At 45.4% G+C, this 71,352-nt stretch overlaps 2 protein-coding genes and 1 long non-coding RNA gene across 7 annotated transcripts in view; 1 reads left to right on the forward strand and 2 right to left on the reverse strand.

Moving 5' to 3' along the window:
• Positions 1–28,799: 28,799 nt before the first annotated feature.
• Positions 28,800–50,898, reverse strand: RPE65 (retinoid isomerohydrolase RPE65). 2 transcript variants are annotated; one of them, XM_072833935.1, is made up of 14 exons: positions 50,888–50,898; positions 49,627–49,709; positions 48,055–48,205; positions 45,054–45,161; positions 44,806–44,947; positions 41,880–42,027; positions 39,576–39,657; positions 39,216–39,348; positions 38,953–39,092; positions 37,751–37,880; positions 31,411–31,525; positions 30,987–31,081; positions 30,554–30,665; positions 28,800–29,426 (listed from the first exon to the last, which is right to left on the reverse strand). In XM_072833935.1, exons 1-14 carry the CDS (start codon positions 50,896–50,898, stop codon positions 29,275–29,277), a joined length of 1,602 nt encoding a protein of 533 aa, XP_072690036.1. In that variant the 3' UTR covers positions 28,800–29,274. The 2 variants fall into 2 exon arrangements, with proteins under 2 accessions (XP_072690036.1, XP_072690037.1); XM_072833936.1 differs by lacking the exon at positions 45,054–45,161.
• Positions 39,830–45,618, forward strand: LOC140637505 (uncharacterized). The gene is made up of 3 exons (XR_012034595.1): positions 39,830–39,969; positions 42,657–42,788; positions 45,075–45,618. It is a non-coding gene; the product is annotated as an uncharacterized lncRNA (long non-coding RNA).
• Positions 50,899–70,129: 19,231 nt separating the features above from the next.
• Positions 70,130–71,352, reverse strand: part of DEPDC1 (DEP domain containing 1) — a 21,712-nt gene continuing 20,489 nt past the window's right edge. For 2 of the 4 annotated variants that reach the window (XM_072834027.1, XM_072834022.1), the window contains one exon: positions 71,194–71,352. This exon is cut by the window's right edge and continues 1,761 nt beyond it. Coding sequence is in view for 2 of the 4 variants with exons in the window: in XM_072834024.1 (XP_072690125.1) it covers positions 70,291–70,338 (48 nt within the window). In the remaining 2 variants the exon portion in view is untranslated. Of the gene's footprint in view, positions 70,407–71,193 lie in introns of those variants that run through there. The other 2 variants (XM_072834024.1, XM_072834025.1) reach the window with 2 other exon arrangements.

Consider the following 71,352-nt stretch of genomic DNA (forward strand, 5'->3'; position numbering starts at 1 on the left):
CTGTGATGCACCCCCCCGCCGGGCTGTGAGGCTTATAGGTAACATTTATACTGGAGAGTTCTGCGCCAGGGCCCGTGTGTAAGCGTCGACTATGTATTAACTGATTTAATGTCTAATCTCTGCAGCGACACTAGGAAGCGAGCACCTGCTCTTATCTCTATGCTTATATACAAATAAACTGAAACACAGAGACATCAAGTTGTTGCCCATGGTCACCCGGCGTTAGACGGGGAAGCCAGGGTTTGAACCCAGGTAGAGTCGCTGGAGTCCATTTTCTTTTTTATTTTTTTATTTATTTTAATTTTTTTTTTTATTATTTTTTGGGGGGGTTCCATTTTCTTCATCACTTTCTTACGTGCCTCCCTCTAAGTGTCTTTCACGCCGTCCGTCCCATTCTTGGGTGTACTCGGTGTCATGTGTGGCCGCTCAGTTTCATGTTTGCCCCACTTTGATCTATTCTCTACACAGCTCCCAGAATAATGTTTAGAAACTGTTAGATCGAGTTACTATCTTCGTCAAAACCCCCAGTGAGTCCCCATGTCCCTTAGAATAAAATCCAAACTCCTACGTAGTCCTACATAATCTGGCTGCTGCCTACACACCCTCCTCTTTACCATTTCCAGCCTTGTTCATCTCTCCCACCTACATCATGCTTCTTGCTGCCCCTACAGCACAGCGATACCTTCCTGCCCCAGGAGCTGGAAAAATGCTCTTCTTCTCTCTGCCAGTGACATTAGTTAACCGGCTTTTCCTTTCTTCATTGACCTCTCTCCTCCGATGCCATCGTCCTGAAGGGGCGTTTGCTAACCTCCCTACCCACGAGAGCCTACCCACCCCCAGTCACTGACTTGCCCTCTTAGTCATTCGCTGAAATTGGACAAGACAATGCCACCTTCACGATCATAGGTGATCAAGACAGTGGTCTTTTCTTTTTTTTTTATGAATTTATTTTTTGTTGGTGTTCAATTTGCCAACATATAGTATAACACCCAGTGCTCATCCCATCAAGTGCCCCCCTCAGTGCCCATCACCCAGTCACCCCCACCCCCCGCCCTCCTCCCCTTCCACCACCCCTAGTTTGTGTCCCAGAGTTAAGAGTCTTTATGTTTTGTCTCCCTTTCTGATATTTCCCACTCATTTTTTTCTCCTTTCCCCTTTATTCCCTTTCACTATTTTCCATATTCCCCAAATGAATGAGACCATACACTGTTTGTCCTTCTCCGATTGACTTCCTTCACTCAGCATCATACCCTCCAGTTCCATCCACGTCAAAGCAAATGGTGGGTATTAAGACAGTGGTCTTTTCACTGCTGAATCTTGAGCACTCAAGACAAATGCCTGGTTCCTAGCAGGCACTCAATAAATATTTGCTAAATGAACGCTTGTCTAGTAATAGGTATAATATTTTTTGAACGAGCGAATAAATGCATCTGGTCTTGTAGATGATGTACAGATAATTTTAATACAATGCAAAAATGTTTATGAGTCATGGGAGAGGGATTCCTGAGTATTTCTGGGGAGAATGGACCTGAGCTAAGTCTTGACCAACCGGGAGTTACTTAGGCTTCACATGGGTGGAAAGGGCCTTCCAAGGAAAGGGGAAAAAGATGCAAATATTTGAAAGTGTGAAACAAATACTACATAGGGAATCACAAGTAGTTGGTGTGTTCTGGAACCATATAATGTAGGGTACGAAGACATAGAAATGATCCTGGAAATGCAAACAGGGGCTACTTTGTCTTTCTTGAAAACTGAGATAAAAATGTAAAAAATTACAATAAACCAAACAAAGTCATCTTGTGCTTATAAATTAATGCAATGAATCAATTTAAAAGTTGTCACCAGTTTTCACTTTTATTTTTTTTTTAACTTAGATACTCAGAGTCCTTTGCATGATAGCTTGCCAAAAAAGAAAAAAAGACATCCTGAGACAGGAGGGCAATCATCACAAGCTCTTAGTGTATGAATAATTCAGGTTACTCCCAGGTAATGAAGACTTTCTGGGGCTGACACCCTGAGCAAGCCATGGCTTACGTTATGGCGCTATCCACAATGCAGGCATCTTCATGGCTGAGATGTGGGGCTGTCTCTTACCCCCATTCTTATTTTACTAAAAAAAGGAGAAGCAAATTATTTATTTTCTTGTTTTTGTTGATTTATCCTGCTAGGATATAAGCTTCTTGAGGGCACAGACTTTGCATATCTTGTTTAACACTACATCCTCACTACCTAGAACTAAATGAGCTTCTGTTGAATGGCCATATGGATATCCAAATGGAGATGTGTAGTTGGCATTTGCATACAGAGGTCTGGAGACTAGAAAGTAAATCAAGATTATTTGTGTTGAGATGGTTCCTAACGTTGCCAGTGTCTTTGTGGCACTGGACCTAGTAATTACCATAAAGGAGGCAGTAGTTAAATAACAGGAAGACCTGAGCCGAATGTCAAAGGGCCCAGTGAATGAAGAGAGTAGCTGGGATGTCTGTAAATTATAGTTATAATTTGGGATGGAGAGCGCCATAGACAGGTATCAAAAGTATAAGTGATTTAGCCTAAGCGCGGAAAAGTAATGATTTATAGAAAAATATAGAAGAACCATCCTTCTCCCCGCCTTCACGTGCTACCTGGACTCTGCAGTACTTGGAGTTTGAGAAAATAGCCTTGGGGGCACTTAGGGAAGACAAGTTCTCATGGGGAATCCAAGTTTCTGGTAAGACTAGGAAGGCAGAAGCACATCGTGTAACTAAGCTGGGATATAAGGATTGTTGGAAGATCTCGAGAGTTCTGTAAAGCTCAGAGAACAGGGACAGCTGTGGAAAGAAGAATCACAAGTGGGGAAGGAACAGAGAGAGCTTGTAAGGGAACAGAGGACCACGGAGCTTGCATTTTGGCCGATCAGCAAGGACAGCAGAGAAGAGGGGCACAGTTCCGGCGGCTGTTCTTAAGGGCGAGACCATACTGCGTCTGCCACCCTCCCGCGCAGCGCTCACCCGTCCTGCAGGGGTTTACTGAGGATTCCCCAGCTACGCCCCAGTCGGTGTGAACACACGGGAGAGTGGGATGGCTCGGGCCCTCTCCGCGTGTGCGGCCTAGTCCGGCGGGACGGCTGGGTTCCAACATAGGTACGTGTGTCGTCGAAGATGTAACTGGTCGAACGAGGGCAGCGTGCGGGGTGCGGTGAGGATTTACACGAGGGGAATCGACCGGAGCCTAGAGATTCAGGGAGACTGATCCCTAAAAAATGCTCGGTGATAAGCCAGATTATGAGGGTAGACACAGGCAAGGCTCTGTCCTGGCGCTGACTCCGTGTTCCCCGAAGGGCCGCACTCGGTGAGGCTTTCGTGCTCTGTGAGGGCCGATGGCCCGTCAGCTGTGGCTTGAGGTTAAGACCCTCAGACTAGGTGCTCGCAAGTGCTGTTGCCCTTTGTCCCTTCGCAATGGGCTGGCTTTGACATTTTCCTTCAACACCATAGGTCGGCCTTTCTGACTGATACGGAAAATTGAAAGAATCTTTTAACTTTGAATCCCGTCAGCAATCTGTGGACTGAAACACGGTGTAGAAGAAGAAAGGATGGCCCGTGAGCTCCCGGGTTGGCAGGGCTGCCGGGAGCGCAATGCACGGAGGCGAGGAGAGGACTGATGGCACCACGTAACCAGCGGCCGTCGCAGAGCAGGTGCAGGGCGGCAGAGGGTGAACAAGTGGTGTCTGGAGGCCCTGGGTGCTGGCAATGCTGTTTCCTGGACTTGTCTGAGAGAGCTTTATGATGGAACTGGGCTTGAGATAGTCTTTGAAATATCTCTGAAGAGACACCATAGCTAGATATTTTGATTTTGAAGTAAACCTCTTAGACTTTGTATTAGGATTATTTTGGATGTGCCCCCCGCGCCGCCCCCCCCAAAAAAAACCCAACAGAAAATACAACCCAAAGTAGCTTAAATGAAAAAGGGAATATATTGGCTCACAAAATCAAGAACTGCACTAGTAATGTAGACAGCAAACACAGTCTGATTAAGGACCTGGTTATAGTCCTCCTGTATCTTGGCCTTACCTTGGTTCTCAGGCTGCTGTCCTTCGCGGTTGCTGGATGACCAACCCTTACAAGAAGATGAGAAGAGGTTGGCACTCCTGTTTCTAACGATGGGGTACATATTTGTACAATGTTCTGGTGGACAGTAACGCACTATCTAGTAAAATTTGTTATATTTCTTTTTTTTACTTTTATTTTTATGGAGATATATATGCTCCAAAGCCTATAAAGTAGACTAATCTCGGTTATGCAACTTACTGATTTTTAATACATGTGTGATGCCATGGAATCACCACCAGAATTAACATACGGCAGCTCCTCTCATCACAGATCACTTTCATCTATCCTTGAATTCCATGTGAAGGAAATCATACCGTCGGGGTTCTTCTGTGTCTGGTTTCTTTCAACACCGTGTCTGCAAACTTCGTCCGCACAGTCGGGTGATCAGTAGCTCAGATTCTTGGTCACTTTCCTGTTGATGCACTTAGATTATTTCTAGTTTGAGGCAGTTCGGAATAAAGCTGTGTGAACGTTCCTGCACGTGTCTTCGGTGGGCATATAGCCTCCTCGCTATTGAGATGACTGTGTCGTAGAGTTGGGAGATCTTTAGCTCCAATAGATGTTTCCAAATCATCTTCCGGAGTTCTGTAATGATTTATATTCTCACAAACAAGGTATGGGAGTTCTGCTTGCACCCCATATGCTTCCCAACACTTGCTATTGCCCGTCTTTTAATTGCAGGCATTCTCACCCGGATACAATGGTATCTCCTGTGGCCTTAATTTGCATTTCCCAAGTAGGTAATGACATTAAACACCTTTTCATACACTATTGGTCATTTGCATTTCACTGGAATTCATTTTTGTGTGTAATGGGGGCTATAAACCCAACATCATTTTTTCTCAAAAGGTAGGAACTTTTCCCACTGATTTCAAGTACTACTTTTATCTTATATTAACCCAACATATATACATGAGTCTTTCTCTGGACCAACTAATTAGCTCCCCTGATTCATTTGTGATCAAGAATTGAATTCACAAGGATCCCTGGGTGGCGCAGTGGTTTGGCGCCTGCCTTTGACCCAGGGCGCGATCCTGGAGACCCGGGATCGAGTCCCACGTCGGGCTCCCGGTGCATGGAGCCTGCTTCTCCCTCTGCCTGTGTCTTTGCCTCTCTCTCTCTCTCTCTGTGACTATTATAAATAAAGAAAAAAATATTAAAAAAAAAAAGAATTGAATTCACAGTTTTAAATACTATGGATTTGTTGTATGTTTTGGTGCCTGATAGAACAAATTCTCTCCCTCCTTCGCTCCTTTCGTTCTTTCTCTTCCTGTCCTCTTTTCTTCCTCGCCCTACTCTTCCTCTCCCTTCTCTTTGTCTCCTCCCTCCTTCATCCTCTCCTCTCCTCCTCTTTCTGTTCTTGTTCTCTTTTTTTCTTCTCCTCCTCTTTTGTCCTCTTTTTTGCAATATTTAAGCTATTCTTTGAAATTTCTCCTCCCAGATGAACTTTGGAATCCGTTTTATGTCAAGTCTTCCAATCCAGAATGTAGTATATTTCTCTAGTTACTCTAGTTATGTCTTCCATAATTTCTAGCCTTTTGAGACGTGTTTGTCTTTTTTTTTTAATTTTATTTTGAGCTATTTCATAAAATTTGCTGTAATGGGATTACTTTTTGTTGCATTTAAAAAATAAAATTTTCTTCTGTATAAGAAGAAAATCTCTTTCTCTCTCAAACTGTACCACAAATTTTCTTATGTATTCTAAAGTTTGCAGTTGATTCTCTTTGATATTCTATAGACCATCATGTCACCTGCATGTAGAGATAAAAATCCCTTTACTTTGTAATATTTTATCCTGTTTATTTCTCTTTTCTTTTTTTTATTGTACTTCCTAACACATCCAGGCAATAATAACTACTAATGCTAATAGTATTCCTGTCTGAGATCTCATTAGAATACTTGTACAGTTTACAAGTTAAATAAATGTATCTTGCTAGTTTGTAATAGTCGACTTTTATGAAGTTAAGAACATTTCCAGTATTGTTAGTTTACTAGGAGCTTTCATCACAATTGTTTTAAAATGTATAAAAGTACATTTTAATTCTGAAATTTTTTTAAACAGAGGAAAAAAGGAAATTACTAGTCAGCTTTCTTTAAATTTCTAAGATTTTTCTCATTTTAAAAAACTCTATTATAGTAATATCTTAAAAGTATTTTATTTTTTTATTTTAAAGATTTTATTTATTTGATAGAGAGAGAGCACACGTAGGTAGAGAAGAAGGCAGAGGCAGAGGAAGAAGCAGGCTCCCTGCTCAGCAGAGAGCCCGATGCAGGGCTCTATCCCAGGTCTTGGGCCTATCCCTTCTGAGCTGAAGGCAGATGCCCAACCAGCTGAGCGACCCAGGGGTCTTAAAAGTATTTTAATATCTTAAAATTTAGAATATAATTTTGTAGCTTATAATCTTAGAGTGCTGAGTCAAAAGTTTGAAGATGTATAAGACATGGTGATTAGTATGTATTTCAACTTGGAAAATTTTTTAAAGATTTATTTATTTATTTGATAAAGAGAAAGAGTATATATGGGGGTAGGAGGGGCAGAGGGAGAGGGAGAGGGAGAATCTCCAGCAGACTCCGCACTGAGTGGGGAGCCTGATGTTGGGTTTGATCTCATGACCCTCAGATCATGACCTGAGCCAAATCAAAAGTCGAGTGCTCAACCGAGTCACCCACGTGTCCCACAACTTGTAAATTTTTAAACAGAAATTGATTTTTCTCTTACAGGTCTTTATTGAAGTCTTCTGTGGAACTTGTTAGTTTATGTCTTTTATTCCCTTCTTAGGCAGACATTTTTCCAGATTAAAATCATAGTGGTAAAATGATACACAACATAACAATACTATCTTTAATAAAAATCCCATAGGTAACCACAAAATTTTTAATTTTTTAGTATCAGATTTTAAAAATTATATTTTAATAAATTATTTATGCAACATATTACATTCTATTTATAAAACTGTTACCTAAAAATAAGTTTAAATATTTTAATTTTTTCTTTCCTTTGAAAGCTTATGTATTTTTTCTTATAAAAGTATCACAGTAACTTTGAAAACAAAATCTAAATTCAAAAAAAAAAAAAACAATGACCCACAATACTGACAAAGCATCATTTTTATTATTTTGGCACATTTCTTTCTATTCTTCTTTTCATATATGTATGTTTACACATTTATAATCAGAGTATGCATATAATCTTTGCATCTTGTGTGTTATACTTTACATCAGTATTGTCTGCATTTTCCTAAGTTTCTGTTACCTTCATAGTCATCATCAAAAGCTACATAACAGTAAATTTTATAAATGCACAGTAACTTTCTCAATCATTTCTCTTTTGTGGGAAATTTAAGTCATTCCTAATACTCCACTATAATAAAGTCATTTGGTAAATTTTTTAAAGACTAGATTACTTAACAGTGGAATAAATGAATAAGTTATTAATTTTCTGATTTCTCTTGATACATTTTTGCAAATTGTTTTCAGAAGGTTTGTACCACTCTCACCTGATACCTGATGCCAACTTGCTTTAATGAGAGGTATGCCTATTTGTAATTCTTGCAAAAATATAGGACGAAACCAGTTTCATTAGATCCTTGCCCTCGCTGGGTACTATCATGTTTTTATAAGTTTTATTTTACTGTTTCATAAGATGAAGTCTTCAGATTTTGATCTTGAAGATAAATAAAACAATCTAATCTTAAGGCCTGAAAAATAACATATTTTGTTTGTTTCTCTCAATCACTTTAGCAGTGTGGTATGTGGTTATTGTGTGGCAGGAGCTGCTTACATTTCTAGCTTAACTGAGGAATAGATTGTAAACAAAATCAGTCTTTGTTCCTAGCTGGGCCTGCTCTAGTAAAAGCTGCTACAAAAGAAGATGTCTCTGTTGAAGAACTGGGAGGAGCCATTCTGTATGCTTGGTAGGAAAGGAGATGAAAAGCAAATTAGTTGCTCTCCAGGGTGGTATTCAAAAGCCAGGGTAAACTGCAGGCTGTTCTCAGGGAGATTGAGTAATTATAGTCTGAGGATTAATTATATGGATGAAGCAGGTTTTTTTTAAAGATTTTATTTATTTATTTTGAGAGAGAGAGAGAGAGAGAGAGGGAGTGGGGGAAGGGCAGAGGGAGAAGGAGAGAAAGAGGATCTCAAGAAGACATCTGCTGAGCATGGAGCCGGATGTGGGGCTTGATCTTAAGACCGTGAGATCATGACCTGAGCCAAGATCAAGAGTCAGACACTTAACCAACTGAGCCCCGCAGGCGCCCTCGGAAGGATCGGTTTCTTCTGATCAACTCAGGCTGGGCATTATGCAATGACTATAACTTAAGTGATCATCCTTGCTTAGGGATGTGACTGGGAGCTTCTCAGACAAAATCCAGAAGATTGCAGTCATCATACAAAGAATAGTTTAAGGTGTTATAAAAATACCAACAAATTGAAAACACAATAAGCCAGAGAAAGAAATAAATAGAAGCAGAAAATATTGAAATGTAAAACAAAAATATAATAAAGAATTCAAGAGTAAAAAATTATCTCTCTGAAAACAATAATAAAATTGGCAAGTATCAGATAAAAATGATCAAAATAAAAAGTGAGAGGTTAAAAAAGTGAGAAAGAATGAAAAAGAGGATGTTGAAAAGATCTCAGAGGTGCATTGTGAACAAATTCATGTCAGAAAACTTGAAAATTTAAATAGAATAGATAAATTTCTAGGAAAATAAAACACCAAAAGTAACAAAAAAATACAAAATCAAGGAATTCTATAACTGCTAAAGAAATTTAATGGGTAAACACCTTTCTGTAGAGGAAACTTCAAGTTGACATAGCATCAGCAATGAGTTTTTCACAACATGTAAAGGAAGAAATAATGTATGTCACACAAGCTTTTTTAGAATATAGACAAAAAAAAAGAACCCTTCCCAATTTTTTTTGTAAGACTTGCATAACTCTTATAACAAAGCCTGACAAGAGCTTGAAAAACAAATAAGCAAAAGCCCCTCAGGCCAATCTTTTTTATTGAACCTAGAATATAAAAATCCTAAATAAAATATTAGGACACCAAATCCAGGGATTTATGAAAAGAATAATAAAACCAAACTATCTGGGTTTATTTCTGTTAATGCAAATTTGGAAAATCAGTGAAATTCATCACATCAACATAGAGGACACATAGATTGATAGATCCAGAAAAACCATTCGATAACAGTCAACATCCATTTATAATAAAAACTCTCAGGAAATGTGAAATAGAAAGGACTATCCTTCATCTGATAAAGGGGATTTATACTAAAAAAAATAAATAAACAAAAGTGTTTCTGAAAGCCACCTCTCTGAGATCATAAATAAGAATATTTGGCATTGTGATGCCTGGGTGGCTAGGCCGTTGAGCGTCTGCCTTCGACTCTGGGCCTGATCTCAGGATCCGGGATCGAGTCCCACGTCAGGCTCCCTGCATGGAGCCTGCTTCTTCCTCTGCCTGTGTCTCTGCCTCTCTCTCTGTCTCTCATGAATAAATAAATCAATCTTTAAAAATTCTTAAAAAAAAAGAATATTTTGTATCATTGCTTTAGCCTGATTCTGAGCATTCTTCCTAGCATAATAAAGCGAGAAAAAAATATAAAGGTTGAAAAGGAAGAAATAAGTTATTTAAAAAAGCATTTTAAAGCAGTTTACTAAGTTATTTGAAGTACAAGGAATAGTTAAAATGAAGAGAAATGAAAAGAAGATGGCAGAGAGGTGGGTATAAAAAATAGAACCAATGGCGAGCCCATAAAAGACATGTACCTCAGCATCACTGGACATAAACCCGGTTCTAACTTTGTTAACAACCAGCAGCAAAAGGAATTTGCATCAATTTTACAAGGCACACAAGGTAAAAACAGTCCAGTTGACCAGAGAAACACGATTCTTTCTGTTGTCAAGACCAGGTAGGATTTTTTCTGGATGTAAAATATGTACAAAATATGCACTGCATATGTGAGAATATAATGATTTTCTAATCTAAGGGCTTACATTTTTATGTCTCAAATTGTGTTTTTTTCTGTTCATACTTTTATTTGGTTCCGTTTAGAGTTAGTGGTGATATTGACTATTTTATATCTACTGAAGAGGACGCCTACAACCAGGTTAAAAATATTTTTCTCAAAAAAATTTTTAAAAAATATTTTATCAATTTATTTGAGAGAGAGAGAGAACGAACATGAGCGGGGAGGGGCAGAGGGAGAAGCAGACTCCCTGCTCAGCAGGGGCGCTTGATCCCACGTCTCTGAGATCATGGCCTCAGCCAAAGGCAGGTGCTCAGCCCACTGAGCCATCCAGGAGCCTCTCAAAATAATCTTTTTTTCGCACATTAAATTAGGGATATCCACCTGAAAACCCTATGAAATGTAATGACCCTTTATATAGCCCCAAATTGCTAAGCGGACTGGCAACTCAGGATTTTGAGTCTCGCTACAGCTTAAATTGGTAAGAGAAGAAAAGTAAACTTGTTTTTAGATGGATTGCATAGACCAACGACTAAACATTTTCATTAAAAATTAGGATGCATTTGGGGCACCTGGGTGGCTCAGTTGTTTAAGTGACCAACTCTTGATTTTTGGCTCAGGTCATGATCTCACGGTTGCGAGGTGGAGTCCTCCCTGGGGCTCCATACTGAGCGTGGAGCCTGCTTGAGATTCTCTCTCTCCCTCTACCCCCTATCCCCGTCTCCTCGCCACCTGCTCACATGCCCCCCCCCAAAAAAAACCCCACCAAAAACCAAAACCCAATTATAGTGCATTATTTATTCCAAGTATTTAGAGGAGTTATAAACTGTGGCACCAGAAGTTAAAGCTTAGTGATAGGGAATAATTCTCCCTTTTATAAAGACACGATATAAATAAATTTTTGTATTTAATCAACTAAAGACTAACTTGAATTATAAGCCTGATATATTTTCAAGCTCATGCCAATTTCATGGGATTTTTATGACTCCTACAGAAATGTGACTTTTATATTTAAACTCCTAGTACATTTTAAATTCCTGGGCAAAATAAACCATTAGATAGAAAAGTTTGAGAATCTATGACTGCCTGTATAGAGTTAGAGGATTCCATAGGATTCTATGGAAGTAGAGAAATAATCAATGTCAGGAAAGAGAGCTTTGAAATGTAGGAGTTCTGGGGGGATTATCAAGCAGGGATGAGCTCTTAGAAAAGCCACGAGACTCACAAACAGCCTTTGGAATTCAACGATCCTGGTTTTGAATCTCCTTTCAGCCACTTATAACTGTTCACCCTTAGTAAGTTCTTTACTCTCTAGGTCTGTTTATCTATAAGGTGCATCCAATAATAACATCTATTTCATAAAGTTATTGTAAGGAATTAATCAAATATTTGTGTAAATTCCCCGGCACCATGTTAAACCACAATAGCTATTATAAGTGATGGTGAGGTACATGCGTCAACCCTCAGGCAGGGAATTGCTGTTATTTATAGAGCAAGAAAGCAGAGGACATGGAGATTAGCTTATTGCTCTAAGATCTCTGTCCTTTGGAGGGACTAAAATACATTTGTTAAGTAAATGAATGAATGTCTGGATACAATGAGTTTTTAAACTGTTTTTTACTCGATTCATAATTTCCTCAGCAGACAATCATTGAGCGCCTACTGTGTGAACTGACTTGGCAGGCGTCTTGGTAGAGGAGGCACACATTAACTGAACTAAATTACATGTGAATTTAAAACTATAACTAGACTTCTGCAGAGTGCATTGCAAGAACATTTAAATTAGTTGAGCTATGAGTGCATCTCGTCATGTGTCTTTTGTAGATTTTGAGCTGGTTGGCAGATGGAAGTTGATCCCATAGTTCAAAGAAGAATACTGGACAACACTTGTAACAGGTTTTACTCATCCGGGAGGGTAGGATTTACTTCTCTCTCTCTCTGTCTCTCTCTCTCTCTCTTTTTTTTTTTCTTTGATAGAAAGAGAGTGAGAGAGCCAGCGCACACGCCATGTGAGCAGGAGGGAGGGGCACGGGGAGAGGGAGAGAGAGAATCTCAAGCAGGTTCCACAGCCAGCGCAGAGCCCAAAGTAGGGTGATCTCCCAACCTTGAGATGGAACCTGAGCTGAAATCAAGAGTCGGACGCTAAACCAACCACGCCCGCCAGGCGCCCCGAGGGAAGGTGAGGTTCACTTTGCAGGAGCACGTCCTTCCCGTGAGCTAGGCTGCAAGAGGACCGAGCACTCTCCCCTTCTGCTAAAGCTCATCTTTTCAATCGTAATCTAGGTCTAGTTCTTCTAAATCCCGTCTTACCAACCATGTGAGAGAACTAAGCATCTTTGTGGATGAAATAGAACCTCAGGGAAAGTCCCATTAGAGAGAATGATATGATGAATATTAGTCCCATTCGCGGGGTTTGAGAACATTCTGCAGCCGGAAACATCCTGCAGCATCCAAGTATTCAACAGCTCAAAGTAAAAATTTAGGCTGCGCTGAGTGCTATGCCAGTTGCTTCATAATGCTATGCTTCTCTTCTGTCGGGCAAACTCATTTTCTCCGGAGGAAGCTCATTGTTTCCTGCTTAGGTTAAAATTTTTCACAGTAATTAAGAGGCAAATTATACTGTATCGTGTATCATCAGCCTAGATATTTAATGAGTATCTACTGGGCATGTTTCAATATGCTGGACACATGATCAGTGTTGAGTTTACAGAGAGGTGTAAGAACAAGTGGTCTAATAAATCCAATGTTTTTATGTAAATATTTCATTGCTTATGTTATTTTGGAGGGACACCAGAGCCTGTTGGATCAAGAATTAATGATTTTCCCTGATCGGATGTTCCAGGAAATAATTGAAACAGATGCCATTAAAATAAGCTGCAAACAGATTTTCAGATGACTATATGAATTGCCCCAACTGAGATGGTAACAAAAGAACATATATTGAATTCTTACTGTGCCAGGACCTGTTATTAATGCTGGCTGGCTATCTGTCTATCTATCTATCTATCATCTATCTATCTATCTATCTATCTATCTATCTATCTTTATTTAATAATCAGAATAGTCCTATGGAGCAGATATCACAATCACCCTCATTTTATGGATGCGACTAAGGCACAGAATAGTTGAGTAATGTGCCAAGTCAGTACTAGTGAGTGCTGATGTTGGACTTTGCGCCAAGTCAGTGTGACCTCAGAGACTGTGCTTTCACCCCGAATATTGTAGAAGCAGTAGGAGTGGAATGTGGTAGAAGGAGGAGGAGGAGGAAGAGGAGACTAACCGGAGGTAGAATTAGTACAACAGTAGCCGCTGCTGGACACTGAGGAACAGTGGGGCTGGTGGGTGAGAGTGAGGACTGCAGCCAGCCTGCCTTGGTCCGATTCCTCACTTCCATCCTAACGAGAAGGGAGACCTTAGGCAAGTCATATAACATCTTGGTGCCTCTGCTGTCTCACCTGTGAAATAGGTACTGGGGAAAGATGAGATGCTACGATCCATGTACTTGGCATAGAGCCTGGCATGCGACAAGTGCTCAACGGATGTTAATATTCATATTATTGCTAATGTTACGCACCTTTAGGAAAGACACGCACAAGGAATCCTTATTCCTCTTTTTTCTCTGCTCATCTTTAAAATCCCATCACATGATCCTTCTTAGTATAGCATGCTTCTGTTTCTCTTCATGCTAGGGTGAATTTTTCAGGACGATCTGATTTTCTGGTTCCTGGACATTTATGCCTCACCTGTCTAGATATATTATAAATTTCTCCAGAGCTTGGTCAGCAACACATTGGAAATATCGAGTTCCGTAGATGAAGAGACAAACCAGTCTTGGTGTAATCCTAATCTGGCGCTAGACATCTATCCTGGGTGGACAAGCAGAGTTCTCTTAGGGGTATGATGGGAGCATTTTCTCAGCTAATTAGAGCAAGTTGGCCTTCCATGGGGACATATGAAAATTAGTCTAAGGCAGAGAGTGGCTTCAGGGCTGTGTCCTGACCCTTGAGAAGAAAGGGTAGGGGTAGAGAGAGGCGACTTCGATGGAGGCAGGGGATGTGGTTTGGAGACTGGGTTTCCCTGTTTACAGACAAGCCAATTAAAAATTCAATTCCTTAGTCACATGGACCACATTTGAAGTGCTCAGTAGCCATATGTGGCCATTGGTTACACTATTGGACAAGATAGAATAGTTCCACCATCGCAGAAAGTTCTACTGGCCTAGAGAGTACTAGGAACACAGTGGTTACCCAGTACATAGGAGCTGAGTGAAAGGCATGCATGAACAAAAAATATTTACCTTGCCTACCTTGCAGAGGTTTTTGAGGATCAAAAGGTCTTTTCAAATGGTGAATGATCTGGGCACATTGAACGGCTTTAATTGCTATTATGGCCTCCAAGCAACTACTGCAATGGATGACTTTTTGTTCTATGGATGTATGATAAATTTTTATTGTTGGTTATGTTTTAGGAATGGTGTTTCCTTATGGCCACTATTCCTGCAATTAAGCAAAACTTCCTTTTTGACTGCAGGAAATAGGGTGAACTTGACATACCTGGATGGCCCTGTTCTTCCCTTTTCCAACAGGCCCCCTCAACTTTTCGATTCTCTATTCAAAGCCCCTTTGGGACCACTCCTAGGAACATTTTGTGAAGTGAGTCTGTGATAGGAAGTATTATGAAGTGTGTGTGTGTGCGTGGGTGGTGGTGCTGGTGGTGGTTGTGAGCAGAGCCTGGCAGTCAAGGGATTTGTAGTTTGCTTACGGCGGTTTCCCAAGCAACCTGTGTGGATAACAAAAAGTCATTTAAAAAAAAATTTTATTTATTTATTCATTGATTCATTCATTCATTCATTCCTAAGAGACACAGAAGCAGGCTCCCTGCAGGGAACCCCGATGCGGGACTCGATCCCGGGGTCACGCTCTGAGCTGAAGGCAGACGCTTCACCACTGAGCCACCCAGGTGTCCCTAAAAAGTTGCTTTCAATAATAGGAGTAAACTTGACTTGACTTCTTTGGTATTTGCCTTTAATTTTTCATTAAGCTTTATACTTAAACTTCACTCCTAATAGAGACATTCATTACTCTCAAAATTCACAGTTGTATTCTTTGAGTCAGTGCCTTAGATCTTCCTCAGTCACCAGAGATGTTCATGTGTGTCATCTTACGTGTCCTACAACAGTCTTAGAGGCTGATGGGGCAGACGTAATTCTTCCAACTTTGTGGACAAACTTCAGAGCATTTTGTGTCAGTGGCTGACTTCAGGTTATGGGGCTTATAAGAAGCAAAACAGGGGTGGATCCCACAGCCTCTGACCCTTACTCCTTTAACTGTGCTGCCTAATTTACTTTATGGGGAGATGAAACCATTGATAGGCTTTGCAGATGTAGACACTAAGGTGATCCATTGCAGTTTCTTCAAACACCCTTTTAGCCGGGTTCTGATTTTGCCTTTCTTTTATCTTCGCTTAATGTAGATGCAATGAAGGATGATAGAAAAGGATGGACTTTGAAGTCAGACAGGTTTGACCCCTCCACTACTCTCTCCTCCACTACTTACTAGATGAGTATATTTGGGCAAGTTACTTACATTTTATAAACTCTGTTTTACTCATTAAAAAAAATAAAGAAGCGGCATCTGGGTGGCTCAGTTGGTGAAGCATCCAATTCTTAGTTTCCTCTCAGTGGTGACCTCAGGGTCCTATGTTGGCCTCCATGCTCAGTGACTCTCCCCCACCCTTTACCTCTCCCCTCACTCTCTCTCTCTTTCTCTAAAATAAATAAATAAATCTTTAAAAAAATAAAGAAGCAAATAAAGAAATTAGGGATATTATCTACCTCACCAGTATATTGTGACAATCATCTCTTGAAACTTAGCCAGCTTTTCACAAATACCGTAGTCGTTCTCCCTCCTTAGAACTAAAAAGTGAATGTAGATCTCAGATAACGTGTAGGCAGTGTACAGGCTCCTGAAAGATCTTAGAGTGAACATTTAGAATAACTAAAATCCCATTGAAATCAATAGGTATTCATTAAGCATCGACCCTTTGCCTGGAAATGTGCTACACAGAGCTCCTTGGAATGTAGTCCTTGTGCCCCATCTTTTGAGATTTTGAGCACAGTCTATCAGTTAGTAAATAAATATTATTTGTTGAGAACTCAAATTGGGCAGTGTGTCAAGATGATATGAAAAGAGTAAGATGTGGCCATCTCTTGAATGTACTTTACTTTCTGGAGAAGAAAACAAGGTATTTACCACTATTATTCCCATTTCACAGATAAAGATATTAAATAAATTGTAAAGGTCACAAAGACAATTATGTGGAAGAATGTGAATTCGGATCCAGATCACCTGACTCTAAAACCCTCTCTGCTGCTTGAGAGAATGTCTGATACGACTCGAAACCAGTGATCCCAACATGAGCCAGCATCTGTTCAGCACTCCCCAAGTTCGAGATACTGCACTTGACCCTTGACGTGCTTTGTCCCCTTTTATCCTGACAGTAGACAAGTGAGGTTGGTACTTCCCTTGGTCCCTTTCTACCAATGGGACACCAGGACTGGCTCGGAAATGGCACAGGCAGTCTTCAAACCCAAGGCTATCTCCAAACTCTAACACTTAACCACTCACTGATAAAGAAGTTGCCTTAGTTTTTTCTTTTTTTCTTTTTTTTTTATCACCTTGCACACTTGGCAAAGTAGCTCCCTCACATTCTACGCGCTGAGGCTTTGTGTGGATGACAACTGCTCTCACGCATAGTTCAGAATAGCATTCCTTTAGATAACCGAAGAATGCTGCGTGAGCTACTATGCAGGAAATTTAAATTATGTCGCTGGACAAAGCGTTCAACCCGAAGCCAGTATTTTGGGTTTTTATAGATGATAAAAATCTGGGTTGCCAGAGAAGCAATGTTTATTTCCTATCATGCCTCAGTTATGTGGATGTATTCTTGATACTATGGAAATAGGAATTTTCAATGCTGTTTGTTAGCTACAGGACAGGTTCAGCTATGCAATTTCACCTGTATTCTTTTCTGTCAAAAAACAACTAGTTGGTAACAGTTCCAACCATAATGAAAAAGAGACTAGACTGAACCTGGGCTGATACTATACAAATAATGTGATTCATTCATTGAAGAATCAATAATGATTCTCTATAGCCTAGCAGATAAAACCCCAAATCCTCACCCAAGTCCGTCTGAATTTGTCCAGATATTCCATTACTGTTCCCTGTCATGAGCCCTGTTTAGGCTTCTCAATATCCTCAAGAGGATACTGAGGCTGGATTTCTTGCTTATAAAAATGCCAATTAAAAATTCAGTTCCTCACACACTAGCTACACTCAAAGTTGTTTTGCCAACAGTGACATATGAAATGACTGACAGTCAAGATTTCAAACCAATAAAGGATAATCTTGCCTCATTACACATGGTCATATATTCCTGGAGATTTCTGTGTATATTCAAATCAAGAAAAAAATATACTAGGTTTTTTTCTTTGGTAAGATTGAGTTATGTTCCAGGCTCTGATAATTATGAGCAAGTTTTTCACTCACTAAGTGTCAGGATATTTGGTTATAAAGACTACACTGCCCCTTATATTACACGAAAACTGGATGGGCTTTACCTGTCATCAGTGTGTCCCTTTTCTGTCCTCATAATGACCCCATGTGTGCCACATAGTTCCAAAACCCCCCTGAGGTTGTCTCAGCCCCAAAGAGACTTTCTGCTCTGGAGTATTTTGGTCTCTGAGATCATGAGTGTTTAGAGGATGGCTGTTTGGCTCTAGGCGAAAAAACAACAGTCTGGGATGGTTCCACCACGAAGGCTGTAGCTGTAACCACAACGAGAAAGGGCAACAGCATGCTGACAGTTAATTTGCTTCTTAGGATGTTTAAACCTTAACCTTTTATTTTCTTAGATGCTACTAGCAGTACTCTAACGCCACTTGCTTAGGAACTGAGGACTCCTTTAAGGATTGAAAATATACTGAAATATGGATTATCAGCAACCCTCATGACAAGAGAATAGCAAATGGAGACTGAGTCTATATTTAGAAAATTATGCCGATAACCTTGCAAGTTTCTTACACATTTATTTGGCCTTTGGAAATAGTCAAGTAGATATTTAAGGTCAAGACACTTACATTTAAATTTTTATATGTGATTTTTCTGCATGGGTACAAATAGCAATTTGGTTTTCATTCACTTTTCATTTATGTACTCAACCAATGACTCTTTAGGTCCTTATTAAGTACCATCCACTGCGTTAGCTATAGACACACAAAGATGAATAAAACATGGATCCTCTTCTCAAGATCTATATATAGTCTGGCGGAGAAGACAGAGAAACGATAAAATAGTAGGTAAATGCTTTAGCGTAAAGGTGTGTGGAGCATGTGGGGACAACGAAAAGCCTCATCTACTGAGAGATTGTGTGTGTGTGTGTGTGTATGTGTGTGTTGTGGATGGCTTGTTGGGTAAGTCACAGATGACTTGGAGAAGGTGATGTTCATGCTGAATTTTAAAGGATGAGTAGAAGTAGCAAGGGAAATGCATAAGGTTGAGTGGAATTGGGCTTCTCAGGCACGGGGGAAGCAGCATGAGCAATAGCAAATGTGATCAATAAGGGAAACTAAGAATTATGATGTCACAGCAAAGTTCAATTTTGAGGTGAGAATATGGAGGTGGCTGTGACTGAGATTATGAATGCTTGAGAGTCTTGAACTTGATCCTGAATGCAGGGAGGAACCATAAAAATTTTTAAATGTGGAGTGACATAGTTAGGACCAACAGTTCACCATGTTGTGAGAGCAAAAGACCACTTGGAAGGGGGTCAAGGCTAGTGTGAAGTTAGCATGTTTTAATTTACTGCACAGTAAATACGGACAAGGATTCTATACCAGAAGTTTAAATGAAAAGTTTATCCACATGCACATTGTGCTCTTGATTTCTGGAACATAAATAAAAAATTAGTTGTTCATGAAAATATTCTCCAGCCCATAAATTTCAATCTTTCTGCTTCTTATCATAATTTTTTTTGGATCTGAAGCTTAAGACAGTTTTTGGTAAGTAGGCAAAAAGTCACATTACTGTTACTGTAGCATTCTTTGAAAAAATTAAATCATTGCGGTAGTTGGTAAATAATTTTGTCATAACCAAAGCAACAATGGCTTTATTTTTCCAAAATCATACTTAATCTTCTTAAAATCAAAGTGATCATACACTTCAAAGAATCTTGAGTTTATATTTCTGAAGTAATTACTTTTATTTGAAAATAACATTTGACATTGAATATTGAAAATAATATTTGATCTTGCTCGTCAGATGGGTTAATTTACATTTGTTGTTTATATCTTTGAAAATATCAATTTGACATTTGATAAGCACCAAAAAGTAAAAGTAGAATGACATAATGATTGATTACTGCTTTGACAATTTTTAATATTGGATGTATTAATTTAAATTAATTTAAACATATTCTCTTGGAGAATAAGATGAAGCAACAAAATTACCTACCACTGTCTTTCAGACACCATCCCTGATTTAACTCTACTGAATGTCAGTTCCATTATTGAAATGTCTAAAAATATTTTTGTTAGTATTCAAGTTCTTTTTTGTGAAAAAAGAATTATATATATATACATATATATATAAAACACATGAATATATATGTATCTATAAGTATATACTTACATAAAAGTATAAATAATACATTACGAATATCAAAATAACCCTGGTTCTCTGGAGCCTAGGCCTTCAGGTGATGATCTGGCACTGGGGACAGGCCTAGAGCCTGGGACCATGAGTGCCAGCTTAGAGGCTGGGTCTGCAGGGGCTGGTGTGGCTCCTGGGACTATAGGGGCTGAGTTTCAACATTGTACTCACTCTTTTTCCATATTTTTCTTCCTTTCTTCTTCTTTTTTTTAAAAGTAGATTCTATGCCTAGCATGGAGCCCAATGCAAGGCTTTAACTCACAACCCTGAGATTGAGACGTGAGCTGAGATCGAGAGTTGGATGCTTAGCCCACTGAGCTACCCAGGCGCCCCTATTTTTCCATCTTGTTGTTCCACCTGGCCTAGCCTTTGACCTAGTGCCAAGTGTCTCCATGCCAGGCCTTGACTGGAGATAGTAGGAAAGAAAAAAGAGGAGGATGAAGATGTCACTTACTTTTTCTGAAGGGCAGGACCTAATCTCATACTCTGCTCATGTCCCCTTATTGAGAAGTTAACAAAAGCTGGAAGGGAAGCTGAGAATTGTTGTCATTACCTTGGGCAACCATTTACCTCCAACTTTCAGAAGTTCTGTGACTTTGGCAGAGACTCAGAGACATATGGAAATCCATTATTTTTTTTTTCTATCTTTATTGTGCCCTCTAGCTTTCTTTTGAATTTTTCTTGTCTTTTAGCAAGATTTTATTTTTTATTTATTTATTTTTTTATAAATTTATTTTCTATTGGTGTTCAATTTTCCGACATATAGAATAACACCCAGTGCTCATCCCATCAAGTGTCCCCTTCAGTGCCCGACACCCAGTTACCCCCACCTCCCCTTCCACCACCCCTAGTTCGTTTCCCAGAGTTAGGAGTCTCTCATGTTCTGTCTCCCTTTCTGATATTTCCCACTCATTTTTAGCAGGATTTTAAAATAGTCTTCATGAAAATCTCACATGTTTCTTGTTAATTGTGTTTTACTCTGTGGTACCTTTTGTGTGAGTCTTTCATTTCTTGGCAAAATTTTGCTATACTTTTCACCTTTTTTTTTTCTTTCATCAATTTCATCAGTGTCTTTTTTTTTCTTTCATCAATGCTAGTCTCCTCTTAGGATTCATTGTTATGGATTGAATTGTATCGCCTCAAATGATATATTGAAATCCTAACCCCTATACCTCTGAATGTGACCTTTTTTTGGAAAATAGGGTCTTTACAAGGGGAGCAAGTTAAGGTAATTAGAATGGTTTCTATTTCAATATAACTGGTGTTGTTATAAAAAGGGGAAATTTGGACACAGAAATGGACATGCATAGAGTGAAGCTAATGTAAATACACAGGGAAAATGCCTTCTGAAGACCGAGGACCCCAATTACAGTGTCAGAAGCCAAGAAATGCCTGGGACCACCAGAAGCTAGGAAGATGTGAGGAAAAATTCCCTTCATAGGTTAGAGGGAGATTGGTCCTGGTGATACCTTGATTTCAGACTCCTGAACTGTGAGATGATAAATTTCTATTATTCTGAGTTACCCAGTCTGTGGTACTTCGTTATGGCTGTCCTAGTTGAGTTTGATTAATTATTGCATTGGATTTTCCTGGATTAGTAGTTTTCAGAGGGTTTATTTTTGTGTATTTGAGGAAAGTGGGCAGAGAGCCAAGGTAACATGCCAGCTCCGAGCCCTAATGAGACTCTTCTTTGCTGCTCCTTCAGAGACAGATAGTTTCCACAACTGTGGCTTGACTGTGCATGTAGCCCCAGCTTTTCACCTGATTTTTACCAAATAAATCTGGGAAGGCTTAGGTTGCCAGCCCTTCTTACCTTAGGTTTTTCACTGGCTTTTACAAGTTCTGTGCTTGCTATACAAGAGATGGTAATGGATATGTGATCTTTTGAATACCAAGACCTCTTTCACCTCTGCTTTTTCTTTTACTTCTTCCCTTATGCTCCATCTCAATGGCTTTTGTTAGCCCTATGCTTATTTTGGAGTTTGCAAATATATTGATACATTTTACTAAAAATGCAATATAAAGGATTTTTTGTTGTTGTTATTGTTTACCTGTTGCTTTTCTATGATTGATAGAAAGGAGAATGCAGATTTACACACCCTTGTTCATGGGTGAAGACTCGGCATGCACCTTGAAAGCTTTTGGCAATGGTAAGAACAGAAATAGAAATCGCGTAAGACTAAGGGGTGATTTTGTGTTTTTCTTTTACCAGGCAGCAGATTGGAATCGTGACAAATAATGGTGGCATCCCTTAAAGGGAGCAACTTTGTCAGTTTTGTGTAGTCACAGAAATATCCTGATTCTGTTTCTCCCAAACACAACCCACAGCATCAATATGCAACTGGTCTCTCACAGATATGTCACTTTAGATTTTTAAAATGCTGTCAGAAAAACGCTTGGGTCTTCTCAGTGAATGAGGTTTCTGTGTTTTCTATTTAAAACTTCAGCAAAATTAGTGTTTCTGATTCTTTTTGACTTGGAATCCATGGAATATTTTAGCATTCTTTCCTTCAACAAATATTTACTAAGCGGTTTCAGTTTACTTAGTTTTGTGGCTGGAGTGGGAGATAAACAATGAACAGATGAGATATTTCCATTCCTGCATGAAGCTCAGTTTAATTTCTTTCAGAAGGAGTTGCATAAAAAAAATTCCCTGATGGATATGTCATCAGAAACATAGGTTATATTTATCTTTTAGGTCTTTTTTATTAGCTGCATCAGTAAAATAGTGTCTAAGTCACCCTAAGTCACCTTGTTACTTAGTCCCTGGAAGAATTAGGCATGTTCTTAACTAAAAGTAATAAAGAAACCATGATAGCACTGTTATATTAAAGTTTTCACTTTTTTTTTTTTCTCCGAAGAACATTCTTCATGCTTCAGGGAGGTTAAGATCACAAGGTTTGAAATGGGATAGACTCGGATTCAAACCCTAGCCGACCGCATAACTGGGAAGTTACTTAGGCTGAATGAGATTCAATTTCCTCTGCTGGAAAATGAAAATAATAATCCTAATCTCTCTAGTTTGTTAGGAGTATTAAACACACAAAACAGTATGAATCTCTTTGCACGGCACACAGGAAGAATAGTCTTATTGTTGGTATAGTTATTTATGGCACTGTGTTAAAGTTCATTGTCTCTTACACACTCCAGGTATGGCCACTGAGTGGCCTCCTCTGTATGGTCCTCTATTGTACAGAGATTTTTATTTATTTTTTATTTTTTTTTAATAATAAATTTATTTTTATTGGTGTTCAATTTGCCAACATACAGAATAACATCCAGTGCTCATCCCATCAAGTGCCCCCCTCAGTGCCTGCCACCCAGTCACCCCCACCCCCCGCCCTCCTCCCCTTCCACCACCCCTAGTTCATTTCCCAGAGTTAGGAGTCTTCATGTTCTGTCTCCCTTTCTGATATTTCCTACCCATTTCTTCTCCCTTCCCCTCTATTCCCTTTCACTATTATTCATATTCCCCAAATGAATGAGACCATATAATGTTTGTCCTTCTCCGATTGACTTACTTCACTCAGCATAACACCCTCCAGGTCCATCCACGTCAAAGCAAATGGTGGGTATTTGTCATTTCTAATGGCTGAGGAATATTCCATTGTACAGAGAATTTTAAAAATCATCTCCTCTAACCCACAGTCTTATTTACTCTGTTCTTTATTTTTGTTCTTGTTGTTGATGATGGTGATCTATTTTGCATTGAATTTTGTTTTGTTTTATTTTGTTTTGCTTTTCTCTATTTATTTTGTCTTTGGCCCAGGGATGGCCATAAACATTTCTTAGAAAAGTAAGCCTTATAGTGTTAAGTCCTTTTAAACATCTATCCTCCTTGCAAGCAGAACTTTCTGGAGGTGGAGAGCTTAGACTTTTATGAAGGCCACAGTTGCCTGTGCAGTTGCATCCAAGTTAACTCTGGTCATTGGTGGCTGTTTTAGCAGCAAAAGCTATACCACGGTCATGGATATGAGATATTTCGAATACTGGGTCGTACAAGATGAGTTTTAGTGGTTTCCCAAGCACTAACCAGGACAGAAGCAACTCCAAACAGTGTCTTGATTCCATGAACAATCCAACAAAGATGATAGAAATATTAATTTCAACCTCTCCTCAGTTATGGTCCTGCACTCAGAACTACCTCTGAAATCAAAGGTAGAAGTAGATACAGTTTTAACAACATCGTTATCAGGGAAGATAATAATGATGGGTGATGGGTAGATGATGTCAAAGAAACAAGGACTACTGAGAGTCCTACGCTCTCTTATAATTCTGACTTTTTAAGTCTGTAGGTGGACTCAAGGGAAGTGATTATATTTTCCCATTTCTTTCATCATCTGAAATGTCACCTACAGTGTGATTAGACTCATAGACTCTGGAGCCAGACTTCCTTGTTACAAATATTGGTTTTTTGTATCTACTTCATTTAATCATTAGGATATAACCTAATGATTAAGTGAGCTAATGCAAGGAAAAATGTATAGAACATAGAAAGTGAGCACATGAAAGTGAGTGAGTGAGTAAGTGAGATGACTCCCATGTCAGGCTGCCATTTGGTAGAGGTCAAGAAAGTGTAAGACCGTCATCTCAACTAAAACCAGCAAGCCTCAAAGAGTGTCAGTGTCCTCAAGCTAAGACTGCTCTTCTATAGGATTCCTCATCTCCATCATTAGGAGCCAAGCGTGAGGCCCTTAGTAGTTCTTGCTTCCTGTCCCTAAACACTCATGACCTTTCAATCACTTTGTGCTTTTGGTGCATCAGAAGTGAAGTCATGATATCCCTCATCTCTGTTCATACTCTTTCATACTCCGGACTCTAGTTCTAGGGTTCCAGGCATTGCCTTTTCTAATCTGCCACAGGCCCAGCTCTGAAACCCTAGAATTCTGTGTGAATTAGATCCTTTTTATCTTCAGTCTCACTTGTGAACTTTCTGTTTTCCTTTTGCTGAAACCAAAACATGGCTAGAAACAAAACAAAACAAAACCCAAATACCAAACCAAACAAACAAAAACCATGACTCTACTATGATAATAATGCATCTCTGAAGCCTTTGCAAGGGGTGAATGCTTTCTTTCCCAAGTCCCTCATACTATGGGGCCTGGAATTTTCAGGTCATCCTCTCGTTCTCCTTCACCCTTCCTTGGCTTTCCTTCTGATGTCCTATCCCCTACTGCAAACTCTCCATAATCTCAACTGTGCACGTTCTAGTATGCCGATCTTGTACCCTGCACCTATGTGGAACTGTTTATTAGTTCTAATAGTTTTGATAGAATTGATGGATTCTAATAGTTTTTGATGCAAAACCATGTCATCCATGAACAGAGATGGTTTTATTCTTCCTTTTACATTTTATTTCTTTTCCTTGTCTAATTGCTGTGGCTAAAAGCTCCAGTGCAATGTGAGTACTAGTGGGGAGAGAGGCATCCTTCTTTTGCTCCTGATCTTGGGAGGCAAAATTCAATATTTCATAATAAAGCATCATGTGAACTGTGGATTTTTCATAGATGCTTTTTATTTGGATGAACAAATTCCTTTTTACTTGTAATGCTTTTTTCTGTTTCTCCCACGAAGAGTTGTTAAATGTTTTCAAATGCTTTGTCTGCATCTACTGAGATGATTGTGTGGTTTTGTCTTTTACTGTATTAATATGTGCATTACATTTATTGATTTCTTTTTTAGAGAGGGAGAGAGAGCGCATGTGCACCTGTGAGCAGTGGGGTGGGGGGCAGAGGGAGAGAGAGAGAATCTTGAGCAGACTCCACACCCAGTGCAGAGCCTGACTCGGTGCTGGATCTCGAGACCCTAAGATCATGACCTGAGGCAAAATCAAGAGTCGGACACTTAACTAACTGAGCCACTCAGACCAGTCACTCACATTTATTAATTTTTGGATGTTAAGCCAACCTTGAATTTTTAGAATAAATTCCACTTGATTCGGTCCTTTTTATGAATTGTTGAATTTGGTTTGCTAGTATTTTTTGACCACTTTTTTTTCATATAAATTACTAAGTGATATTGTTCTGTAGTTTTCTTGTGATGTTTTTGTCTGGAATTGCTATCAGGGTAATACTGGGCTCCAAATGAATTGGGAAATATCTCCTGCATGTCTACTTTTTGGATATCATCCAAAAGAATGTGGTAATCTAATGTTGAAATTGTGAACCACCTCCAAGTAGTAGTTCACTGTGTCCAACAGAGACAGATAGTATTTGGAATTAGATCACCATTCTGTGCGGAAACTTGGCTAAGATATTTAACATTATTGAGCTTCACTTTCCTCACCTGCAACATAGGATTATTAAATCTACACATAGGATTTCATGGAGATTGATTAGTAGAATCCCTGGCATAATAAATACTTGCTATATGGTCACTATTATTTAAGAAACATTTGTGCCTACTAATCAATAGTAAGAGTTCCTGACCAGGTAAAGATTTTATTTGCACTCAGACTTGATGACTAAGTAGTATGATAGTGGTTGTATTTGAAATAAAAATGTTCAATAAGTAGAAATATTTCAGAAGGTATCAGAAACCAAATTTTCAAGGGGAACTGTTAGGTTTAGACTTAGTTTAAGTTTTGCTTTTCATTAGAAAAGTAACTTGACCTCCCTTCCCTCATCTTGAAAATGGTACAGGAAGTACCATGATGGGTATAGCATTGGGAGTGACTTTCACTTTTCTCTGAAAGTAAAAGGCAGTCAAAGAGTGGGAGTTTCCTTTCTTCCCATCTTTCAGAGATTGTTTTCCCACCGACGCTGAATTTTACCAGGTTTGGTGTTCCTTAGGGATGTTCTTTAGAGATTCTTTAAGAGCATATTTTCTTATAATCCCTAATTATTATTATTATTTATTTATTTATTTTAAAGATTTTATTTATTCATGGGAGACACACACACACACAAACAGAGAGAGAGAGAGAGAGAGAGAGAGGCAGAGGCACAGGCAGAGGGAGAAGCAGGCTCCATGCAGGGAGCCCGACATGGGACTCGATCCCGGGTCTCCAGGATCGTGCCCTGGGCTGAAGGCGGCGCTAAACCACTGAGCTACTCGGGCTGCCCCCTAATCCCTAATTATTGATACTCTTCCTATCAAGTTTACAGAAGAAAGCACTGAATTTTATTCTTTAGCCAGACTGTGGGATGATGGAATAATATTGTCACAGAATTCTTGGAAAGTAGGCTGGCTTTGCTGTCTATTGCTATTTTCTGGTTTAGAATATAGCACAGGGACTCTGTCTAGATTGTTTGCCATACAGCATTTACCAGTTTTTAATTAGCCTTTGATGGTATTTTCAAAAGTTTTATTGACTTGACTATGACAAATATAAGATGATAAAAATGAAAAAAGTAAAAGTCTCAAATAACTTTTTTTTTTAAATAACTACTACGAACAGGTTTATTTGTCTTAATTCAGTTGATTTTTTTCCTTAAACTGGATTTATTTGTTTGTAGATGGGATATGATTCTCTAGATGCTCCAAATGGGTAGCTCTGGTTCTTAGAAAGCAGGTTCCTTAATTTTTCCAATCTGAATTTCTAAGTTAGTCCCTCTTGCCTGACCTAAATCTTCCTTATTCTGATTAAAAATTGTAAAGCCCATGTTCCATTTTTGGTCTTAAAAGTAGCTCCTAAGCCTTCTTGGCATAATATTAGCAATGATTATATAGTGAAATGATGTTGGCAGGATGTTACTTTAGTTAGATCTGCCTCTCCCCTATCTTAACAAACACTGTGGTGATCTTCACAGAGCACAGTGCTCACAATGGGATCCTGCAAAAGAAGGAAAGTTGGGCACACCAAATTGCAAGGCTTGCTTCATGGAAAATGAATGGGAAGAAGGCAGGAAGTGGCTGGCAAATGTAGGAAGGGGCAGCTTTAGGAATTCTCTTAAATTGGAAGATTTTATCAAGCACAAAACTTAGGAATTATTCAGTGATTTATCCTCTGCATTTTTAAAAGAAATGGATAAATGGTCTTCTTTGTGGAATTATGTCATATGCCATGTCTAGGGACAAAAACTAACAGGCTGGTGTTTATGTATGGTCACCCATTCCATGTGATTGTCTGGCATTTTCTTTTCTTTGGTGAAATTTCTAGTTCTAGCTAAGAACTAGCCACAATGAAATAATGATTACATTAACTATGGAAGGAAAAAAGATGGAAAAGAATAGTACCTAGTCTTAATAGTAGTTGAGCTTAGATGGGCTCTGTATGATTCTACTTTATAATTTCTACTTTTCTGTAATTTTAAATTTTCTTTGAGAAGTGTGTTTCAATGAGTATTTATAATTTTAAAAATGAGTTTGCATTTTATCTAAATAAAGAAATCTAATGGGTGCATCAAGTACCCGAGTCAGTCTGTTCCTTCAAGCTATTTTTACTTAGTCAAACACAATGCTGATTATCTTAAATACCATGATATATGTAATTTTCTTACTTAGCATAAAATGCATACCAGGATTAAGATAGAGAATATAATTATTTGTCAATCTCCATTTTTCAACATGTAGCAATAAGAGAATAATTTTAAAAATAAGAGTATTTAAAATGTATTAATATCTGAATGTTAATTTTAATATTTTCTCTTTTTCTGTCTTTCACTTGAGTCAGCTGGTTGCACAGTGCTTAAATATAATTAAATATGAGACAACATAGCATAACCTCCTGACATGATCTTATACTCTGATTTTAAGTACAAATTATGTGTAAGTTATTTTTTTATGTGTAAGTTATTTCAAAAATTAGTCATTACTCTGTGTAATTGCTTTGATGTTATGTAAGCTTTTAATAGATAGCTCTAATCAAATAACATCACAGAGATTAAGTTGTCAGTTGATTAGAGAGAGAGGCTTTCTTATTGTAAAATCAGAAATAATCAGTAATTGCCTATATTAAATGGAAGTGTTGAAGGTCATAAAGCTTGAGAATCTTGTAACAATAATAGGAGTGTATATATATACATATACATACACTTAGGTATATATACACATACATATACATATACTAATTACTGGGATTACTCTTAGATGATAGTCCCTGGTTTGTGAAAAAGTTTGGTCTGACATTTAGTAATTTAGCCTTTTTGCATGGTACCGCCTTGCCTCAGCAAAGCCACATACCAATCAGGTGTAGAGAACTTTGGCTTTTAAATGTTAAAAAATAATTGGAGAAGATGGGCACCTAAAATACACTTTCATAATAGGAACAAGAAAGTTTAATAAATCTACATTCGTTGTCTATTAGATTGCTAAATATATAAAAGAGTTTTTAGTTATGGTCTGCCTGTATCACAAAGAAATTATGATTATCTAAATCTCATTTTTTTTAGAAGGAATTGCTTGCTACCCTCTGTGCTTTCTGTAAAATATTGCAAAATCGTGTGCATCTGCAAGTTAAAACCATGTAATACAGCAGGCTAAAATTGAACAGAATTTGATTGCAGACCTCACTTTTTCTTGACTTTGTCAATAGAAATATAATTTGCTAGAATGTACTTAGGATTTTTTGAACAGTCCATGAAAGGTGACAGGGATGTTAATCTCCACTTCAGCCCTGGCAACTTCACTCAAATCCTTGGCATTCAGAATCAGAAGATAAGCAGGCTTTTGTCCTGCCCCAGGGCTCACCACCACACTCAGAACTACACCTGTTAATCAAAAGTAAAGCGATGTTAAATTAAAATTTGAAAAAATCCCAGAACCATAGATTAAATGTCACTGAAATAATATAGGAGATATTACATTGACAAATGAAGAAAACCGTATGATTTAATATCTTGTTCTGGGTTTTCCACCATCTGGCCGTGTGACCACCTGAGGGGGTCTTTCAAACTCTTTATATTCCCTAGACTATAAACTCCAGGAAGGGAGTGACCATATCTGACTTATCCACTGTTGTATCCCAATAACCTATTATAATCACTAGGACATAGTAGATGTTCATTAAATTCTTATTGATGGGTGGGTCTGTGCTCTTATCTGTAACATAAGATTTAACATAGCTTACTGCCAAAAAAAAAAAAAAAGTATTGTGACACTCAAATGAAAAATACATATTAAAAGACCTTGAAAGCAGTAAAGTAGATGAATCCTGTACTCTCCAGGACCTAGCTAGAAGCCTACTTCCTTCCAACAAAATGGGAGCAAACCTTTGCAGTTTTGTCTGGATGGGCTGTCTATGTAAAATCATGTAGCATGAAATGGCTCCATAATACTTTATTTTACTCACTCCTCGGTGGTGTTCCATATTTTAATCCCAGAGGATATAATCTACCTTCGTGCCCCAGCTACTCAATAGTCAACAAAGACTGATGCTTTGTAATTGAGCTGCTGTGGTACAGGCGGGAGGTCCAGCTTGCTGAAAGAAGCAGCCCAAGGCCGGGTCACCCAGCCTCATTCTCATTTTCTTTGATCTGTTGCAATACCCCATTTCTCTCCTGAGAACTCTGTTCTCTTCCAGAAATTTACCTAGGTCAGAAAAGGCAAAACCCTACAACTCATGCTGTTCTTTCTTCATCCATCCCTCCTTCTAGAGCAACATGGATGTTCCATCAGGACACCAGATGGTGCTTTAACATTTTTCCATGAGTAATCAATGAGATTGGCCATAAGAGGACACCTCTTTTCAAATAAGTTTAAGTTCTTCCGTGCTGCATTACGTTAAGGCTCATATCAGAACAGCAGGGGGTTATCGCTGTGACTCCTCCTCTAACACACTAACATAGAGAACTCCAAGGAAAAGAAAGGGTTCAGACACATCCATTGCTTTCATTACCATCATCTTCTTCCAAGGCATCTGGGTGAGAAACAAAGATGGGTTCTGATGGGTATGAGTCGGGCTCTTGCCATACCCACGTTTCTTTAGTCTTGACGTTCAGCTTGCAGAGCTGCTTGTGAGAAGGAACAATCAACCAGTTAATCCGTCCATGTGCTTTACTTGACCAGGGTGTGACTCAAACTACTTTTCTCTTTTTTTTTTTTAATTTTTTTTTTAAATTTTCATTTATTTATGATAGTCACAGAGAGAGAGAGAGAGGCAGAGACACAGGCAGAGGGAGAAGCAGGCTCCATGCACCGGGAGCCCGACGTGGGATTCGATCCCGGGTCTCCAGGATCGCGCCCTGGGCCAAAGGCAGGCGCCAAACCACTGCGCCACCCAGGGATCCCTCAAACTACTTTTCTAGCATTAGGTAAGACGGAGCGGTTACCCTGTCCGGAACGAAGTGATTCAAGCCAAGTCCATACGCGTACGTGTAAGGCTTCCCGCCATACTTCTGATAGTTGATTTGAGGAAACTCAAAGGCTACAAAATAGAGGATGTGCTTAGGAAAACCCAGTCAGTCTCTGGACGGGGAGGGACAGTTTTTTTTTTTTTAATAATAAATTTATTTTTATTGGTGTTCAATTTGCCAACATACAGAATAACACCCAGTGCTCATCCCGCCAAGTGCCCCCCTCAGTGCCCGTCACCCAGTCACCCCCACCCCCTGCCCTCCTCCCCTTCCACCACCCCTAGTTCGTGTCCCAGAGTTAGGAGTCTTCATGTTCTGTCTCCCTTTCCTATATTTCCCCCACATTTCTTCTCCCTTCCCTTCTATTCCCTTTCACTCTCCCTTTCTCACATCACCTCACCTTGACGAGGCCCTGAGAAGAGAACCTCAGGTTCCAGCCAGATGGTCTCGTCGCTGCGCAGAGTTGCAGTGGCCGTCGTGTTGGGGAGGGTGACTAGGTTCTTGCCTGTGTCGGCCTAGGGAGAAAGGAGGACAGAAAGCTCAGTGAGAAGGAGGGGAAAGTCTCTCTGAGTGTTGTCTCCCGCGTCCGTGCCTTCTTACGTCCTTCCGACGAAAGCTATAGGAAGGCAAGCCCAGCAGCTAGCGCGGGAAAGCCTCCTGAGCCCCTGTCACCGGCTGTCCCGTAACCTCTAGGCCCTCACATGGGGACAACGAGATTGCCCTCAAGAAAACGTAGGGCTCTGAGGAGGGGCTTGTGTGGAACAACGGAAGGCTTCAGGCTCGAGGGGTTCATTTACAGGGTTTATCTCCTTTAGAGTTCGGATAGATTCTGATCTTGCTTGAAAGAAATCATACAGTTGTGTTGTCGAGAAGAAAAAAAAATACAAAGGAGAACTACTGAGTCAGATGTTGCCGAAGGTCTCTTGTCACTCCCTTACCCTGCCTGGTGGTTTTCAGATGATTTATGAAAGGAATGGGTACCATGAGCTCTTTCGAAGAGCACATTTGTTAACACCGGCATCAAATTCTTGAGTAGACGCTTTGTACTAGACTCTATGTTAGACACTTGGGATAATTCAGAGAACAGAGGCCCCGTACTCATGAAGCTTGCATTCTAGTCTGGGAGCATCAACAATAAATATCAATTAATAAAGTGTATGGGAAGAAAAAATACAGCAGAGTTAGGAGGATCAACGGTTTGAAGGGTTGGTGAGTTATAATTTCAGTAGGTGGTCAGGAGGAGGCGTGAAACCAAGACGGGAGTCAAGGATGACTCCGAGGTGTTTGGCCTGAACAATGAAGGGTTGGAGCTGTTGCTACAAAGATGGGGACGACTGCAGGTGGGCGTGATTTTTTTTTTTTTTTTGGCAGAGGAAGAGGAGAAATTTAGATTTCATCGCATTAAGCCTGAGAGGTCTGCTGGACACCCAGAGGGAGACATGGAGCTGGCAGGGCCATACACGAGCCAACGTTGCAAGGCACATTGAAAATGCAGACGTAGGTGGCTTTGAAGCGTGAGTGTTGACCCAGGGCATGAACGTAGGGACAGAAGGTAGGACGGAGGGCCGAGCGCTGGCGCCCTCCCCTCTGGGGGTGCGTAAGAGGAGTGCGGGTAGCCCGGGGGGCAGGAAGAGTCAAGAGAAGGATTGTGTAAGGGGGCAAAGTAATAGCAGGACGCGAAGGAGCCCACGGAAGGGAGGGGAGGTAGTGATAACGGAGAACGGGGAGCATTGCCCGCCTGGTGTCGGGGCCGGGGGGACGGGAGGAGACTGGGGAGGACCAGTTCTGGGCGACGACAGATGATTCACGCCGAGTACAGATGCTGGGGGTGGGGGCTGGAGTCGGCGGCAGACACCTGACGGGTTTAGGATTTCTTTCGGTTGTTTCCATGGAGTGGGCAGCAGAGGCATCAGCCGGGTACAGTGTGGAGGCGGGAGGTGTTGGAAGGTCGAGGCCAGGAGGCCGAGAAGCTCTCAACTAGCAAAGTGGGAGCGTGATGAGGTCGGGAATGTGGCCGTGGGCCGGTGCTCACGGGCTCCGAGATGGGCCAGTTCACAGGCTGTGTTCGGCCCTTAGCTGCACCCCGAGAGGCACAGGCGGACGGAGGCGGGAGCTGAGCCCAACAAGGGAGGGCCTGCGGGGCGGCAGGGGCGGCCAACGGCCAGGACGAGCCGGGGGACACGGGGACTAGGATCATAGCTGTTGACGGTGCGACTTCAGTGAAATGGTGAGGAAAAGTAAGTCCTCAGGGGACTGGGCCGTGTTGGGAAGGTCGCGGGGCCGGAGGGTTCTGGTGGGAGGCGCAGCAGGGCCAGTGATCTGGGGACGGGGGGACCCGAGGGTGCCCCGCGGGGAACGGAGCCGAGGGAAGAGCCACAGTCACGGGCCGCGCGGGTCAAGGGTCCAGGGGGAGCGAGTGGCCGGCGTGGAACGGAGATGAGGTCAGGGGATGAGGTCAAGGCCCTGAGAGGCCAGGTTGTGGGAAGCGTCGCCCGGGATGGGTGGGCAGAGTGACCAGGACTCGGGGGGGGGCGGTTGAGGGGGGCCGGGTGGTGGTTCAGGGACCGTGGTCACGCGGGGGAGCACACGTGTGTGCCACGAGGCTGCATCCGAGGAGCGGATGGAGGGAAGGACAGATGGAGGGAAGGAAGGACGGATGGAAGGATGGACGGAGGGAAGGACAGATGGAGGGAAGGATGGATGGAAGGAAGGTTGGATGGAAGGATGGACGGAGGGAAGGACGGATGGAGGGAAGGATGGAGGGGAGGATGGACAGAAGGAAGGACGATTGGAGGGAAGGACGGACAGAGGGAAGGATGGACAGAGGGAAGGCTGGCCGGTCGCGGAGGCCCGGAGCAGGAGAGCGCAGAGGCAACCCCAGGTCGGCTGGCCCCAGGCTGGGCGAGTGGCCGGGAGCCCCCACATCCTCGGGAGAGCTGGGGTTTGGTTCAAAGAAAAAAAAGGTGAAAAAATAAAATAAAGAATAAGCTAAAGCCTGGAGACAGGAGCCTCTGAGAAGAGGACAGAGCGGAGCCTCCTGGGGGGGACCGTGAATCCCGAGGAGGCAGCTGAGGATTCGCAGGACGGGGCTGGGCCAAGAGCAAGTGGGACGAAGGGGACGCTGCGAGACTTGGTGACACGGGGCCTCGAGGTGCCCTGTGGCACTGGGGGGGGGACGCATCACGTGCCTGTGTCACACGAGCCATCTACGCGCGTGTGAGCTGAAGTTCCCCGTGTCACTTCATTCCCGTTCCCAGTTGGAATTTCTGGGCAGGACACACGCGGTGTGGCCCCGGCTTCCCCTGCAGGCCAGCCCCGCGTTGTCCCCTCCCGCGTCCGCTTCTCCAGCAGACACACGAGTGCCTCAGCCTGTCACTCCACCTCTGAGGACCTCGCCCTCTGGGCCCGGCCCGGGCACCACGACACTCGTCCCACGGGCCGGCCACGGGAGCACCTGCCCGCGGGGACCAGGGGCTGCACCTGCCCGCGGGGACCAGAGGCTACTGCGCGGGGCTGAGGACTGAGCAAGGCAGGCGCACGGCCGACCGGGCCCTGGGTGTGAGAGCGGCCGGTGACAGCGACGTAGGTGGTGTCCTCCTGTTTGCACAGACACACCTGAGACGCAGGAAGGCCTGAGCAGTCCCGCCCGGGCGGTGAGGGGGGGTGAATGGGGTTCACACGGCCGGGGGGCTGACACCTCGGGTCCCTGCCTTTCCCCGTCACTCTGGCTCTTGACCAGGTGAGGGCACGGCCGTCCGCGCAGAACGACACAAGCCACATCTGACAGGCGCCGCCGGTCCCAACTAGCAGCCAGGCGGCCCTGCGCCCTGTGCCCTCCAGCCCGTCCCCTCCCACCACCGCGGGCCGCTCCCCCACTGCCACGCTCCCCAGCTGTGGACCCCCCGGCGCTGCTCACCGCCTGCCAGTCACTCCCCCTTGGCGCCTGGAATCCCCACTTCGTCACCCTCCCCCTCGGCCCTGGGCCCCAGATCTGGCGGGGGCGGGGGGGGGGGGGGAGGGTTCAGTCCTCGTCCCCATGCACCTGCTGGCAAGTGGCACCTGCCATCTGCGGCTCGTCCCCTCTTAGCTCCGCGAGGCCTCTCTGCCCCCCCTCCCCCTCCCTCTGCCCCCCCCGTCCCCCCTGCTCCCCACCCCCCCCCCCCGGCTCTTTCTGTACGTGACACGCCCCACACTGCTGGGGCTGCCCATCTTTTCTCCTCCCGCATGTCCGGGCGCTCGGCCTCTTCAGGAAGGGGCGGCTGTGCGGCCCTAACCGTCCCGGAGCCCTGTTTGCCCTGCGGCCCCCTCGGGCTCTGCTCCCCTTCTTGAGCCTCATCTCGGCGTCGCCCCTTCCACGGGTGGGCCTCACGGGGCCTTCACCGCCAGGGCCCCCTAGTGACCCTGTTTTGACGCTGACTTTAAGGATTACCCTGTGTCCAGGGCTCTAATGACTGACGTCTGTCCACTCCCGGAGCGGCCGCAGCAGGCCCGGAGGACGGATGCAAAGAGAAGGAAGTTTAAGGAGGTTAATGTTGCTCTTAATAGATAAGAGGAAACTTAAGGTGAGATCACCCAGTTAGCACGGGGCGGAGCGGAACCGCAGGCCCGGCTCCGTCTGACTTGAAGTCAACCTCACGGGGACACCGGGGTGCTCAGGGCATGACCCTGGGGTCCCGGGATCGAGTCCCGAGTCGGGCTCCCTGCATGGGGCCTGCTTCTCCCCCTGCCTGTGCCTCTGCCTCTCTCTCTCTGTGCCTCTCATGAATAAATAAATAAAATCCTAAAAAATAAAAAGGTCCACCCCTTCACCCTCACCGTCCCCGTCCTCACGGTCCCACACTCTGCGCTGCTCTCCGCACGGCCCCACTGGGACCACCAGCACCTGCTGGCGTGGAGCCCCCGACGCCGGGAGGAGGCGAGCAGGGCCTCGGGGACACGAGACACCGAAGTTCTCCACGCGTCCCCGGGCGGGTCTTCCTCGGGCAGCGACCACTGCGCATTTACGAGCATCCGTCCCTTTCCTTCTTGCCGGACGCGGAGAGAGCGGGGTGAGGGATATTCGAGTTAAATGATTTCATGTCCTTAATTTAAGGAGCGCTGTGACTTGACCGCCAAGACTGGCCTCACTGGACTCGACCGTCGGGCGTCATGTGGGCCTCAGCCGGTGGTGGCCGCGTACCCGGTGTCACCTCAGCCCTCCCCACCCCCCCGCGCCTCAGCCGCCCTCATGCCGTCTATGCTGCTGCAGTGCCAGCCCCACCAACGACCTCGCCTTTCTCCATTAGCTCTTGCTCCTGTGACAGCTCCTGGGCCTCCTGGAAGCTCATTTACCTACTTCCCTGGGCCACCTGGAAGCTCATTTACCTGCTTCCCCGGGCCGCCTGGAAGCTCATCTACCTGCTTCCCCGGGCCTCCTGGAAGCTCATCTACCTGCTTCCCCTGGCCACCTGGAAGCTCATCTACCTGCTTCCTCTGGGCACCTGGAAGCTCATCTACCTGCTTCCCCTGGCCACCTGGAAGCTCATCTACCTGCTTCCTCTGGGCACCTGGAAGCTCATCTACCTGCTTCCTCTGGGCACCTGGAAGCTCATCTACCTGCTTCCTCTGGGCACCTGGAAGCTCATCTACCTGCTTCCTCTGGGCACCTGGAAGCTCATCTACCTGCTTCCTCTGGGCACCTGGAAGCTCATCTACCTGCTTCCTCTGGGCACCTGGAAGCTCATCTACCTGCTTCCTCTGGGCACCTGGAAGCTCATCTACCTGCATCCTCTGGGCACCTGGAAGCTCATCTACCTGCTTCCTCTGGGCACCTGGAAGCTCATCTACCTGCTTCCTCGGGCCGCCTGGAAGCTCATCTACCTGCTTCCTCTGGGCACCTGGAAGCTCATCTACCTGCTCCCCCGGGCCGTCTGGAAGCTCATCTACCTGCTTACCCAGGCGCCACCTCCACGTTCACCGCCCCCGCGACCCTGCGGAGACCTCACCAGCTTGCCTGGGAGCCCAGCGATCTCCCCCTAAACTGGGCTGCTTCTCCACCACCCCTGTGTAGCCTCGGGGACACTTACCCTCCGTGCACCTGCCTCACCCGCTTTGTGCGTGTTGTACGCCCACGGATGGCAGGGAGCGCTCACGTACCTCTCGTGAGAATCACGCCTGCCTTGGTGGTGCCTGGCCTTCTACCACTCTGAGACCTCTTGATGCTAATCCAAGAGTCTAGAGACACGGCCACTGAATACAGGGAGAGAAAGTAGGACTAGACGGTGACGGCCGAAGGCCATTGAGGATGCGCATCCTCCACCGATACTTCTAGGAGTTTTGTCAAAACCACAATAATGGCCTGACTTCCCTGCGGGGGCTACTTTTTAACGCTTCGTTTCTTTGGAATTTCAAGTTCTTTAAATTAAATCACGTGTATCCCTGCCGAGGGTCCTAGGAATCCGTGGCCTGCTCTACTCACTGGGGAAATACGCTTTGCAAGGACGTTGCAAATGAGAGAACCGCAGATTCACCATTAAAACCCGGGTTTCCGTTGTGGCGCAGCTGCAGCCGGCTCTGGCTAAGTCGCGTCGCCCTCCCAGCCCCAGGGTCCTCGTCGTTCGGGGAGGGGAGTTGAACGAGCGTGTTTTTAAAGTTCCTTCCAGCTCCGAAATGGCAAGGTCGTACGTATGCGCAGAAGGCAGGCGGGCGGGCCCGGGGAGCGCAGGCGCCCGATGGGTCTGAGACCGTGGAGAGGCCCTTACCTTGTCGATATTCAGAGGAAGCACGTATCTCCTAACTTCAGGCTGCGGAGCCTTTCTGGCATTTTTTTTCACCTCTTCCCAGTTCTCACGTAAATTGGCTAAATACAAGTAATTGTAGACGAATTCAAATCTGCAAAAATAAAAAGCCAGACGTGAGCACAGACAATCGCAAATAATCTCGGATGATCCGTGTCTTTTAAAAGAACGGGTGCCTGCTTGCTCTGGGGTGTGTGTGTGTGTGTGTGTGTGTGTGTGTGGTGTATTGATTTGCTCATTTTTATTTTTATTTTACTTTATTTTTTTGATTGATTTGCTTATTGTCGAGCGAGTGAGCAAGCGAGGGCAGGAGTGAGCCAAGGGGCGTGGGCAGCGGCAGAGGGACGGGAGGTCAGCGGCCTCGAGAGCAGAAGCTGGGCTGCAGCCAGGAGGCGGACCCCCACCCACTGCAGCACCCAGGGCCCAGCCCGTCTGCTCTTTTTTTTTTTTTAAGGGTTTACTTTATTTATTTATTTATTTATTTATTTATTTATTTATTTATTTATTTATTTATTTAATGATAAATGTATTTTTTATTGGTGTTCCATTTGCCAACATACAGAATAACACCCAGTGCTCATCCCGTCGAGTCTGCTCTTCACCCCCCAAGCCAGACTCGGCTCAGGACGCCTCTCCAAGCGGCACGAGAACCTAGGCAAGCAAAGGACGCCGCCTCGCGGAGATGCTCAAGCGACAGCAGCCTTGGAGACCTCTGTCCTGTGTCCCTTTATCCTTTCATCTACGTCACTAGGGGCCACTGGTGACTTGGTCTTCACGGGAAAGCAAGCGCGCCTCTTTCTCCCAAACCCAGAGTGAGCAGACGTCAAGCGCCCCAAGGGATCTTGTCTAGGTGCAGTGAAGTTAAGGTCACATTCGCTTATCAGGTCATACAGCACCTGATTTCCAGGTCGGGTTCACAGACCCGATCAATTTTCAATCATTAACCATGGTTTCCACGTTCACTTTGTGAGCGCTTCTGGTTACCTCCTACCCTCCCGACTGCTCTTTCAATGATACTCTGCGACCAAAGCACACTTCTGGCTTTCTGAGTTTTTTTTTTTTTTAGATGTAATTCGGATTAAATATTGAGAGCAGCATCTCCGAAAAAGGGGCCCTAATTTCTAGGCACGACCGGAGATGTGACATTATCCGATGTCCTCTCTTACCCTTTCCAGCAGCAGAGATCCACAATCAGAAACTCATTGTCTTCGTAAGTATTGATATGATGGAAGAGATTAAAGGAAGAGGTCCTGTACTTATTATTGAGATACTTTTTTCTTTTTTTGTCAGCGATGTGAAGCCAAACCTTGAAAAATGAGGAAAAAAAAAAGTGAGGAAAAGGTTTTGATGCATTTATAAGGGAAAACAGTGCACACTATGAAACACCTTCTTCAGAATCATAAGCGTGACAAGTAAATGCCCGACTTACCCCCATGGTTTCATTGGACTCAAAACAATCCATGTAGTTGGCTCCCCAAAGACTCCACGAAGAAAGGAACTTGAGCAGGTTAATTTTGACTGGCGTCTCCACAAAAACAATATAGTTGGGAGTCAAACCAAAACTGTTTAGAGACACAAGTAGATTTGTGAACGGGAGGGGCTGATTCTCAAACCACAAAGAAATCTGTGCACGGTGGGTAGGAATCAACGGTGCCCACGTGAAATTAATTACATTTAAATCTAGGTTTCTGCAAGAAAATGTCGTGATCGGGATTGGTATCAAAGGTAGGCAAAGCAGATCTTTAAACTTGAGTTTTCCTGAAGATTCACAGCAGGGCCTTCAAGTTACCTATGGACGTACGATGGCTTGAATCGGTCGCTGCAGGGGAATTGTACGACGACCTCGGACTTGGTTATTGGATCTTCCTTGTCTGAAATAAAGCGGTTTTAAAAGGCTTCGGAAAAGCCTCTTTTTTTTTTTCTTTCTCTTTTAATACAAAGCATTTAGAACAGCTTATGCAAGTAAAGAAATACATTTGCAGATCTTGGGGCTATTTGTTTTTTTAGGGCTTCTTTTCATTTTCTCCGTCATTGGCATTTCTTAGGGAAACTTCCCGGGAAGCTGCGGTCACCCAGGAAAATCCAAACAGCAGCAGGTTTGGAAAAGTGTGCTCAAAACCGTGTCGTGACGGGCAGAGGACAGTGGGGTCGCATCTCACAGTTGGAAGTGGTAGGTGCTGCCGGTGAGTAAGGCAAGACTTTAGTGGGGTCAAAATGCCTTTCGTGATCTCTCAAGTTGCCTGTGAAGTATGCTGTACATGGGTTTGTGTCCTCCGTTCCGTACATTCTTTTTTAAAAAAATATTTTATTTATTCATGAGAGACACAGAGAGAGGCAGAGACATAAGCAGAGGGAGAAGCAGGCTCCCTGCAGGGAGCCCGACGTGGGACTCGATCCCTGAAATTTGGATCAGGCCCTGAGCCCAAGGCAGACGCTCAACTGCTGAGCCACCCAGGCGTCCCGAGTAATTCTTAACATTAAAGTTTGTTGACTACTATGTCAGTGGCCTTCCAACCTTAGCGTGCATCAGAATCACGTGAAGAGCTTCTTAAAATACTAACTGCAGGCCCACACCCAGAATTCCTCCTTTTGGCAACCACAGGTGGGGCTCTGGATTTCCAGCAGCTTCCCAAGTGATGCTGCTGCTGGTGCAGGGACTACACCTTGACAACCATGCTATGTAACACGAAACAGAGATCCACGTGTGTGTGTGTGTGTGTGTGTGTGTGTGTGTATATATATATATATATATATATACACACACATATATATTTTCAAATAAATCTGTTATTATATATAATATATATTCAAATAATATATATACACAAATAATTCTGATATATATAATATGTATTCAAATAATTCTGATTTATAATTATATATACACAATTCTGTTATTATATATAATATATATTCAAATAATTCTGATATATATATAATTATACACACAAATAATTCTGTTATATATAATATATATTCAAATAATTCTGATGTATATAATTATATATACACAAATAATTCTGTTATTATATATAATATATATTCAAATAATTCTGATATATAATTATATATACACACAAATAATTCTGTTATTATATATAATATATATTCAAATAATTCTGATATATATATAATTATATATACACACAAATAATTCTGTTATATATAATATATATTCAAATAATTCTGATATATATAATTATATATACACACAAATAATTCTGTTATTATATATAATATGTATTCAAATAATTCTGATATATATAATTATATATATACACAAATAATTCTGTTATTATATATAATATATATTCAAATAATTCTGATATATATATAATTATATATACACACAAATAATTCTGTTATATATAATATATATTCAAATAATTCTGATATATATAATTATATATACACACAAATAATTCTGTTATTATATATAATATGTATTCAAATAATTCTGATATATATAATTATATATATACATAAATAATTCTGTTATTATATATAATATATATTCAAATAATTCTGATATATATAATTATACACACACACACACAAATAATTCTCTTACCAAGATGGTTATCAAATCTTCTGGCAATGAATGGAGGATGAATGGAGAATTCTAAAGAGTTCTCTCCTTCCTAATATGAGTTCATAGATTTGTTTGTGTCTTTGGGAATCACACACACGCAAACCACTTAGCACCCTCTCATACCTGTGCGTGTGCTACTCTGAACACTGACACGTTTGTTTAGAAATTTACTTCTGCCTGGCATACGGAGGAGTCGGCCCTCAATAGCCACTTCCTGAATTTGAGTCTGACCCTTGCACGAGCAAGTAGTCCTATGCAGTACGTTCTCGAAACGCTGTGGAATACGACTTGGCCCCTTGCTCTCTGTATTTTCAAGCTGTCACTTTGTGCTCGGGTGCTCCTGTGCTCTGGTCCCTGGTGGGCTGGGGCAGGGGCAATCTGAGAGGCATTTAACTGCGCGTGGATAGTGCCCTCCTGACATTTCCAGGAACCCCCGCGTTTCCAGGAATTCTCTCACAGTATCGATACTCGATCTAAGACGAGTCAACTTGGTAAACTGACCTGCTTGGAGTGGAGGGATCTTTACAATATTGTAGGCAATCGAAAAATTTTTCCCAAAGCAATTACCAATGTTGTAAACAGTCCCATCATTTTCAATGTGGGGGTGAGCGGTGGCTCCATTGACAGAGACGTAGTTGCAGAGATCAACCTGCGGGAGGAGAGGAGGTGTCATCCACGGAAGGAGGAAGACTCTGCTACCCCTTCGTCCCCAGGTCTCACCGAACACGGCTTGCACCCTCACCCAAAGAGCATTTTCCCTTTCCTTCCATCTTTCTGGTCTCTACCCTCGTTCAAGGGTGCCTGAATTCCTATCTTCGGTGCAGAGCTCCCTCTGACCCTCGTGCTGAAGCCCCGCACCTCGGAAATCGTGGAGATCGTCATACACAGCTCTGCTTAGTTACTTTCCTTCTGCACATGTGGGTTGTCCTCAAACTGATCATTTGAATCCTCGGATTTCTTTCCATCCCCCTTATTGTACTAGATGAGTTGTGTGAAGTTGCTGAGATGTACAATAATTTTTATTTTTACAAAAATGGCAATTTTGTAGAGTAGTCCCTAGACACCAAATCCAGCGGCTTGCACAGAGTAGAAGTCTGGAACCGAAAGAAACCCCAGGATTCGACTTAGTATAGAGTCAACCTAAATACACTTCAGGAGAACCATGAATCTCCTGGAATTACACGCAAATGTTTGTGGAGAGAAGATTTAGCGCTTTAATTCAATTTGGAGTCTCATAAGAAATTCAAAATCACAAATCTAGCATAAATCTGTTTACAGAAAGAGAAGCTGAGGTCCGAGAGAGGTCACGTGACTTCTTCAAGGCTACAGAGCCACACGCTGCCAACATCAGTGCGAGAATCTCTCCTGTGACCTGCTCAGTACAGATTTATTGAATGGATAATTGATGAGGTGTGTATTTATTTAAACAAAATTCTTTCTGTTATAGGGAGAGTTTGTTTTAAAGGGAAGTTTTTAGCATTCTTACTTAAGCAATAGGCAAGACATTCATTCATTCATTCATTCATTCATTCATTCTCAAGTGCTCTTTGAGTTTCTGTTATCGCTGTGCTAGGGTCTAGGAGAAGAGGGACGGCCTTCGCTTTCGAGAACTGCAGTCTATGGGGATCCCTGGGTGGCTCAGCGGTTAAGCATCTACCTTTGGCCCAGGGTGTGATCCTGGAGTCCCAGGATCCAGTCCCACGTCAGGCTCCCTGCATGGAGGCTGCTTCTCCCTCTGCCTGTGTCTCTGCCTCTCTCTCTGTGTCTCTCATGAATAAATAAATAAAATCTTTTTTAAAAAAACCCTGCAGTCTAGACTGGTGCTGTCCAGTGTGGTAGCCATACGTAATCTGAGGTGGATTGGTTATGATTAGACAACACTTTAAATTCAGTTCCTCCATCACATTAGCCACTTTCCAAGTCCTCAGTGGTAGAAAGTTCTATCTGAGAGCACTGTTAGGCCAGTAAGCTGGTGTATAACATGCTGCATTGCTGGCAAAGGCAAAGGGTGTCTGTAGAGAAGGGTCATCTAACCCACACTGGGAGATTAGGCCGGGCTCTCAAGGGCAGTGCCCAACGGATGCGTGAGAGACGAGCAGAGATTAGCCAGGTGGAGAGGATGACAGGTGTTCCAGGAGCGGGATCCCTAATGCACAAGCATTGAATTGTGAAGTAGCAGGTGCTGGCTGGAGATGACTAGTCATTGAACGTGGCTGCTGTGAAAAGTGTGGCGGAGAAGAGAAGCAAGGACCCGCCAGCCAGCAGAGCCCGGTGTGGACTTTACCTTGGGAACCGTGGGAGCCTCGGGTAGAGTAACACATTCACACTCCTCTTTTAGAAAAGTTGCTTCTCCCGAATCAGAGAAGTTGTGTTTAAGAGAATCAGGCTGGGGGCAAAGGCACTGATTAGGAGCCTATTTTAGTAATGGTAATTTTTAAAAATCTCAAAAAAAAAAAATCTCTAATTTTTCCGAGCATATTTTTATATGACGTCAAGGTGCGGTGATGCTCATGATGCGACTTGGCCCCCGAATAAAGGCTATTTTGGAGCTGTGCCTGAGCCTTACAGGTGCAGTCATATGACCATAGCAAGGTGAGGACAGACTCACTTATCAGAGTTGAATGAGTGGTTTGGGATTCAGCTTCAGGTCTTCTCCACGTGAGCTCACATATACGCTTATATGGTCACAAACGCACATTAAAAACAAGAAAGAGCTATCGAGAGGATATGTTAAGCCTTAATAAATAGTCTGCTGAGAATTACAGATTAGTGACCCTGAGACCCAGGGTTGGGACTATTTTCCTTTCTGTTTCTACTACACTGAATTTCTAGTTCTGGCCTTAAATTCTACCTCACCTGTCTCCAACTATCCCTTATCTCTTTCGTCCTCCCCTACGGCTTATGCTTGGCTTCCGGATCAAATATCCTAAAGCAGAGCTCTGCTTATACCATTTCTCTGAGTAAAAAGTTTCAGTAGCTTCCCATTAGCTAAACAGCTTCCCAATTTTTGACCTATCCGTGTTGTCTTACCTATTGATGTTTCCTTTGCCTTTAGTAGAAGTTCTGATGCATGGAAGGGACTCCATAAATATTTGTGTCACAAATAAATGAATGAACATGTTAGGCATCTTATAAGGTTTTCCCCCAACCCATATAATATTATATTAATATATATAATATGCATTAATATATTAATATATAATATATCAACAATATATTAATAATATAATATATTAATATAATATTAAATAAATATTTAAAATTTTGTAGATAAAGAGTGCCTCGTGTCACATGGCTAGTAGTTGATGACAAAGCGAGGCAGCAAGACAATCTATCTGGCCCTCATGAGCTTTCCCCAAAATTGCAGTTAAATCTAAACTGCAAATTCTAAATTCTTGAGCAACGTCGCCTGAGCATTTCGTCCTACCTGCTTAATTGTCTCCAGGGTCTCAGGATTAATCTTTGTAATGAAGTTGGTCTCCGTGCAGGCGTAGTAATCTTCCCCTACTGGGTAGACGTTAACAAGGGCATTGTCAGTGACCTCCACTCCTCGGAAGTAAGAAAAAAACCTACAGAAGCAAACGGAGTTTTTCAGTCCAGTAACCTTCAAGCTGTGAAAGAAAAGGGCTAATGTAAAATGTCTTATTCAATAACATGCAGTCAAGTTTCAATAACCTGGAAAATATATTCTTGCAGGGATCTGGGAACGCACAGGTGCCAAATTCCGTTATGACGATCCTTTTCTCGGTCATTGCCCGGACGTAAGCATCGGTGCGGATGAACCTGAAGGACACGGAGACATGGGAAAGGGTCATGGGCAGGGGCAACCCGTGTGGCCCACACGGAGCCGAGAATGGTCCTCCTGTGTGTCCTCACGACGTCGGGATCATAAATGACACCAGGAAGAATGAAGGGTGTGGTCTGGCCACTTTCTCAGGGTGACTAAGAGAGAAGGAGGCCGTGTGCTATGAGCTTAAATGTATGAAGACTTAAATTATAAGATATATTATAAGATAATTATAAGATAAATTATAAGATAAATTATAAGATAAACTTCACAGTGGCAGATGAGGAACTGGAGGCTCCTGGCTTGGACTTGCCGTGTCCGAGCGGAGAAGTCAAGTGATGGGCACATGGGAGGGAGCTGGGTTAGAGCTTCTCCGCCTCGCACCACGCAGCCTCCACGGTGGGTCACACACGGCCTCCGTGGACCCTTCCTGCGGCCTCTAACCCGTCAACCTCACACGGAAGCGAGAGATACAAAAGCTGGTGTGCCGAATTATAGTCCTTTCAACCTCCTTTATGTCACTCCTGTTTTTTCCTCATTTTGAAAGTTTAATTTTGCTAGTTTTGTCTTTTTATTTATTTTTTATTTTTTATTTTTTTTTAATTTTTATTTATTTATGATAGTCACAGAGAGAGAGAGAGAGGCAGAGACACAGGCAGAGGGAGAAGCAGGCTCCATGCACTGGGAGCCCGACGTGGGATTCGATCCCGGGTCTCCAGGATCGCGCCCTGGGCCAAAGGCAGGCGCCAAACCGCTGCGCCACCCAGGGATCCCTGTCTTTTTATTTTTTTAAAAAAAATATTTTATTTACTTATTTGACAAGTGGGCAGAGTGGTAGGCAGGGGGCGGTGGGGAGGGACGCAGTCTCCCTGCTGAGCAGGGCTCTATCCTAGGACCCTGGGGTCATGACCTGAGCCGGAGGCAGACGCTGAACTGACCAAGTAACACGGGTGCCCCTAACTTGGCTAGTTTAACATTAATTATGTAATGCAAAATAATGATTTAGGAATTTTGAAATATTTGGGAGCAGTCCCTAAAGTTTTCGTAGCTTTATATCTTTTTCATCAAATGATTATTACTTTATGAGATTATGTATTATTTCTACTATGTAATGAACACTTGAGTATTTTTTTCTGTTACTATCTCTTTATTGCAGCATCATTTTTAAAAATCCTCATCATTTTAACAACTTTGTTCTGTAATGATGTACTATTTTCAACTCATTTTGATAATTTGTGACATTTCTCTTTTCTGATTGCTCTTGCTTGTAGTTTTTCAGTTTTATTTTTAAAGAACCAGTTTTCAAAAAATAAAAATTAAAAATAAAGAAAAAAAATATGTATTCTCGACTCCGGTATCTTGCCCCATCAGAACTCCTCAACCTTATCCCATATGTCTCCTAGGATTTCTCAGGTGGGAAGCCAGTTAAAATCTGATTTTGCACTTCCTCAATCCATATAATGAGATTTAAAATTTCACAGATGAAGAAACAAAAGTCACAAAAGGGAAAAAGTGCCAAGGTGTTTGGGCAACATGCGAAAGCTTTGTCTGACTTTTTTTTTTTAATTTAAAGATTTATTTACTTATTTATTTATGATAGAGAGAGAGAGAGAGAGAGAGAGAGAGAGGCAGAGACACAGGAGGAGGGAGAAGCAGGCTCCGTGCCGGGAGCCCGACGTGGGACTCGATCCCGGGACCCCGGAGTCACGCCCTGGGCCAAAGGCAGTGCTAAACCACTGAGCCCCCCAGGGATCCCCTTTGTCTGACTTCTTGGCTAAATTTTTGTTTGACCGGATCTATGTCTCTTGTGTTACAGTCTGAGTTATCCTGACGGCCTCAGGCCTCCACCCGCTCTCCCTTTGGGTGTCTCCTTGGAGTTCCTAACCCCTGCGGTGATCAACAAAGCATCACCCAGGTCTGATTATTAAAGCATAAGACAAACTATTCGTGGTGGTGGTAATGGGCGCTTGGAGCGATGGCCTGGGCCTTGGAGCCTTTTAGCAACAACCTCCTGTACTTAGAGAACTTCTCTTTCTTGTTCATTATGACGTAATTTGGTCCTTTCCCTTTTGTGCCACTCCTCCCTCCTTCCCAGGGACCTTTTGGATTATTAAAAAAAAGGAAAGAAAGAAAGAAAGAAAGAAAGAAAGAAAGAAAGAAAGAAAGAAAGAAAGAAAGAAAGAAAGAAAGAGAAAGAAAGAAAAGAAAAGAAAGAGAGAGAAAGAAAGAAAGAAAGAAAGAAAGAAAGAAAGAAGAAAGAAAAAAGGAGTCAAGAGAACCAATGGTCTAATAATAGTCACTGTAATAATAAGAACTTATTATTACTAATGCTTCCCAGGTACCTCATTTAATCCTCGTAATGAGCCCTAAAGTAGAATTTTATAGATGACAATGGGATGCCCCGGGGGGGCTCAGTGGTTGAGCATCTACCTTCGGCCCAGGGCGTGACCCTGGGGTCCTGGGATCGAGTCCCGCATCGGGCTCCCCGCAGGGACCCAGGGACCCTGCTTCTCCCTCTGCCTGGGTCTCTGCCTCTCTCTGTGTCTCTCATGAATAAATTAATGAATAAATCTTTTTAAAAAAGAATTTTATAGGTGATAAAAACGAGAATTAGAGAGTAACATCTTGGCAAAGTTTGCCCATCTAGGCAAGTGGTGTCTGGTAGGTACAGACTTTGAGGCCGGGCGTGTTGGAGCTGAAGGCCCTATTCTTGGTTTCACCTGTGCGGTGGCGCAGCTCCCGGGGACCTGGGACCACGGACTGGGCCGGTGGGTTCTGGCAGGAAGCGAATCCTAAGTCAGCTTTTGGGGTTGAGGAGTTGAGAAGGGCGTGGAAGGAGGAGCCGAGCCAGGTCCCAGCCCGGCAGGAGGAGGAGCTGGGACTCTTTACCTTCTGTGATAGGTGACGTGTCCTTCTTTAAAGTCGAACTTGTGCAGAAGGGCTTGTCCGTCAAACAGGTGGTAAAATGGTTCAGATCCAACCTCGAAGAGCCCCGGTCCGCATCGGAGGAGACTGCCCGTGAGCCAGAGCGGGATCCTGCCTGCGACCAAGGGGACACCTGGAGCGTCACCGCTCGGCCGGCCCGTCGCTGGGCTGGGCGCTGCTCGGGGGCAGCGGTGGTGGTGGCCGCTCAGCCCCGCGCCTCGGTGGGGCCGGCGATGGCTCTCGTTGGCGGCCTCGCGCCGCCCGCCCTCACTGGGTGCCCGCGGATACGACCCCCCTCGCTGGGAGACCACGCGGTGGGGGGCACCCCGGGGTGCCTGACCCTGGGCGCGAGGTTGGAAGGAGCTGAGGAAAAGCATCGCGGGGCAAACGGGTTCCTGCTCCTAACAGATTGTCCCCGATGCCAACACGTTTGCCTCTTTTGCCATCTCGCTTTTAAGAGGAATCGCAAATCTCTTGATCGAGCTGGATGGAGCGAGGGGCGGGAGGGGTGCACTGGGAGCGGGGACGGGGCGCTCGGGGAAGATGCTCCCGTAGCAGAGACCACTCGAATGGGACGAGAGGGGTGCTGGCGTCCTTGCACCGAGCTCCGTTCCTCGATCCTCCATCCTCGAGGGAGCGGCTCCCGCCGGGCGAGGGCGCTGGCCGGGGCCCCGCACAAAGGTCGGCCTAAGCGGTGAGGTTCGTGCCCTCCGAGCCTCCGAAGGGCGCCGTGTCTGCTTGGTCCTTACCAATTTTTTTTTTTTAAACACATGGATCACCTCCTACAGTTCGGGTTCGGCGGCGGCTCCATAGGAACCTCTAGGTCGGGTGAGACCTGGAGAAGGTGAGGCCGAGCCCACGGCACATCGCTGGCCTGCGGGCCCGCTGTCACCGTCACGTGGGCCGACAGGGAGCACTGGCTCCCCCATTACTTTAGGGGAGAGGGCCCGGGGGGAAGGGACCTGCGAGCCCACGCCGCGTGTGCCGGGTGGGTCACGGGGTCCTTGGTGACACGAGCGCGTGGCCGGCGCTTGCTGACTGCAGAGCGGCCCCAGGTGAAGCCCGGGTCATCCTATGCGACCTGCACGACGTCCCCACGAGGTGAGGGAACTGAAGGTCGGCACCGTCAAGTCCCATGAGGGGTTCCCACGAGCGGGACGCTGCGGCTGCTGTGAGCCCTGCCCCGCGTGGCTAGGGGGGCCCACAGGCGGCGCGGCCCCGCACCCAGTACCCTGACCTCCCCGGACATGTGTCCTGGGTGCCTACTTGTCCCGACCCTGATGGACAGACGCTCCCAGGACGTGTCCCTGTGCCAGGCCCACATCAGGCACCGGGCTCGAACCCGGGCATCGCGGCCACACAGCATGTGTCTACACTAGGGAGGCAAAGCGAATGGTGGGAGCTGGGTTCCTGGCACAGCCGCCCTCCGTGTAGCCCCCGGGATGGATCCCCCCGCCCGCAGGTGCCGGGACCCAGGAGCCACAGGGAGGGGCCTCCCCCCAAAGGCGCAGGTGGCTCCGGCCGGGTGAGACCCACCTGTCACGTGGGCGGTGAGCGGCGACGACAGCTCTTCCACGGTTTCAAACAGCTTCTTGTAACCGCCGGCGGGATGCTCCACTCTGAGAAGGTGGCGAGGGCGGGGAGAAGCCCACGTCGGCCCCCAGGACGCCGCCGGGCACTGGCCGGGCTGGGGGGCCTGGGGCAGCCTCGGGGTGGGTGCTGGTGTGGGGCCAGCAGCTGCGGCTGCGGGGCAGGGCTGTCCTGGGCGCTGTGCCCATGTCGGGGATGCAGCCTCCCCTCGGCCTCTGCTGTGGCCTGTGTCCCCAGGACAAGCCACATCCTCGGGACAAGCCACATCCCTGGGACCAGCCACATCCTCGGGACCAGCCGCATCCCTGGGACCAGCTGCATCCCCGGGACCAGCCGCATCCCCGGGACCAGCCGCATCCTTGGGACCAGCTGCATCCCCGGGACCAGCCACATCCCCAGGACCAGCTGCATCCCCGGGACCAGCCGCATCCTTGGGACCAGCTGCATCCCCGGGACCAGCCGCATCCCTGGGACCAGCTGCATCCCCGGGACCAGCCGCATCCCCGGGACCAGCCGCATCCCCGGGACCAGCCGCATCCTTGGGACCAGCTGCATCCCCGGGACCAGCCACATCCCCGGGACCAGCCGCATCCCCGGGACCAGCCGCATCCCTGGGACCAGCCACATCCCTGGGACCAGCCGCATCCCCGGGACCAGCCGCATCCCTGGGACCAGCTGCATCCCCGGGACCAGCCGCATCCCTGGGACCAGCTGCATCCCCACTGCTGAGGCGCCCAAGCCGGGCCCTCGGCCCCGCTCCCCTCTCCAGCTGGTGCCCCGCTCCCCACCTTTGCTCGGCTCTTCCCCAGCCGCGGGGGCCACAGTACAGTCTCTGACCGGGGGACCGGGGTCCTGCCTTTGTCCCCCGCCTCGTCACTCTGGGCCCACTTTGTGACTGGGAGGGGACCCTGCGCAGACTCCTCCACCCGGTGCCACACCGCACAAGGGGCAGGCGGGCCCCTAAGCTCACTTCCCCCACCCCCCGGGCTTAGTTCCCGGGCCTCTGCCGCTGCCTAGGCTGGTTGACAAAAATCCCGCGGCAACGTCGCCCCCAGTTCTGGGTATTTGCTTCAATCCATGAACAGGAGGAGAGTGTCCCCTCCGAGGCCCGAGGCCGTGAGCAGGCCGTCGCCCCCCCGGGGCCCCCCGAAGCCGCCGCTCACGTCGGCCCCCGCGGGCACTTGGAAACGGCCCCGGGCATACTCACTGGATGGACATTGTCTCCCAGGGCAGGACAGACGGTCGAGGTAGCACGAGCGGACGGAGGCAGCGAGGCCTGACAGCGGCCTTTATGCGCCCCGGGCCCCCCGCCCCCCCGACGGCAGCTCGGCCTCCCCGCCCCGGCCCAGGCGGGAACAGGAGCGGCTTTCAGCCCGGGCTGTGCCGCTCCCGTGGCGGCCCCTTGGCTGTCCTCCAGAGACCTCAATCCCTCCCGAGGAGACGGCGGGCGGGTGGGCTGGGGAGAAGGAGGCTGCGGCCCCGTTCACCGGCTCACGCGGCCTTGCACGCCCACTCCATCCCCCCGGAGGTGGGCACTGCGCTGGCATCGCGGGGGCTGTGACTCTGCGAGGACCACAGGAGGCCAGCGACTGTTCAGCCGGGTTCCCGGAGACCTGAGGTGGGGACATGTGCAGGTCGGGGTCACACCTGCACCTGCACCTGCTCCGGGCACCCCACCGGCTGCGTGTCCCTCGGATGCGCCCTTTGCACGCCCTGCCGGGCACCTACCGGCCCGCTTTGCCCTCGGCGTCCGTCTGTCCGGCGTGTGTGCTGTGCGCAGCCTAGAGGGCACCCTGCCTTGGCGGCCGCTGACCCCCGGAGCTTTGCCAGCACAGCCGGGGTGCGGCCTGGAGCCCCTGGACCAGACGCGGTGCCCACTGCGCCAGCTGATGACCTCGGGGTTTCCTGGGACACTCACCATCCACTGCAGACGTAAGAGGCGGCTAGGACAGGCCACCCCAAGGCTCCTCCACAGAACCACTGACCCGAGCGCCCCCAAGTTAGAAAACAGGAGCTACTTTCCCAGCCCGCCTTTTTCTTTTTTCTTTTTTTCATTTTTTTAAATTGGAGTTCAATTTGCCAACATACAGCACCTCACCCAGTGCTCATCCTGCCAAGTGCCCCCCTTGGTGCCCGTCACGCAGTCACCCCCTCCCCGCCCCCCTCCCCTTCCATGGCCCCTTGCTCATGTCCCAGAGTTAGGGGTCTCCCATGTGCTGTCTCCCTGTCTGATATTTTCACTCATTTTCTCTCCTTTCCCCTTTACCCCCTCTCACTACGTCTTATATTCCCCGTATGAGTGACACCATATGATGACTGTCCTTCTCCGATTGACTTACGTCACTCAGCATGACCCCCTCCAGGTCCCTCCACGTCGAAGCACACGGTGGGTATTTGTCGCTTCCAACGGCTGAGGAACATCCCAGGGTATACGCGGACCACAGCGTCTCACCCATCATCCCTGACGGGCACCGAGGCTCCCCCACAGTTGGGCCCGGCCTGCCTTCCAGGGAGGGCACGGCCCCGCGACCGGCCAGCGGAAGGGGCAGAGGCTCCAGAGGGGGCACCGGCCGGCCCTCCGCCCCCCAAGGCCCGTGGTGTCCCCGTGGAGCCATCCCGCAGCGGAGCTGGGCATTAGCACGGCCTGGTACCTCCACGCCCCGCCTTTGGCCGCCTCAGGGACTCCCCCAGCGACCTAACATTTAAACTGCCTGTGGGCCGTCCGCCTGAGTGGGGTCGGTTCATGGTTTACGGCCGGGAGCTCTGTGCGTGTCGACGGACGGCAGCACGGGCCAGTGGGGAGTCACGGAGGATGAGCATCATACCGGCATCTGGATGCGCGGGAGCCGTCTGGGGAGGACTCTAAGCCAGGAAGGAGGCCAGGGGACGGGCAGGGCGGGGGTGTGCGGGCACAGCTGGCCGTGCTTGCCACGGTCGAGGCTCGACGACGACAGGATGGATGGAGGGGGCTGGGGTGTGCGGATGGAATGGGAGATGGCCAGAGAGGAGCCAGATTTGAGAGGACCCCGGGCCGGGTCCGCAGAGCTCTGTAAACCTTGTGGGGGCACCTAGGCCCGAGCGTGAGAACGGAGGGAGCCGCGGGAAGGTGTCCTGCGGGGGAGCGATCCCACCGGCCGGGCGTTTAGTTAGGGCCGCTTGGGGCACACAATGCAACCCGCTGCAACCGGAGATGGGAGCGACCCAGAGACCCGACGAGTGGAGGTAACCGACGCGGGGATGCACCGGGGTTGGCGTGGAGTGCTCGGATCCGAGAGGAATTTCTGGAAAGGACCAACCACACTTTGTGATTGGTCAGCGCCTCGAGGCAAAGAAGGCAGAGAAAGGACGGCCGCTTGGGTTGTGGACGGAGCCACGGCACCCGCCTGACCAGTGCCCTCGACGGTACCAACGCCCCTCTCAGGTACTGCGGGGCCCGGGCCACGGTGCTCAATAGCAGGAATTCATTTTGGTGACCGCGGCATTTAATTCTGCATCGGTGGCAGCTTTTAGTCTTCAGCCTCTCTCCATCCTGGAAGCCAGCGCTCTGAGGGGCCTTTCAAAAATACAACTCCTGGGCGGCCCGGGGGGCTCGGCGGTTGAGGGCCGCCTTCAGCCCAGGTGCGATCCTGGAGACCCGGGTCGAGTCCCGCGTCGGGCTCCTGCACGGAGCCTGCTTCTCCCTCTGCCTGGGTCTCTGCTTCTCTCTCTCTGTGTCTCTCATGAATAAATAAATAAAATCTTAAAAAAATTAAAAATAATAAAAATACAACTCCTAGCAACCCTTTCCTGGCAGACTTACAGGCTCATGGGGCGTGCGAGTCGTCAAGTTGGCGAACGTGACTGAAGTCAGAATGAAAGCTAATTACTGTGCGCTGCACCGCAGGGAGCCGCAAGCTCTTCAAGGTATAAAACAAGGAAAATATGCAAAAGCCTGTTTTCAGCCCCAAGTATTCTCTGTGCAGATATTCAGCGACCTTCCCAGCGCTTGTTCCTAGGGAGTTTGATTTCACGTCCAGCCTTGCAGCCAGCACCCCCGACCTCAGGGCCTGCCTACTTCTCCGTGTTCCCCTGGGTGTGAAGTCAGAGAACAGCCGCGCAGGATCCTCCCCAAAGCATGGTCTTGACCCCCTGACCTCCCGAGCCCCAACCGCCGACCGCTTCCTCAAGTCAGTATCCTCCGGTCACCCGCTGTTACACGCTCCATCACCTACCTGGTGCCACGTTTTCTTTCATCCTTTCCTCTTATTCTCTACCTCAATTTTTTATTGGCCGGAAAAATCGGATCCTCACATTCAATTCATGTGTCTGCCAAACGAACTTTCGTTTTTTTAGAATTTAAATTGTACTTAACACACAGCACAACCCTGGCTTCTGGAGTAGAATTCAGTGACTCATGACTCACGTACAGCACCCAGCGCTCGTCTCAACAAGTGTCCCCCTCATGCCTAGGATCCATCTAGCCCCGCCCCCTGCCCCTTCATCAACCCTCAATTTGTTCTCTATTGTTAAGAGTCTCTTATGGTTTCTTTTCCTCTCTCCTTCCTCCTCCTTCCCATATATTCATCTGTTTTCTTTCTTAAAGTCCACATATGAGTGAGATCACGTGGTATTTGTCTTTTTCTGACTGAATTATTATTTTTAGAGGTGTTATTCATTTATTCCTGAGACACAGAGAGAGAGGCAGAGACACAGGCACAGGGAGAAGCAGGCTCCATGCAGGGAGCCCGACGCGGGACTCGATCCCGGGACCCCGGGGTCACACCCTGGGCCAAAGGCAGACGCTCCACCGCGGAGTCCCCCAGGGCCTCTCTCACTTACCATAATACAGTTTGGTTCTGCCCGAGAGTCATCGCAAATGACAAGATTCCGTTTTTTGATGGCTGAGTGATAGTCCTTTGAAACCGTTCCATTCTGATATATTTTGGTACATTTGCCAAAATGGTATTCCGTGAAATGAAACAGCAAAGCACCTTTCTTCAAGCAGAGGTTTCTTAGGAGCAACTGCTTCCACATTTCTTCGAAGAAACCGTTTTTCGAGAGTGAAGCCCTACAGGGTCCTTTTCTTTCATCTTGGTGTGAGGCGGGCCCTGCCGTGCTCAGAAGTCACGGTGAGGAGCTTGGACTAGACTCTTCTGAGGGCAACAAGAGGACATGAGGGGATGCCTGAGGCCACCTGACTTGCATCAGTCGCCCTGGTGTTGGCAGAACGGACCGGAGGGGTGCAGGTGGAAGCAGAGGACGCTGTGGTGGCTCGGCGGGGCGGGGCTGGGTATCAGGCTAGGTTGGGGCAACGCAGGCGGGAAAAGTGGGTACACGCGAGGTCTGCTTTGGAGTAGAAGTACGGGAGTTTGTGTTGCGCAATTGATATGCCTGGGATATAAGAAATTGGGGTCATGGGGCCTATCATCTGCCTACTGTAGCCCAAAACTCAAGCATCAGACCTCACTGTCCCACAACAGCAAGTGCCTGGGGTGGCAGGCGACACGGGCTTGCTGGGATTGGCTGCGCTTGCTCCCGCCACTGGCCGTGCCTGGCTGTCGGCTGCCCTCTGGGTCTCAGCTGGGGGGTTGGCTTCACCCCACGCTTGTCGGGCAGGGTAACGGGGCACATTCTCCTGCCCACGGCAGAGGTGAAAGCGGGCGAGGTGACACTGTCACTTCCGCCGCCTTCTGTTACCCAGAACCAGTCAAGGGGCCCAGCCGTCCCTCGAGGGGCGTGACAATAGCCTCTGCCTTTAGGAAGGACCGTGGTGTCGCACAGCGAGGTCGCGGGACCCGGGAGGCATGAAGAATCGGGGCTGCTTTCGTGTTCAGGGGCACAGGGGAACCGAGTGGGAGTTTCAGCCACTGAGCGAGGGTCCTACTGATCAGGGCTCGCGGGGGTGTGGGTGGGGGTGGGGGTGAGGGGTGGAAACGGGCATATCAAGGTTCCTGGCGGCTCCGGGGCTCAGCCGCTCGAGGTCTGCCTTCAGCTCGGGTCATGATCTCTGCGTCCTGGGACCGAGCCCCCGTGTCCAGTGCTCTGCTCAGCGAGGAGCCTGTGTCTCCCTGTCACTCTCCCTTTTTCTGTCAAATAAATAATAAAATCTTTTTTTTTTTTTTTAAGAGCTCGTGATTACATTTGAGACGGTAAGGTCTCCATCTCCTCCCTGGGACTTCGGCGTCCGTTCCTCTGCCTCCTGGCCGCCTCTGACGCCCTGAGGTCAGGTCCCTGAAGGAGCTTGCCTGGGGGGTGGAGGTGGGACTCAAACTCCGGGAAGCTTCCCAGCCCACTCGCCCCCAGCGTGTCCCAGCTGTTCCCCGACGGCGCTGCCGGAGGCCTCCTTCCTGGGGGAGCTAGACCATGTCCTTCCTGGGGCCGCTCCAGGGGCCTGCACCACCCACCGTGCCCAGGCCGAGCACTTGAGCGCAGCCACGGGGTGCCCTGGCCCCGGTCCTTGCTGCATCCTTGTGTCCCTGCCTGCCACCCTGTCCCCCTGGAGGCGTCCCGGCTCCTGCCCACCGTGCGCCTCTCGTGCTTCCCCGGCTTCGCACCGCCTGGCTCCTTGGCCCGAGCGCCCGGGCCTCCCCACTCAGCTGACAGGTGCCTAATTTCTGTCCCAACCTAACAGCGTGAGGTTCCCGTGGGGCCTCAGGGGAGCGCTCTCTGTCTTGTACTTTTTGGGAAACTTCTATGCAAGTCCACTTTTGTACAGATCGCGCGTGTTGTCTCCTTGGTGGGCAGGGCTGCCCCCCTTCGTCTGTAGGCCCCTGGGTTGGCGCAGATTGAGGGAACGAATCGCCCGCACGCCGACGCGTGGCTACAGCACTCAACACCTGGCACCGTGGAGACTGACAGCCACCCCACTGCTCCCCCGGGGGAAAACCAACAGACCAGCGATAGCTGCGCCCTCTTGGATTGCACCTCGTAAGCCACATGCGAGGCAACCTATCCCGCCCCCCGAGTCCCCCCACCACGGCCAAGACTCTGTCTGCCCGGACATCATTTAAAAATGTCATGGGGAAGGGGCAGCCCGGGGGGCTCAGCGGTTTAGCGCCTGCCTTCAGCCCAGGGCCTGGTCCTAGAGACCTGGGATCGAGTCCTGCATCGGGCTCCCTGCAGGGAGCCTGCTTCTCCCTCTGCCTGGGTCTCTGCCTCTCTGTCTCTCTGTGCGTCTCTCATGAATAAATAAATAAAATCTTTTTTTAAAAAAATAATGTCATGGGAAGCAGAGACATCCACAGCCCCCGAGCACACACACCCTGTCTCCCTTTGGGCTAGTGGATGTTGCCCTGAGCTTTGGCCGGAGGGTCCTGCTCCGCCCTCAGGGACTCCTCCTTGTTTGCACACACCTGTGTGAGTAATAGTTCAAATCATTTGTAGTCTTTGGCTTGGGCGTGTTTTGACGTCTGACATCTTAACAAGGTAGACTCTGTGCATCATTGTGCTCAGGGCATCAGATAAGAACTCCATAAGACTCGTTTGCTCAACCAAGTTAGTGTAAGTCACTAAAAGAACCGCCTTAGTGCCGGAGGCCTGGGTGGCCCAGGGCATGAGATCGAGTCCCGCGTCGGGCTCCCTGCATGGGGCCTGCTTCTCCCTCTGCCTGTGTCTCTGCCTCTCTCTCTGTGTCTCTCATGAATAAATAAATAAAATCTTAAAAAAAAAAAAAAGAACTGCCTTAGTGAATTGAGCAGAAGAATAATCTTAAAATTGTGCTAATAAGTGAGTGTTTAACAATTTGGGCTTGTTTTCTCTAAAGAATTTTAAAATATTTTACTTAAAATCTCAATTGTAGCCTTATTTTAATGAACTAGCCCTTGATTCACACACACACAAAAGCACAAAAGAGGCTATGGGCCAGTCTAGTGGATTAATGGTGCCCCAGCTATTTAAGGCCTTAGTATACTTTTAAGTTCTCTGGTTCTGCCAGTTGGTACAAATGCAAAGAAGAATGGGCAGCTGAAATCTTCTAGAATGGACTTTTTCCACCCTCTCTGGGCCTGAGAACTGGCTTATTAGACAAAAGAACCTCAAACATGGATTAGGAATGACTTATCCTCTTAACTTCAGGCACATGAACGTAAGAAAAAAAAGAGCTATTCTACTAATAGCATTAGGAATCCTGGTTGTGCTAATCCAGTTTATGAAATTTCAGGGTGCTTATGGGTCATTCAGACAATAGGGAAATAGTTTTACTAACTGGAGAAAGTTGTTAACAATTGACCGGATGTTCAGATATATTTTTATTCCTTTACTTATTTTTATTCCTTTACTTAAAGGCTTTACCTTTAATACGTAAAGTGTATTATCTGTTTTTGTGTTTGTGTCCCTACTTAGAGAGCTTCTTGAGACAGTGCCTCTCTTTGTCATTGTACAGTAAAGCCCGGGACTTAGTAAGTAGTTATTAAATATTTTATACTATTGTAAATGGTAGTTTTTTTTACACTTGAATTTCTGCTTGTTAGGTGCCGGCATATGGAAATAAATTTAATTTTTGTGAATTCATCTTGTATCCTGCTTTCTAACCTCATTTATTCTAGCAGCTTTTAAGTCAATTCCATCACATTTTCTAGTAGAAGATCATGTTGCTATAAATAAAGATGGTTTTATGTCTTCCTTTCCAATCTGGATGCTTTTTATTTTATTTTATTTATTTATTTTTATTTTCTTGCCTTATTGCACTGGCTAGAGCCTCCAAGACAGTTGAATAGAAGTGGTGAGAGAGGACATCCTGTCTGGTTCCTGATCTTAGCAAATACTGAGTCTTTCACCATAAAGTATGGTATCACCTCTAGCTTTTTTCATAGATGTCCTTTATCAGGTTGAGTAAATTTTCTACTTATTGAGGATTTTCAATCAGGAAAGGATGTTAGATTATGTCAAATGCTTCTTCTGTCATCACTACGATTATCACATGAATATTGTTTATTAGTTTGTTAATATGGTGAATTATATTTAACCGTGTTTTAAAACCCATTTATGTGTTTATGTTTAAAACTGAATTTCTTGCTGGCTGATTATAGTTTGGTCTTGCTTTTTTTTATCCAGTCTGACAATATGTGTCTTTTAGTTGGGTTATGTAGGATGTGAGTATTGATGTGGTTAAACTAGAGCCTATCATCTTACTGTTTTCTGTTCATCTCTTCTGTTCTTTGTCACCTTCGCCTTCTTTTACTGCCTTCTTTTTGGATTAATCAATTTTTGCTGTTGTCGTTAATACCATCTAGTGTATCTTCGTATCAGACTGTGTAGTTTTCATCTTTAGAATTTCTATTTGGGTCTTTTTTTATCGGAACTTAAGTTTTTGAATGTTTTAATATGCCTCTCTGGTAATTATAACATATGTGTCAGTGTCAATTGACTGATTTTTTCCTAATAATGGGTTATATTTTTCTGCTTTTTTAAGAAGTCTAGTAATTTTTTATTGGCTACCAGGCATTTTAACTTTTACCTCATGGGTTGCTAGATTTATTTGTATTCCTTTAAATGGTCCTGTGCTTTGTTCTGAGACTCAGTGTTTTTGGAAGCAAGTCCTTTTGAGTTCTGTTTTTAAGATTTCTTAGGTGAGATTGAAGCAGTGCTCAGTGTAAGGGCAATTTTCCAATACTGTCCAAGTACTAAGGCAAAACTTTTCTGTGTGTTCTATCAAATGTCCCACGAATCATGAGATTTTCTAGTCTGAATAATGGGAATATATAAGTCGTATTCTCGGCTCTGTGTGGGTGAGTAGACTGTTGTTACCTCTAATCCAGCCAGGTGATTCTCTTGGCTTTGGGTTATTTGCTTACAGAAAATCACTGATAAATATTTCAGCAGAGCACTAAAGGGGGACATGATGCAGAACCTCAAAATTCTCTCTGCGTAGATTGCCCCCTCTGTAGGACTCCTTGCTGTGAACTTTAAGTCACCTCATTCTCCTCATATTCTCAGTTTCATCTCCTCAACTCAGAGAATCTTCCAGGTTCTATCTAGGTTCACTTTCTGGGTATCACAACACAGAAAACTTTCATAGCACTAAACTGGTGCAATCGGATGGCTTACCTTGTTTACTGATCATCGCTTTTTATAGGGTGATGTCGAATATCTCGGACACTGTTGTTTTAATTCTTTTTATTATTTCAAGCAAGAGGATAAATCTAGTGTTTAGTGCTTAATTTTGGTTGGGGGCTGAAGTTCACCAATTGGTAAATACTTGTTTGAAATACATTTCAGGGAACTGCTTGAACTTCATATAGAACAGCTTGGGAGGCCTGGATTGCCTATCTTTGGAAGTGGGAAAGTGAGATTATGGAACTTTATGACTGAAGGCATTACATGTAATATGCTGGTAATGGAGGTTGGATAATTCAGGAAGCAAGAAGCTTAAAAAAGACCATTGTTAAGACTTACAAGATATAGTGTCATACACTGTCTACATGGTAGTGAATCAAAAGACAAAAGTCCCTTTCTTCATCAAACATCATTACAGTTTGCATGAGGACAAGTGTTTGATTGTCTAATTTATTATGTTTTGCATTCATTATTTTATTTCCTTAGGATAGACAATATGATCCCAAGGATGTACAACATATGATATGTATTACCTCCCAGCTTTGTAGTTCTCTGTTATAGCACCTGTATTATATTATGATTGGCAATTTATTTATCTGTTTCTCTAACCAGTCTGTCAGCTTCTCTACATCAACATTAGGGTGTCTTATCTAGCCTTTCATCCCCATTGTCTAACACAATGCAGAGCATATAGCTGGTATTAGTGAGTAAATAAACGAATTGACAAATAGATGAATGAATGCTATAAAGTTTCTGGATTAGAGTTGACTATCAAGGAAGTTTCGGATAAATGCATATTTTGGTTACTGTTAGGTCACTGCCCTCGCGCTTACAGGTCAAAATAGCAAACACATTCATTCTCAAGCCCAACTGAGGTGGTGTGTAATAATAACAATAGGGTTATGTGCTCAGTATGTTTTTATAAGTTTCAGTACTAATCTCTATTACAACTTTAAGGGTTTTTTTTTTTTTTTGCCTTCGAATTTAAACAAATGAACAGTAGTACTTCCTATATTCAAATAAGTGAGAAGCTAATTATATGTACACTTGAGCAGTATCCAGTATTTACTTCATAATATGGCAAAGGCAGCTCTATGATCTTCCAATATGAAGAATAAAATCAATCAATCAATCAAATTTCTAAAAGTCAGTGGTTAATTGTGGACCATGTGCTGGACAGCAGGATTCTTGTCTGGGTCTCTAGAAGCAAGAACAATACCTAGAAATGAATGACTGAAGAGATGAATGAACAAAACCTCATCCTTCTCAAGGCTAATTCACTATGTCAAAATGACTCTGGGGGCATAACTGAACAAAAGAAAAGGGTAAGCCATTTAGCAAGGTAGTATCCGTATCTGATGACGATGCTATTATTACAGCGTATGAAGAGAATACCTATTAAAAAAAAAAAAAACCCTGCCTGTTCAATAAAGCAGGTATCTTATACCCAGGTGGCCTTGGGCCACGGCAGAAAATGGGCAAGGAGATTGTTTTTTAGGATATTTGTGGAATGGAACGCTTTAGCTCAGTTCAACCTATCTGAGCCATGATTCAATACCCTGAATTCCAATCAAGTTTGTAAAATGAGATGTCAAATTGAAAACCTCTGCCAGAATTAAGTTGCTTCTCAGAAGGCCCTTCCAGTAATCAGCAGAATAGTCCAAGGGCACACAGGGGAAGAGAAGGAGAAAAGCCATGCATAAAAGAAAATATGGTAAAGGTGTGCGTAAGTTATGGAGCTTTAATGATATTTTATAATTAAATATTTGGGCAAATATTTGATAAGGCATCACATTTAATTATGAAAAAGTGAAATATCAGGAAAAAAACCTTTAAAGATGCTCAAATCAGACTTGTTGAATTACTTATTTCCAAACTCTGCTTATCTTCTATATAAAAAAAAGGCTGAGGAGGGGAAAAAAACCAAATTAGTAGATATTAATAGCTTAGCATGAAAGCTTTGACGGTTAGTTTGCAATGCTGCTGATAATGGCACAAAAATGTGCATTAGAGCTGTGAGATACTCCATGAAGCTGCGACAATGTCTTTTTCTGGCATCAATCACAAATGCAGAAATTCACATTCAATCAGATTTGCTAGCTTTTTTTTCCACTGTAAATCTCTCATAATCTTTTTTTAGCTAAGTTAATCATAACTGGCCTGTTGTTTGCAGTTGAGGCAATTATTCAAAGAATCTAGGTCTTAAAAACCACTTCAATTTTTGGTGTTCGTACTTCTGAATAAATACTTTAAATTTTTTGTTTGAATCATCTCCTGTTTAGTTACATATTATTTTTAATATATTATTGCACGAGGACACATTTCTGAGTGCCTAACGTGTTGCTATTTACATTCATTAATTAGAGATGTTTTATTTAGTTTGGAAGTCCTTTTAATAACTGATTTAGAAAGGCTCCAGTTGCACTGAAATTACATTTTAACTGTTACATTCAAAAGATTTATTTTTGCTTTTTATGGTCGTGAACCTCATAACTAGCAGATCATAGATCTGAAAGAAGCAGTATAAATAAAGTTCACCTTTGAAATAGGGTAGAAGAAACGGGTGCCATCTCTTCTCTGAAGGGCACGCCATGAGTTTCTGTACTTTGGAATGTGTGAGACTATTTTATCATCCTTGGACCCCGGGCCCTTTCAGAGGTTCTGGAGAGATGAGAGGTGAAGAGGAAAGGAAGTGACCAGGAGTTCCTTCTTCCTCCCTGGCCCACCTATGAACTTGGATTAAGTTGGAAACATTAGCTGGCTTTGCAGAAATAAATAGGTGCGTTGGTCTTTATTGAATGAACCGGATTAGTAAAACTACAACACATTCAATAAACGTTTCGGTCCTCGCAATGGCTTAGGTTACTTGGCTCGACTCCTCTTGGAACCCGACATTAGTACGAGGAGCTTAGACGTAGTTTAGTATGAGCCTCCCATGTTACGTGTGAGGATATTAAAGTTCAAAAAGATTATGTATCTAACCTATTAGTAAAACCCAAGGTCTCACTGCATCTACCCTCAGTTTGGGCCGAATTGAAATGGCCTCGTGTGGAACATAACGACCAGGTTTGGGGTGCGGAGGGCGTGTCTGTTTTCGTATCCATCAGTCTTCACCTTTTCTTCCCGTCAGAGAATGCCCGAGAGCCAGGGCCGGGGCGATGCCAGCTCGGCCCTTCTCTGCGGGTCCGTGATGAGCCCAGGGGGGGCTCCGGCTCTTGCCTCCTATCTGAGCTATGCCCGACGTGAGTGCAGGCTGAGCTCCCAGCAGAAGTTACCGATTACCATGGAAACCAGTTTTCATGACCGCAGCTTTAGGGCCCAGTCAAGCCACCCAGAGTCAGGCTTAGAGTCGGGCTAGATTCAGAGTCCCGGTGGTGGAAGCCGAGCTCCATGAGCCCTAAGGTCTCCCTAGGGAGAGGCTGAGCCCCAGGAGGCTGGGTGGGTAGCCTGGCCCAGGTGGGGAGCCCCCGAGGGGGGGGGCAAGCCTGAGGGGCAGGAGCTGCGCTGTCAGGCCCAGAGGCCCAGCTGCAGGCCCCGTCACTGGGGGCCTCTGGGACACCGCCTGCCCTAGTGCCGCTAGTTAGCTGGAGTTCCCCTGGCCACGTGGCACTCTTGGGGCTGCTGCTCCCTGGTCTGGGGCCCTGTCCCCTGGTGCACCCCGCTGGGGCCCACTGGGATGGCCCCGAAGCCCTGCACAGCAGCCCTTCCCCTTAGAGGCCGCCTCCAGAGTCGCCTCCCAAGCTCAGGGGCCGATAGGGGCTGGTCCCGGGGCCACCTGTCCTGCTGGGCGCCCTGGGCTCGCGACCGGCCCTGGCAGTGGCAGGAGGCTCGGGGCGTGCAGGCCTCCGACGCCCTGGGGGCCCGCAGGTCGCCCCAGCCCCCCGGGGCTCGGCCCCACTCCACCACCCTCCAGCACCTCCCTTCTTCCTCGTGCACCAGACGACCCCTTAAAGGATTGCGCGTCCCTGGGACGTTGTTTCCTCCTTTGCGGAGCCAATAGTCGCCAAGCGCAGGTCAGGGAGCTCCCGGGGGGCAGCCGCGTGCTGGCCAGGGGCTAGGGGGCCGCCCCGCACCACCCCACGACGGCCCCCGGGGACCCGGGCCGCGGTGCGGGGGCAGCGGGAGGCTCGCCGCGCACGGGGACACTTGGCGACCCGCCTCCAGGCCCAGGCCCGAGGCCGGGCACTTCCCCGGGGGACAGGCAGCAGGAGGGGGCCGGGCCGGCCGCAGCCCCGCGCACCTGTGCCCCTGCCTGGCGGCGGGGTCGGCCTGCCCACGGCGGGGGGGGGGGGGCGCACGGAGGCCCCAGGTCACCCTCCCCGGGGGGACGCACGGAGACCCCAGGGCACCCTCCCGGGGGGACGCACGGAGACCCCAGGTCACCCTCCATGGGGGTGACGCACGGAGACCCCAGGGCACCCTCCCCGAGGGACGCACGGAGACCTCAGGTCACCCTCCCCGGGGGGGATGCACGGAGACCCCAGGTCACCCTCCCCGGGGGATGCACGGAGATCCCAGGTCACCCTCCCTGGGGGAAGCACGGACACCCCAGGCCACCCCCCCCCAGGGACGCACGGAGACGCCAGGTCACCCTCCCCGAGGGACGCAGGGATACCCCAGGTCACCCTTCCTGAGGGGGGGGGATGCACGGAGGCCCCAGGTCACCCTCCCCGGGGGGGTCGCACGGAGGCCCCAGGTCACCCTCCCCGAGGGACGCACGGAGACCCCAGGGCACCCTCCCGGGGGCGCACAGACGCCCCAGGTCACCCTCCCCAGGGGATGCACGGAGGCCCCAGGTCACCCTCCCCGGGGGGCGCACGGAGGCCCCAGGTCACCCTCCCCGAGGGACGCACGGAGACCCCAGGGCACCCTCCCGGGGGCGCACAGACGCCCCAGGTCACCCTCCCCGGGGCCGCACGGAGACGCCAGGCCACCTTGGAGGGGGGGACACCGCGCCCAGTGCCCGGGGACTGAGCCTGGAGGCTGGCGTTGGAGCGGACCTGTCCTCGGAGCTGCGCTGCGCTTCCTTGTCCCAGGCCCCTTCCCTGGGCCCCCCCAGCCTCCCCCCCTCGCGCCGCAGTCGTCCCGCCTCTGGAAGCTCAGGCCCGGCGGGAGGCGGCGCAGGTGCAAGGGTCTGGGCCCAGGAGCAGGGGAGCCCCGCGGTGGCCCAGCGCTGGGGGGGGGGGGGGGCGGCGCGCACTGGCAACAAGTGCCCAGCGGGCGGTGACAAAGGCTGGTCCCCGGGCACGGAGTCCGCTCAGAGGTCGGGGAGCAGGAGGTGAGAGGACTGCCCCGGGGCTGCTAGCCGTGCCCGGATGCCCAGGTGACCCGGACCGAGGGACCCACCGTGGAGCGCAGCCCATGCCTGTGCCAGGCCTTAAGGGCAGACCCGTCCGGGTAGCTGTACCCACGGGAGCTTTCCACGACGATGAGCAAATCCCCCCCAAGGCAAAGATTTTCCTGAGTTCTTCATAAAAACGTCTACACAGGGAAATGATCGTCTGCTACGTGATCCAGGTTCCCTTCAGAGGGTAGCCCATGACTTCAGAAAGTCTGTCCCAAGTCCGAATCATTCGGTGAAGCCTTCTCCCTTTCTGTCCTGTTTCATCCAGACGGGAGAAGAAAAGATTTGGGGCAGGGAGAAGTGATTACTCGTCTTTTTTTTTAAGATTTTATTTATTTATTCATGAGAGATGCAGCAAGAGACAGGCAGAGACCCAGGCAGAGGGAGAAGCAGGCTCCACGCAGGGAGCCGGATGCAGGACTCGACTCCAGGTCTCCAGGATCAGGCCTTGGGCTGAAGGCGGCGCTACCCCCTCCTTTTTTTTTAAAAGATTTATTTATTTATATATTCATGATAGACACAGAGAGAGAGAGAGAGAGGCAGAGACACAGGAGGAGGGAGAAGCAGGCTCCATGCCTCCATCTCATATATTTTCCTTTTTCAGATATTTATATTTATTTGCTTTTATTTGAAAAAAATAAAAATAAAAATAAAAAATAAAAAAATGTTGTACATGATAGGATTTAGAACAGCTCCCAAGATATACACATTAAAAAATAAGCCTTCATACCCCCCAAATTCAGCAATCACTGTTTACAATTTCTTGTAAATATCCTGCAGAAATATTCTTTGCAAGTAGTCTATATAGTTTTAAAATTTTAAAATTTAAAAGACGTAAAAATGAAAACAGAGGACAGGGGGAATAATAAGTATCCTATGAAGACAGTTCCTTCAAACTCCCCAAAAGTTAATAGCGCATATATATATATTTTTTTTCTTTTAAGAATTTATTCACTTATTTGCCAGAGGGAGAGTGAGCATGAGGAAGCAGAAGCAGGTGGAGCAACAAGTAGAGGCAGAGGGAGAAGCAGGCGCCCCGTGGGGAGGCCAATGTGGGACTCGGTCCCAGGACCCCGGGGGCTCACCCTGGGCCGAAGGCAGATGCTCCACTGCCGAGCCCCCCAGGTGCCCCAGTAATGGTATATTTTACAACTCTTAGCTTGACGGGGTACAGAGCCGGTAGTCTTTAGATTGCTTGTTTGTTTTAAGGGAAAGGGAACTACTGTTCACTGGGGCACGTCGGCTGCATGTTCTATTTGAGGCACTTTACACATGTGAGTTCATTTGAGCTCTCAAAGATGTCAGGGACAGAGTACGATTCTCATTTTATAAATACGGAAACTTCATGTCAAAGAGATTAAAATTTTTAATGTCACACGCTGGTAAGTAACGGAGCCACAGTTAGAACCCAGTGCTGTATGATCCAAATATTTATGTTCGTTCAACGTGCATTGTAGGTCCTGTACGTTATGTTGGCGATTATTTTGGCTATAAATATGAATATGACAATTGACATCAGCTCAATGGTTTAAAAAATCCCTAGCAGGGATCTGTACCGGTAAATGTATGCTTCTTAAGTTTATGCCTAGTATCACTTTATATTTGACATTATAAAGCCATAAATATTCAGTAGACTCCAATCCCTTTTGAGAATCCCAGGGACTAATACGAGCTGCGTCAGAGGAGACCTGCAGATGGCACTGCTGCCCGTGTCACCAACACCACACTTACTAATAGTTTGAACAAAAACAAAACAAAAGATAGTCATTTTAGGAATTATCCAACAGTGAACCCGAAAGTTAGATTCAACCAACACTTGGGTGATTTATAAATTGTGTAATCCCGTCCAATTTATGGCCTGATGTGGAGACTTAATTTTCAAGGGAACGAAGAGTATGACGCTGGATGATGTTCTAGTCTAGCAGTAGGTGGATTACAAGTCCTCGTGGAGGGGACACAAGAATACCAAGCTGGGAAGAGAAAGGAATCTGGACCCCGCTTGCACCTGAGGTGCCGCTTGACAGATCGGCTCATTAGGCTCGCGGGAGAGACGGAGCCTGCTAAACTCTAAGGATGGATGCAGCCTTTAGAATTTCCAGGTAGCCTGGAAGCTGATGAAAATCCACAAACACAAAAGTCTGAGACACTGGGCAGAGTGAACAAGAATGGCAGGTCTTAGTCATTGCAGTTTTAGCTTCACCACGAACTTTCAGGAAAAACCATCATCAGTCTTTAATCCTAACCAATGGTAAACGTTTTAGAAGACAAAGAGAGCTACTTTGTTTTGAGTCACTGGGAGATGTAAAGTTCTGGAGAAAGAGCTCAAGATTTTCATAGGGTTGATTCTGGTTGACAAGACTATGGGTGATTTAAACGTTCATTCCCAAATCATCTACAACAGACATTATTTTTTAACAAGAGAAGTTAAAATTAGTAAACACTAAAGAAATAACTGAAAATTGGTTTTCACCACCTCTCCTCGCTCTGCCCTCTCTCTCATATTAACACAAATCCTTCCCCCCACCTTACTCCCCACTGCCTGCCTTTTTTTTTTTTTTTTTTTTTTTTTGTCATTTTAGTGCTAGGGATCCTCGGTGCTCCGCACAGGCCTCCATTCAGAGGAGGTTATACCTCCTCTTCAGAATCAACCCATATTCAGTGACTGGTTTATGGAAAGGTACAAAGGCCCAGCCCTTTCTCGGAGTTTGGGACAATTCTGAAGAGTCAGCTCCGCTTCAGAGCCCCTCGGGGGTCAGCTGAGGCCTCTGTTGCAACTGCATCGCGGTTTAACTTTTTCTTTTAACCCCATCTCACCCCTGTCACTTTCTTCTACGTGTTTTTGAGTTTACTTCCCAGTAACCTCCTGTGCAAATATTTGTCTCAAAATATGGGGAATATGTGACCTAGGGGAGAACTAAGACCAGTCCCAGGAAGATGACTCTACTGTGGAGCTGGCTCAGCCGATGGCTGGCCCGTAAGGAGGGAACATCATTGGCGGCTGGGAAAGGGCTGATAGTCCCTGCCTAAAGTTTTGTGGTGCTCAACTGCCCCCGACCCTCAGCCAGGATGGCCAATCTAAAATGGTATCATTCAGTTGTTCTCTGGGTTTGCAGGTTTTTGCAAGAATTCTACTGTCACTTTTATTTTTCTGTATAAAATGTTTTTCTCTGGATGCTCTATCAACAGTATTCAGCAATCTGGTTATATGTGTCTTGGTGGAGTTTTGTTTCTTTTGCTGGAGGTTATATGAGCTTCTGTGGGCTTATGATCTTCATCACATTTAGAAAAAATGGAGCCATTACTTGTGGCCAGTAATTTTTATGTCCTCCCTTTTTCTTTCTCATTCCTACATTTTGATTCTTTCTTTTTTTCTTTCTTTCTTTTTTCTTTCTTTCTTTCTCTTTCTTTCTCTTTCTTCTTTCTTTCTTTCTTTCTTTCTTTCTTTCTTTCTTTCTTTCTTTCTTTTTCTTTTTCTTTCTTTCTTCTTTCTTTCTTCTCTTTTTTTTTTTTTAAGATTTGAGAGAGACAGAGACAGAGAGAGCAACACACATGTGTGCATGCAAGTGGGGAGAGAGGCAGAGGGAGAATCCTTAAGCAGACTCCCCACTGAGTGAGGAGACTGTCGTGGGGCTGGATCCCTCAACTGACCAATGGGATCATGACCTGAACCAGAACCAGAGTTGGACCCTAACCCAACTGTGCCCCTCCAGGCTCCTATTGCATGCATTATTCAATGTCATACTTTCCCACAGCTCACTGAGGCTTTGTACTTTTATTTTTTTCAGTTTTGTTTCTTCTTTATTTTGGGTAGGGTCTATGGGTTTTTCAAGTTTACAGACCTTTTCTTTTGCTGTGCCTAATTTGCTCTTAATTTCATTACACAGATTTTTCATTTGGGGTATTGTATTTTTAATCTTTACAGCTTCTATTTGGATCTTTTTGATATCTTCCATTCTATCACTATATTCTCTATTTCCTTTGTATTCTACAATATACTTATAATAATTATTTAAAGTGTTTGTTAATTCCATTATCTCTGTCATTCCTGGTATGTTTCTATTGACTGATCTTTTCCTCTGGTCGTGGGGAATAGATTTTCTGTTCCTTTGCATGTCTGGTAATTTTTCTTTTCTTTTTATTATTATTTTTCTATTGAAGTGTATTGGTAAAAGACATACTACTTTCAGATACACAGCATAATGTTCAATATTGTATCTATTATGAAATGATTGCATAAAAGCTCATGTCTAGTAATTTTTTATTAGATGCTGGACATTGTTGAATGCTGGCTTTTGTTGAATTTTTAAAAGTGTGGAGCTTTGTGAACAGTGCAGGTCCAAGCTGGGGGAGCCTATGAAATTTGGAGATTTGGAGCTCAGTCACAGGCTGGGTGAACACAGTTTGGATGGAAACTAGGGAGAGAAAAGTGACGGACTACTTTTCTGTGAGGCTCAATGAAGAGTGGGGGTGTAAACTTTCAGCTCCAGGGCTAGAGAAGAGGGCACCACCATTTTCATCCCCCCCATTGGTGCTCAAAGTCTTCAGGGAGCAAAACACCACATAGTAGAATCCAGAGCCACTTACACTGAGCCCTGCCCCTGGCCAGGGAGGCACATTTCTACACTGCAAAGGCACCTGAGAATCAGCACAAGCCCCACCTCCAGAATACTGGCAGGAACAAATGGCTAGCACCACGGTTACTGATCATGGAGAACTGCAAAACTTTAGCTCTTGGGGGAAATAGTATATAGCATTCATGTTTTTAAGATGATTCTTTAGTCTTCCAGTTTTATTTTTTCAGCTATTTTCTTTTTTCTTCCTTTTTAATTTTTAAAATTTTTATTTATATATCTATATATACTTTACTTTTGGCTTCCTTTTTTTTTTTTAAGATTTTATTTATTCATGAAAGACAGAGAGAGAGAGAGAGAGAGAGAGAGAGGCAGAGACACAGGCAGCAGGAGAAGCAGGCTCCCCACGGGAAGCCTGATGCGGGACTCAATCCCGGGACTCTAGGATCACACCCTGAGCTGAAGGCGACACTTAACCATTGAGCCACCTAGGCATCCTGGCTTCCTTTCATTGTATTTTATTTTATTTCATTTTATATTGTATATATATGTTTTTCTTTCTCTCCTATTTTGGGACCTAGATTCTTTTAACAAGCAGACCAAAATACACCCAGGGTCTGGTTTATTATTTTGTTCTGTCTTGTTTCTTGTTTTGACTTTTTCTTATTTTTTTTTCTGTTGTTGTTGTTGTTGTTGCCTTTTTTCTTTCTTCTGTTCTTGTTTGGACATAATAAGATGGAGAAATTCACCCCAAAAGAAAGAACAGGAGGTAGTAGTCACTGCCAGGGAATAAATCAATATGGATAGAAGTAAAATGTCTAAACTAGAATTTAAAACAATGATTATAAAGATGCTAACTGGGCTTGGGAAAAAGCATAGAAGACACTAGAGAATCCCTTACTCTAGAAATAAAAGAACTAAAATTGAATCAGGCAGAAATTAAAAATGCTGTTGCAGGATTTCCTTTTCCTTTGGTGCCCGCAGCTCTTGGTCACAATGCTTCGAAGAATGAAGAGGTAGACCAAACAGAGTGGTGGGCAGCAAAAAAAGGCTTATTGAGTGACGGTAAAGTTTATCAAATAACAGAGTACATGGCTCCCGAAGAGGGAGGGGACCTGAGAGAGTTGCCATGGGAGTTTCTAACGTCTAGGGGTTTTCTGCGCTTGCTGGCAGGCTGTTTTAATCTGATTAACCCCCATGAGCCAGGCATCCAATCGTGATTTTGTCATCTACCTATCACCTATCCTATTGAATTCTCACAACAATCCTAAAAGAGAGGTACTAGTATAATCTTTACCAATAGATAAGGAATGTAGAATTCTGAGCAGTTAAGTAATTTGTCTGAGGTTACACAGTACAGCACAGTAAAATTCAAATCTGACTCCACAATTCATGTTATTAAACTGTTACATCAATTTTGTGATCTCAGTTGCATGCACGTTAGTGCAGATAAAAAGTTACTATGTCTTTACATATTTATGTATTTAATATCAATAAATACAAAAATTAAATTGTTATAAATTCCACAATTTTTACCTCGATATGCAACAGAATTCACATTACAAATCCTTACTCAAAAAATTTTTATTTATTTATTTGTTTATGTATTTATTTATTTTTATTTATTTATTTGAGAGACAGAGAGTGAGAAAGACAGCACAACGAGAGTAGGGGCAGAGGGAGAGGGAGAGAGAGTATCTCAAGCAGGCCTCACACCCAGAGCAA

The sequence above is a fragment of the Canis lupus genome, chromosome 8 (assembly GCF_048164855.1).
Source record: "Canis lupus baileyi chromosome 8, mCanLup2.hap1, whole genome shotgun sequence".
Lineage (NCBI taxonomy): Eukaryota > Metazoa > Chordata > Mammalia > Carnivora > Canidae > Canis > Canis lupus.

Coding starts and splice junctions, on each gene's coding strand:
- RPE65 (XM_072833935.1), bottom strand. Junction 31,526..37,750: donor TTCCTCTGAATATCGACAAG/GTAAGGGCCTCT, acceptor CTTTCTCCCTAG/GCCGACACAGGCAAGAACCT. Junction 30,666..30,986: donor ATCACTTCGTTCCGGACAGG/GTAACCGCTCCG, acceptor TCTCACAAGCAG/CTCTGCAAGCTGAACGTCAA.